Source organism: Quercus lobata, chromosome 11 (genome assembly GCF_001633185.2).
Source record: "Quercus lobata isolate SW786 chromosome 11, ValleyOak3.0 Primary Assembly, whole genome shotgun sequence".
Lineage (NCBI taxonomy): Eukaryota > Viridiplantae > Streptophyta > Magnoliopsida > Fagales > Fagaceae > Quercus > Quercus lobata.
Window position 1 is genome coordinate 54650531 of NC_044914.1, and position 72089 is coordinate 54722619.

Genomic DNA, 72089 nt, shown 5'->3' on the forward strand with positions numbered 1-72089 from the left:
ATCTTGTGTACATAAAACAAATATGCGCAAGTAGAACACTTAAAAAAGAACTGGTAAAGTGAATGACCCTTTGGTGAGCTCTCTCATAGAGTCGTCGTATTCTGATGCTGACTACATATTTCAGTAAATTAATTCTGAAAAAAAAAACCATAAATCTTTCCTTGTTCTTGATGATCATGATTCATGTGGAAGATAATCAATGTATTGCCTGCAGACTTAAGAAAACTTTAAGCAGTATTATGCCACATGTTTTTCTCTTATTGCCGAGATTATCATTTTTGGGGGCCTTCTAGCACCCACTGTAAGTTACTTCTGCACCAAATCACTATGATTAATTCTTCAATGATTCACACACAGTACATTTGATGCAGTTGCATTTTTAGTCTGTGTGTATGCAGTTGCATTTTTAGTCTGGGCACGCATTTGTGTTTTTCCATGCAATATTATTTTGAAGGAATTGTGTTCCAGGCCACGAAATCTTATACCTTTCTTTGTATTTTACCTTTTTTAAAAGGGTGGTTCTTAGTTAAATTTTTACTGGAATTTTCCGGTAAGTATAATATATTAATAATGTTTACATCCTTACTTAGGCCATTATATATGTATTTATCATATTTAGAGGAGAGGAATTATTGTTCTGCTGCAATGGAAGGCCATCAAAGAAAATGTTTTCAATTAACATATGCTCTACATGGAGTGTGAAAATTAGATGTTGTATGTTAGCTGTCCTGATTTTATTTGTATAGAAGAAATGAAGGGATTATCATAAGCTATACAGCTAGAACTAGACCAACTACCACTGAATTAGTCTTTTAGAAAGTATTTTGTATTTTTAAAGTATTCAAAATTTTACCATGAATTATGATGCCTCTCATTGGAGGAACACTAGAACTTTTAAAACCACGACTTTCACTTCAATTGGACTTCAATTGTGAGCCCCATAAAATAAATAATGAATACATGAATTTGAGAAGTAGTGACAAACCAATCTTCCATGGTTGCATCATTTTCTTGATGTAATTTCAAAATAGAAGTTAATGTGCAATTTCAATATTGAAATGTTTTTTTTTTTTTTAACATACAAAATTTGAACCTATGGCATTCACTTTATGGTAATTTTAAAATTAAACTAAATTTAAAGCCATACATAATGGTGTATTAAGTAAACAAGATTCACATACTAATAAAATAATAACCAAAGCTCAGAACTATGAACTATGGTTGGCATCTCAAAATTACAAAAAAGACCAAAAATATCCCTAACTCTAGTAACTTAGAGAAAAGTTAAATATAAGATGAAGCAAGACACTATAACCTAGTGGACTACCATGGGCACTTATTATTGGACCAAAAAGATTTTTTGATGTAATGGATTCCATAGCTTTAGTTTTTTGATTTCCAAAATCCAAATAGAATATGTTCAATGGAACCATGCTGGGGCTTTACTTTCAATATTTAGACCAGCAGGGCAAAACATCTGTGATATGATTTGCCAAATCACAATGGCATCAAAATTAAGGAAAAGATGGTCCTAATAATACTCAAGTTTAGTCCTTGCTGATGGGAAGGAAATTAAAATAAGAGATAGAGACCCATTTGATAAAAAACAACTGGATAAAATGTATGACCCTTCAAATACCAAGGCACTACGTGGCAACATCAATATCTGTTATTCACTCTCCTTTCTTCAATATCCATTTCCTGTCTCTCTCTCTCTCTCTCTCTCTCTCTACTACACACAGTGACAGAGAAAATGGCGTTGAGGCTGCCCACACAGCTGGCGACACCTGGCAAATTCCAAAACGGTCCTCATCTTTTGAAATATTTTATTTTAGTTTTTATAATTTTAAATTTGTGTTAAAATGGTATTGCCATGAACTCTTATTTTGCTTTTCTTTATCTTCAAACATATATAAAATAAACAAACAAAGTTTTTTGATTAGAAAATCTCTTCCTTCTTCTGTTAGTGTCCAAATCGTTGAGATTTTGATGAATAATTTCAACAGAAAATCAAAGTAAGAGTTATCATTAGATTTTTTTGACACAATCTTAAAATTATAAGGACTAATTTTATTATTGTTGTTGTTGTTATTTTGACCCAAAAAAAGGAATGATTTTGAAGCAAAAGATAAAAATTGAGGATTAATTAATTTAATTATCTAATCAAACAAATAAGAAAAAATAGAAGAGAGTAAAATGGCCCAATGAGAGTAGAGCTTAAAGCTAAAGGCTTACCCATCAAACAGGCTCCATCTGTGTAAAAGTGGCCAGCATGAGATTTCCTACATTAATCCCTAAATTTTGCAAGTAACTCAAGTCCACTTAGTAAAATCTATATTTCAGGTCTATGTAAGAGCTAAAATAAGCCCAATCTTACACTTCAAACCACACTCCATTAAATCCATATTAAAATTGCATGGGCTTGGGTCACGTGTAACTAGTAAAAAAGCGAACTAGTAAAAAAGTGGGACAAAACAAAATGTCACGACATTTTCACTACACTTTAATTTTTAGTTGTGGTGGATCCTAATTTATCACTTTATTGTATTTGTAGGTTCCGGTTAACTTAATTGGTAAAGTATTTGATGATTGAATAAGAGATCTGGAGTTTAATTATCGCCAATACCCAAAATCAATTGGTATCTTGGTCTGATGATAAAGACTTTGAACCTCTAAAGTCTTGAAAAGAGAGTTTTGGAGACTTTGTTTTTATTGTCCAGAGTCCTTGGATTTAGAGTAATCCATACGCTGGGCAGAACTTTTCAATTTAGAAAATTATTTTTTTAGTACCTAATTTTCCACACTAACAATGAATACACTTAATAACATTTTTGTTTGTCTAGATTTTTCAAGAAAGTGTCTTTCAAGTAAATTAAAGCTTGATTGTGAGGCCTTAAAATCTTGACAACAAACAATAGGAGACATCGAAATCTAATACCATGTAAACTGAGTTTTCTTTGTTGACAGTATGAAATTTTGGTAAGGTATTGAAAGTCTTGATATGTGAGTCCCTAAGTAAAACAAAAATAAATAAAAAAAAGTTTAGTTAAAATGGTTCAGTGTCAAATTGTCAATTGGTTTATGCATGGAGTATCTTTGACTTTTTTAATTAAGTTGTTTAGGTGTAAATCGATTTATATACCATTAATTAAATTTAACGATTAATGTGTTGGCGGTATGTTCATTTGATTTGAAATTCATGTACGTATTACCGAATTGGGAAGGAGTTGCTTCAGATTTGAGAATAATAAATAGTGCTTTAATTAGAAACGATAATTTGAAAATCTCACAAGGTAAATTGAATTCAAATACATATTAGGATGTATTCTTTATAATTAAAAAATGTATAGTATATAATTAACAATTGTTATTGCTTGTTAGGTAAATATTATCTTGTTAATGCGGGATACATGAATAGAAGTCATCTGATTGCACCTTATAGGGGAGTGCGTTATCATTTAAAAGAGTACTTAGTTCGTCCCCCAGAAAAATGCTAAAGGATTGTTTAATTTGCAACATGTGTCATTGTAGAATGCTATTGAAAGATCATTTGGTGTACTAAAAAAGAGATTTCTTATCATAGCAAGTACTACAGAGCTTAGTTATTGTGTTGACAGACAAAATAAAATTATTTTATCATGTTGCATACTTCATAATTATTTAATGGGTGTCGATCTTGATGAAAGTCTTATTGCTGAAGTTGATAAAGAGGTTTTACATTCTCATCGTGAACGTGCGACCCCTACTCCAAGAGAAGATGATGAGGATGCTAGGCAATGAGATATTATAAGAGATTCTATAACATTAGCCATACGGCAAAACTATGTTCAAATGTGATATCTTTTAGGTTTATTGTTGTTATGTCATTTAAGACTATGTTATGTTTCAATTACTTAGACCTAAATGTTATGCAAATTTCTCTTTTCATTTTGATATTGCTCTCTATCTTTTGATAATTGATATTAATATTTACACAATATTTTATATGTGTTTTTTGTCTTTTTAATTATAACATGGGTAATATATCAAAGAAGAATGGTGGAGATCCAAGCAAAGAAGTACAATGGAGTAATGTTATGGATGATGTTTTAGTAGATGCTTTTTTACATCAAGTAATCATAGGTGGTAGAGTTAATGGAACTTTTACCTCTAAGACATATGATGACATAGTGAAAGAGTTGGTTGAAAAATTTCACATGGAGATTAACAAGGATAAGGTGAAAAATCGACTAAAGACACTGAAGAAGAATTTTCATGAATGCTATGACATATTTAAAGATGGATTGAGTGGTTTTGGATGGAATGATTCGTTAAATATATGGACAGCTAAACCAGAAGTTTGGGAGCCACTCGTAACGGTAAATTTCCATTTTTTGTGAGTTTAATTTTGTATTACATAATTATATCTGTTGTATAACCATTTTTTTTGGTTTGTAATAGTCTAAACCTACGGCCAAGAAGTGGATGACAACACCTATGCCCAACTACTCTAAGATGACACAACTTTGGGCTAAAGATAGAGCAAAAGGTAATCATGCTGAAACTACAAAGGAGAAACGTGCTAAGTATGCTGCATTGACCACTATTGATGAGATTGATAATTTGGTATCTCAAATTGAAGTTTCTTTGGAGAACTTTCAAGTGGAAGATGATCAGAAGTCACCAAAAATTAATGTTATACATTCTCGAGTATCATTATAAGATGCAATGTCTTTTAAAAGTAAGAAAGGACAAGTGGTAGAAGATGATGAACTTGGGAATATAATTTCCCAATCTTTTGATAATGTATCAATGGCAATTAACAGGGCGACTAAGGTTATGACAAAGTGCTTTTCAAAGTCATATAGAGCAGAAGTTCATGTAGTTTTGGGCGTATTGGACTTGGATCTAATATCAAAGATTGAGGCCTACTTTCTTGAAAAAAAAGGCGAAAAACACATTTTGGTCCCTACATTTTCAGTCGATTCCCGTTTTAGTCCCTAAGTTTTTTTTTTACCGCTTTTAGTCCCTCTCCTGAAAAACGGTTCCATTTTAGTCCCTACCGTTACATCATAAACGGATATTGCTGATGTGGCAAACGGCATGCACTGTTGGCCTGACGTGATCATTAAAATAATAATAAAAAATGCCACGTCAGCATTTAAATTAAAAAAATTAATTTATTAATTTTAACTAAATAAAAAAAATTAAAAACAGAATTAAAAACTAAAAATCATATGAACTAAGATCTAAGTGTGTTTTGAACAAGAACACCAAGAACACAAACTCAAATCCAAGAACACAAACCCAGAAATTAAAAAAAAAAAATTATCATTATCGCCCGACTATATCTTAGCTGTTTTGTAATAAAAGAATCTGTTTGTGTCCAGTCAAACCGCGTAGCTTTGAACCCAGTAGTAGTTTATAGGTTTTTACAATTATAGTCATCAAAATGGTAAAGAATAAAGAAAATAATATACAGTGGTCTGTTAAAAATAAAAACAACATCTAGACCCCAGCAAGATATCCCGACCACGTCATCGCCCGACTGAGGGTCGCACCTCTTTGATTGGATCTTCCATTATCGATCTCTCTCTCTCTCTTTCTCTCTGCATTCGCATCCAAAGCTAGAGCTTACCGTCGATCTCACTCTCTCTCTCTCTCTCTTCGGTAATTTCATTTCTCTCTCTCTCTGAGATTTAAATCCTGTGCTTTTTTGTACGTTCTAGTTCGTTTCTTCTGCTGAATCTCTCGGCAAGGTTTGGGTCTTGCTTGCTCTGTTTCAGAGATGAGAGAACGAAGAGGAAGAGAGGGACAACAGTTTTCTGACATTCCATACCATTCTCCACTGCTCTGATTTGGTCAGGTTTGAAAATATTTAAGAGATTTGAAAAAAACTTTGTTTTTATCAACTGGATGCGTTTTTTCTTATTATCTCGATAGTTGAACAAAATCTTTTGTACTAACATTTCAGATCAGATGCTTTTAATTCTACTTAAATGTACAGAACTTAATTTGTGAGGAAATTCAAGGCTATGTTTGTTCTTTTAGCACAGATCACATTATCATGCTTTGATGGTTTTTTTTTTTTTTTTTTTTTTAATTTCTGGGTTTGTGTTCTTGGATTTGAGTTTGTGTTCTTGGTGTTCTTGTTCAAAACACACTTAGATCTTAGTTCATATGATTTTTAGTTTTTAATTCTGTTTTTAATTTTTTTTATTTAGTTAAAATTAATAAATTAATTTTTTTAATTTAAATGCTGACGTGGCATTTTTTATTATTATTTTAATGATCACGTCAGGCCAACAGTGCATGCCGTTTGCCACATCAGCAATATCCGTTTATGATGTAACGGTAGGGACTAAAATGGAACCGTTTTTCAGGAGAGGGACTAAAAGCGGTAAAAAAAAAACTTAGGGACTAAAACGGGAATCGACTGAAAATATAGGGACCAAAATGTGTTTTTCGCCGAAAAAAAAAGAAAAAAAAGAAGAAGATTGAGGCCTACATATTTTTTATGGAAAATCCAACATATAAGGAGATGTTCTTTGGTTGCCCAGATCATGAGCACAAATGTGTCCTATTGACATTGATGTCTAGGCCTAAAAATTAAAAAGTGTGGGATTTCTTGGCCAACTTTAGTTTTGAAATGGATTTTGTTATTTTGTTTTGTTTTGGCAAGACTCATTACAGGGTTTTAAAAAAGATATTTGTTTTCTTTTTTAGACAATATTTATTTTGTTGAAAATAAATATGTGATGTGTGAATTGTTTTACAACATAGAAATATACATAACTTGATTTTTAGCTATAATAAAATTTTCTATTTCCATAAACTAGAATAATTTTTTATGTTCTTTAAAATGAGGGGTATAATAGTAATGTTATTATAAAATATTTACATTCCATTTCTTCCAATGTCATTACCAAACAATATTACTCATATTCCACTCCTTTCCATTCCTCTATTTTATAACATCCAAATAAGATTTTTAAATTCCATTCCACTCCTTTTCCTACTAAATCCATTCCATTCTATTTCATTATATTCTATTCCATTCTATTTTATTCCCTTGTAAACTCCCAAACTGCTCTGCCTATAAATCAAGCAAGCAAAGAAGGGGAGTTGCTATTCATCTATTACCATGGCCACGGTACACGGACACATCCAAAATAGATCAACAAACCCAATAATATTAGTGGAACCCAAAGGAGAGGGAAAAACGAACCCCAAATCGTCATAGACTTTGAGTTTGATCTGACAACTGTCCACTGAAAAGCAACTGGACTCTTAACTTGGTGTTGATCGTTGCTCCAAACAATTGACCCAAATTCAGGCTTGGATGCATCTCCTACTCCCTTTGCCACAAATGTAATAGTGTAACTCCGTTTATTCCCTACTTTTCCAAAAAAAAAAAAAGCGTTGGAGGCTCTACTATCATAGCCACCGATGTTGGCACATTAACAGTCACGTGATAAACAAACCAAGCAGCACTGACATTCGTCAACACCCAGGTGTATCGAACAACCCCATTGTTTTCAAACAAGACGGAGAATGATGGGTAATTGAGTTCACCAGGGTTGGAAAATTTTCTCGAGCACGTAACATTGGAGCGTTTGACAATGGTTTGGACTTGATTAACGGTTAGTCCAAGGAGCACAAGAAGGTTATGTAATCCTCAGTTGAGATATAGTATATAAAGCCTGGAGAGAGGGCTTCATGTGGATCTACATGACCAGCCCTATGAGCCCATGGATTGGAAAGTGCTCCTCCTGCGGCATCTCTGAGAGGGGATTTGGTGTTGTCTTGAGTGTAGGCAGTAGTCATTAGGGCAGATTTGATTGTGCTTGGACTCCATTGTGGATGAGCTGCTTTTAACAATGCTGCCAATCCACTTATATGCGGGCAAGACATTGACGTACCTGTACCAATTCAATTAAGTAGTTGTCAAATGGAGTAATCTAACTTTGTGAAAATCAAGTGCGACTATTGGTTTCAAACTAAACCATGATTTGCTAATGCCATGAGTTGACTTCTTTTTTAGTGTCACCTAATTGGTTTGCGACTCCTAGCACTGCAAGAAAAAAAGTTTATTGCAACGAAAAAAACCATTACAATGAAAAAGACCATTACAATAACATTAGAGTCATTACAATAGTTGATACAAGATGTTGCAATAAAATTTAAGGTAATAGGTTTATGCAACAAAAATTTTTGTTGCAATAAACTCCAAATATTTTAATAATAACTTTGATGCAATGATATATATATTGTTGTAATAAACAATTTACTATTTCGAATATCTTGTAAGTATAGGCTATTACTTCACGAAACTTGTTGTAATAGATTGCAAGTAATTTAACAAAATAAGTTGGATTAAATTACTGCAATAATATCTTCATTGTAATAGATAATTAATTCATTTTGTCACTGCTATTGACTATGAAATAATTGATACAAAGTTATTGCAACGATATATTCATTACAGTTATGTGTTTTTCATTGCAATAAATTGTAAAAGAATTAATATCAAATTATTACAATGGTAACTTCGATGCAATAGCTATTAATTCGAAATTTCGTTGCAATAAATTGCAAAAAAAAAATTGGTATCAATTTATTACAACAATTCTTTCATTTTAAGTTATTGCAACAATCTTTCATTTTAAGTTATTGCAACAATTTTTCCTAATATATTAAAGTTTCTGTTGCAGCTGAAAATTATAAGTTATTGCAACTTATTATTGTTGATGCAATAATTTAACACTTTTAAGTTACTATTGCAACCATTTTAACTTGTAGATGCAATATTTTGTCTAAAACTACTATATAAATATTTTGCTTGATGTAATAGACATTTTTTGTTGTAGTGTAGATGCATTCCTTCTTTTTTTAAGTATTGATTTGATGATAATTAAATTTAAATGTTCCATGATTTACTCTAGATAGTGAAGGTAGTGTATGAATATATATATATAGTAGAAGATTTTTGATTTCTTGTGATAGTTATGATCGGGTTGCAAAATAGTTGTTATGAAAGAAGTTTAAATATTGTCTAGGGCTTCATCCTATAGACATTGTAACTGCACCATTGTACTGCAAGGAATTTGGCCAATATGCATGCGTGTGTGGGTGTCCATGTTTGTTTATATTAACTACTACTCATGACTAAAATCAAATATAAAGCAAACAATACTTGTCATGTGCCCCAACTCCTAAGTAAGAAGCATCATATTCCTTAAATGGAGGAGAGTGTTAGTCAAAATATCCATGTCCTTTATGGTTTGGTGATTGGAAAATTTCGACCATTCACTCGGTCACTTTGCCAAAATTTTTATTAATTCATCTATTAAATTATTAATCCTACTTCCAGACTTATAAAGAATATTTACCTATAGATTTCTCTTCTCTATATAAAAAGCGTGAATGCCTCTACAGTAATTTTTTGGTTTCGTCAATCCCTGCCCAAAACTCACTGTTTCATCTCATGCCTTTACAGTAACTTTCGTTTAGTCAATTTTTGTCGGCTTGTTGAGGCCTAAACTACGCATTCTGTGGACACAGCCCTTTCACTTCAAAACACAAACAAAATGTTCTAGAACTCTCTCCATGTCTCTTCTCTCTTTTTTATTTTAGGCTCAAATCAAATTTCTATGGAAGATAGTGAGGGAAGAAAGACTGACTCTTCATTTTTGCAATAAGTATCTCTTCTTCTTCTTTTATTTCTCCGTTTCTTCAATTTTTTTTTCTTAAGATCTGTGTTTGTATTTGTTTCCTTGTGGGTTACAATCTTTGATTGTTTGCTACTTTGGGTCTTTTAGGTTTATGGTATTGTGGGTATTTTGGGTGTCTTTGGCTTCTTTTTCTTCGTAACTTTCACTTGGGTTTCTAATTTTTTAGGTAAGAAGAGATTGAAAGAGGAATAGAGAAACAGATAATAAAGAAAGGGGGATATCTCTTCTTCTTCTTTTATTTCTCCATTTCATCAAAATTTATTTATTTATTCTTAAGATCTGTGATTGTATTTGTTTCCTTGTGAGTTTCAATATTTGATTGTTTGCTAATTTGGGTCTTTTAGGTTTATGTATTAATCTTAGGTGGGTATTTTTGGTGTCTTTTGCTCTTTTTTCTTCTTAACTTTTACCTGGGTTTCTAATTTTTTAGGTTAGAAGAGATTGAAAGGGGAATAGAGAAATAGATATAAAGAAAGGGGGATTTGGTTCCATTTTTGGTATTTTTGGCTAATACAAGACAAGTAACATCCGTTTCTCTCTCTAAAATTTCCAGTTTAATTTGGTTCATTTTTGTTTGTTTTTGCCTAATTTCATGCCATTCTCTCTGTTTTTACGAATATATAATCTCTCTCTCTCTCTCTCTTTCTCTCTCTCTCTCTCGCTCTTTTGGTTTAAATAAAATTTTTGGGTGCTAATTAGTTATATTGGATTTGTAGCCACCAAGCTGAGTTGTGTGATTAAAAAGCAAGGACTGATCTTTTGTATATCAAAAAGGTATGCTTTTGAATTTTGGCAAAAGTTGTTTTTTTTTTTTTTTGTGTGTAAATATTTAATACATTGATTCAAGGTATAACATGGGTGATTTGTAATCAAATTAAATAGTGGGTGAAGAAAGTTTTTTTTTTTTTTTTTTTTTTTTGAGTAATGGATCAAGATGAGGTTAAGGTAGTGAGTCAGTTTGGTCGGGATAAGTTAGAATCTTATAAGTTTGTGTTATAGAGTGGTGTTTTACCTTTCAAATTTTTTTTTTTTTTGGGCAAAATCAGAAGAATGGGATATTATGTGTGGCTGTGATGAAAATACACATGATATATTATAATACATTACGACTGAAAATTTAAAAGAGCAATGAAATCCAAGAAAGAATTCACAATGCATGAGGACTAATATTCAGGTTCATAATCTTAGTTTCAATTTTTCTTCATTAAAATTTGGAGTTCAAGTAAGGTTCATATACAGCCACCTTAAGCATGATAAGACTTAACATCACAATACTTGCATATATTCCCTTCGTTGTTATCTTCATTTGAATAAATATTCAAACTTGGAATTATATACAACAATTTGTAAGCAAGAAGTTAATATTATAACAGAGCATTGGAGACATAAACTCAAGCTTGGATCTTTGAGTTTCTTGGCATTTGTTCATTGAAGATTAAGTTCCTGTCTCTACTAGAGTTTATTTATGCTCATAAGATTTTTGCAATTTTCCTTTTCCCATAAAAACACACGTACACACTTATAAATTTGCAAAATTTAGTAATTTTTAGTATCCATGTTGTAAAATATTTTTGTATACATGTTGTAATTATATATTTCAGAAAATTGATTGATTAGATTAATTTATTTTTAAATCATGTTACTGCATCATAAGTTCTTAACTATTGATGAGAATATATATTTTTATATATGCAAAATGTTTTGTATGGTACAATAAATTCATATAAAACTCAATTTGGTTGCTGAAGAACCCATTAGGTCTTACTAATATAGTTGTGTGGTTTAACATTTTGAGTTGTAGATAGGACAAGAGGGTATTGGACGGCTATTTGATATATAATAGCATTTTGGTGCTAAGATTTGGGAGTGAGTTTTTTGGGCTTTTTTCACTTTTCACTTGAGAGTATTGGCAAAGTATATGCTTCCCATGATTTTGTTGTTGTACCATGTGCTTTAGCTAATTTAATTGGAGATATTTTTATATTCTTTTATAGGAAGGCGAACGTCAAAACACATGTAGTTGTTGATGAACCAAATGAGAATATTTGTAAAGTTGTTGGGAATCAACTTTAGCAAGTGGATTTACTTGTGATGGGGTTTATAGTCTATTGTTGGAGACTAATGCATAAGGTTGTTATTTATATTGGCAATCTATTTACACTTTAGAAAGTATTAGAATTGGAAGTTACTAGGTGTTTCTTCTATAATTTTGTTGACACCCTATTTTGCAACCTGTATTTAACCTCATATAGAGGGTAAAAGGGTAATTTTACCTTGAAAATATGCATCTTAATTCTGGTCATTAGATCCTTAATCTCATTTCATCAAAATGATCTTGATGTTGTAACAATCAAATCGACTGGTCATGAGCCCTAATCGGACCATCAGATTGAAAGTTATCATCAAATCAAGTTTGAAGGGCTGAGATGCACTATCACAAATTGAGTCCGACTATATGTGATTATGAACAATTGATTTCAATTGGTTATAAGTATAATCAATTTGAGATTGATAATGTGTCATAATTTAATTGGTTAGGACTACATTTTATGGTAGGGTTGCGCACACCTAGTTAACTAGATAGTTAAACATTAATTATTCAATGAGTAATTTGTGCAATTATCTTTTAATTAGAGTAAATTTGGAACCAATTAAGTCTGAAATAGGAGTGATTGGATCCATTTAATGTTAATTGGGAGCTAATTTGAAACCTATTAATGTTAATTGTACTGAAACAATTTTCTAACAAATGATCTCTGCTCACCATTTCATTGATATCTTTCAGAATATTTTGAATCTGTGAATAAGGTTAATTTTCTCAGAAACTAGACATCTGGGGCTTCAATTTGAGAATAAGAATGAGACAATTCCGATTAGAATTGAGTTAGATATGATTTTTCGAAATTGGCTCTACAGGCTGTTACAGTAGCTATGGGAAAACCGAACTTTGATTGCCCCTCACTCTCATCAATTTCCACATTTAATGCACCAGATTTCCCCAAAGGCTAAAATGAGGTCTAGGTTCATGATTTTTTGTCAACCCTCATTAAATGACCTTCCATTCATATTTCCTCCACCACTACTATATAAACCCCCTCTCTCTTTCATTCCAAATCACAAAAAACCCTCCATCTCTTCTCCTCTCTTAAGTTTTAGTGAAGTTGAGTAATCTTATCATATCTTGGTCTTCCTGAGACTTAAGGTATTGAGTGAGACTCACTCTCCCTCTCCCTCTCCTAACTCTTCTTTTCCTCCACCCTTAGGACCTCCCTCAAGAGTCTCCTCCTCCACCATATGGATCTTGTATGAAGGTATAATCCCTTTGCTTAATTGTTTTTTGTATTGCCATGATGAGAGTTTAAGATTAAAGCATGATAGTAATTATTTAAATTCCCTTGAATATGTTTGAATGTTCTTAATTTTTCTTATATGTTCTTCACATGTTCTTGGTTGTTCATCACATATTCATGTATAACACTAATTTTAATCTTAAATCTACGTCAAAAATATGAAAAACATGTTTGTTTAGTAATTCTTTCAAATCTTTGAATCTAAGATATCACCATCCACACACATTCACTAGAATTTATTTTTCAATCCAAATGACTTGCTTAATAAATGGAATTAGGGTTTATCACATGCACACACGATGAATTCAACATGCAAATTGATGGATAACATATTGGATGATGTGATATGAATGTTGGCCACCATAGTCTAGAAGACTGGTTTCACCGGGCAAGGTGGGTGCCTAACACCTTCCCACCTTGTAACATAACCTCCAAGCTTAGATCAAGGGTTAGTAGATCAAATGCTTATCCATGTAATTTTTGATTTTTAGATTGTAACTAGGAAACAAAACCATGTACTTTTTCTTAAATTGTATCTAGGACCAAAGTCATGTAAATTTCCTACGGTCAATGTAAATTCAATTTCAAATAAATAAAATGAGTAATTTTTCAATTTTGTTTTTTTTATTTATTCCAATAATTAAATAAGTGGCGACTCCATTGTAAAACTCTTAATCTAAAGGGGAAAATATAACTAGTCGAATCTCCATTTTGAGAGGCAATAATACGACTCCACCCATTCATGTGGGTTTGGCCCAACATCCTATAAAACGGGCCGGGGGCACGGTCTTTCACAAATTTCAACCAAACTGGTGGCATCTAATAGGTTCTAAGCCTTGAACTTAGTTCACAGCGTTTATCAAAGTGTTATTATTTATGAATTAGCTATATTTATCTTGATCTTGCTGTTTATGCCTTTTTAAGATATGTTTATCTCACTTAGAGTTAGCTTCTTCATAATTGGTTCATCTTTTTTTTTTTTTTTTTTTTTTGGACAGAAAGATAAGAAAATGTGGATTATTACTTTCTTTCTATCTGGTATGTTTTAATTCCTTACATAGTCATGTTATATATATATATATATATATATTTTTTTTTTTTTCATCCTAACTTGAAAGTTGATTGTGCTAAGAATATTACGTCACTCAACTATAGAAGAATGAGAAGGTTATGATGATACAAAAGAGTTGAATTTTGGGATGGTTTGGTTGCGTTTTGATAGGGACATTGGCCAAAGTTTAAGTTTTTGGTGGTTTGAGAGAAGGAATTGGGTTTTATATTTCGGATTGTAGCTTGCTTTGTTGGTTGGGTTTGAGACCTTTGTGGGATGGGGCTTGGTTGTGGTCCTTGTGGGCAATGAAGTTGGTTTTGGAAAATTTGTATTTAATTTGTTTTTTGTTTAATGTTTTCATTTGTTTATTCATTAGTATTTGGGAATAAAAATTTTAAATTTAAATGTAGAAGTGTAAGTTTGATTGATAACTAATGGTTCAATCATATGATGTTGCACGCACAAGAACTACATAAAATGTTTTGCATTTTGGTGAATCTTAGATGGGTTTAGGGAACTATAAAGGATTACAATATATAACTAATTGTGTGATTTGCATATATTTAGATATAAGTTATATTGGTAGAATATAATCCTCTAATAGATCAAGCACATGCCTATTGTTGGAGACCAAGCACATGTTATTTCTACTAACTATATAAAAAGAGCGAATAGCTCTATCTACAGTATTTTGGTTTATTCAAGTTTTGGTGAGTAAAATGGTGCGTTTGGGTGAGGTTTTAGTGGGAGACCAAACAAAGACAAAACTGAGAGAGAAATAAATTATCTTCTGGCTCAGGGAGTGGGGTACGTACTGTTTGAAGAAGAGAGAGGCCAGCAGAGAGAGAGAGAGAGGCTTGGTGAGAAAATACAGAAAGAGTGATCTCACTCTTTTCTTTGGACAAATCTGAGAGATGGAGAGTGGGGTGGGTTTGGTGTTTTTACTCAAATCACACTTCAGGTATTTTTTTTTTCTCTCTAAAAAATTTATCTTTCTCTATGGTTTGCTTCTTTTCTTCTTTCCATTCTTTTTGGTTTCATTTCTTAAAATTTTAACTAAATTTTCGGATGAAGAAGATGTAGCGGTTGTTTTTTGTTTTTGGTGTATTGTATTTGGGGCATGATTTCTGAATAAAGGTCTCTCTCCCTATGGTTGTATATATATAGAAAGGGTACTGTATCAACACAGGAAGATCTGACTACAAATGATGAGACCCATAAATGTTTTTGTTTCTGGTTTTGTTTTTTTTTCTATTGTTATTGTGAATTTCTAGGAGTTTTCAGAGGTTATGAAGTTTAATTGTTCAATTCTGATTTGGATTTTCAAGATCTTTATTTTTAGAAATACAATTTTGCCAAGTGATCAATTTTTATGCTTTGTATCGCTTACTGGTTCATTCTTGATCTTTGTATGATTCATTTTTTCTTTTCTTTTCTTTTCTCTTAATGGATTTGTAGAAACTTTAATTTTTGATGTGTATAACATACTCAAGTGCCAAGCTCTGAACAGTTCTTGGTTTTTTTTCTTTGTTTTTGAGGCCTTAGTAGAATTCTAATGGTATTTGGAACTTTGAATGTAGTTAGAAGAACATTCATGGATGCAGACGAATTGAGATGGGTACTTACACTTTATTCTTTCCTCCTTTAGTTCTATTAACTAAATCTTACAATACATTAATTTTAAAAAAGTTTTAATTAATATTTAACAAATTTACAAATTTTAGTATTCTATATCTCTCTAAATTTTTCTTTGGTTTATTCATTTCGCAAATCACTGGTGAGTCTTTTACATGAAACAAATACTTTGTATTTTGTCTTTTTAACTAGAAACCTCTAATTGTTTTAGGACCTACACTGTGCTTTATACTTTTTTTTTTTTGGCTGATTTCGCTATTTTACAGTTGCCTTAGTGTCTTCTCTTCTACTTTTAGCTTGGGATCTGTGATATGTTTGGTTCTATTGTCTCATAGGGCTGTTAATTTGTATATAGCTTTGTTTTGTTCAGTGAAAATTTACTGATTTATCAAAGAGCAATCACCTATATTTTTATTTATTTTAATTTTAGAGGATACTATCATCTGTGCTCTAACATTGGATGTGTGAATAAATTTTTTTTTTTTTATATATAATATGGAGCATATTAAGTGATGGGAACATATTAGATTAATTACCTAAATCTATAATTCCCTTATCCTAATCAATTTTATTCATTTTACCCCTAAAACACTATCATACAATTGGATGGCTAAAGCTTATTTGCATGGGGAATTTTTAGACTACACCTTGAACAATTTAAAACAAAGTTTGAAATGTTAATGAAATTGGTAGTTCTTGAATGTACCGATACTTATAGATTACTGATTGCATTCTTCTTTCATACACTTTGTACTGCTTTCATTCTTTTCTTTGGTATGACAGCCAGTTAAAGGACCTCAATCTAATGGGAGTTCAGCCTGCTGAATTTAAAAATCTTTGTCATTTGTGAGAACTATAAGAAAAACATACATGTTTTCTAGCATTATAGAAGTCATTTAACCTAATCATGTCATCATTTTTTTGCTGAATTTTTCTTAGAGATTATTGATTTTGGAGAGTTGTTAGTGAGTAGTCCATGCAAGGTCTGTTGCTTGAGTCTAGGGAAATTGTCTGATATGTGACTTGTTTGTGATAGTTTTCCACTGTTTGTGTAGGCCCTGTAAATAGCTTTTTAGAACTATTACCGTGTACTGTTAGTGTTAACTGTATAGCTGTTCCAATTAGCGTGATGTTGGTTTTATTGACTCGAGTTGGGTTGTGGCTTAATTTGTTGATTTGATTTTTGAAAAATTAAAAATTCTATTTAAATAACCAAACTAGCTGTAGTGCTGTGTTTTGTTACTTTGGTCCTAGATATAATGTTTATTTTTTGTTTTCTTGACCAAAGGTTTTGTTGTGGATTATTGATATGTGGATTGTAATAGTTTTAGGATGCATTAAGAAAGAGTTTGGTGGAATTGTTAACTAAGAGGGGTAAAAAGAACAACCTTTAATTGAGTTCATGTTTTGGTGTTTTAAATCATTGGTTTTTACCTTATTTTTTAAATTTGATATTGCCCTCATGTTAGACTTTCGGTTGGTTAAGTTTTTGTTATACTATCATAAAACCAACTATGATTATGATCGTTGTGTTCATTTCAGGTGGCATGACGATATCACTTGGTAAGATAAGAGATTTATGGTGTTGACAAGTTTTCTTTTGAACTTCAAGATCGAACATTCAAAATTAATCCCTTTAAGAAGAAAAAATTGGATCAACTTTTGCGTGCAAGGACAGCCTGGAGAGAACTATAGTGCTTTACTGTTATGGTGCTACTGCAACAATAGAAAAAGAGATATTCATTGTAGCTCTTAGAAAAGCTCTTGGGGAAGGGTTTATTTTTTATTTTTTATTTTATTTTATTTTTTTATAACTTTTGGAAGTTTTTGGAGATTGATTAATGATTAGGTTATACTTTTACATTGTATAGCTCTAAAAAGATAACTTAATTATATAGATAAATCCGTATCTTATATGTAATTATTCTAATCATGTAGAAAAATTTGTTAAGATTAAGAAATTAGTATTATCTATGCATTTTTTAGTATAAAACCTTGTGGTTTTGTGTTATCTAATGAAAAATATAATTTTTTTAGTAAAACAAAGGAGCGGCACGTGCCTTGCACGTACAGCCCTAACTAGTTCTTTTAAAATATATGTAATCTGACCAATAATGCTTTGGATTGCAAGGGTACTATAGTGCAACAACATGAAGAGTTGCCTAGCAAGATAGCATGTTGAGAGATGCTAGGAGGATCCTTCAATGCTTATTGTCACTTATAAGGGTGAGCAAAAACAAAAATAGTAGACTGCATATGTAAGATTTCAAAATTGCATCTACTTTGGGTTGATGCAATTTAATTTTTTGTTTTAAGTATTTTTATTCTCTTTGATTATTAAATGTTATCTTATTGTATTATAAAAAATAAAAGATAATATATATTATTCTATTACATAACATGATTTGGGTAATTTGGTGTTTATTGTTATATATATATATATATATATATATATAAACTCAACCGCATCCTCCATATAATTAAATTTTTTTTTATATTTTCTCTAATTTTTTATTTAAAAAAATTAAACATATAATATTTTATTTAAATTCAAATAAATAAAATTGTACTCATTTTTTTAACATTTACATTTTCTCCAACCTTTCTCCTTCCTTTGGGGTTAAGTTTTGTTTCTGAATGTTATGTTTCCTTAGCTTTTCCACCTGAGTTGGCTTAGGCCTTGAGTTTTAAATTCAAGACTACTCATTTTTTTACTTAATGACACGTTAATATATGAAATGGCAAAGTAATTTTTCTAAGGTGATGAGATTAAAAGATTTATCAATCGGTAGGTTTGGAAATTGCAAAGCACGCCTATGATTTGTGAACTAGATACTAAGGGTATATTTGATAGCTGTTTTTCTTCTTATTTTCTGTTTTTAAAAATAATTTTCTATTTTTGATATAAATTCACTATATCTGGAATACATACGTGGGTGAATTTATCTCTCTTGAAAAGATGGTGAAATCATTAAGGAGCTTCCACTTAAAAGGGTGGGAAAGCTGTGATTCCCCAAGTCTCTATACCATGTGTGTTCTACTTTTTATTATTAAAAAAAAAAAAAAAAAATGCATGCAAGTATTCAGTTCTTTACGGATTGTAGTGAGTTTTAAGTAAAGCTCCACTCACAGGAAAGCAATTCGTATATAGTAAAAGCCATTGGCAGTTGAGAGCAAATCTGAGTTTATGGCGCATGAGCAGCTACTCCAATCAGATTTAGAAACATGTTAGTGTACATAAAACAAATATGCGCTAGTAGAACACTTAAAAAGAACACTGAATGATAACATACTTTCCTCGTTGTCTTGTACTTTTTAATATAAAGAAAATTAGAAGGAAAAAAAAAAAAAAAAAAAAACAGATAGTAATAATGGTATGATGGTTTTAATTGTGATATGACTAAATTAACTAAAAGCTTATTTAATCTTCAAATCTTCTCTCTACTTTAGTTCTTCCAGTTTCTTCAAAATTTCACCACATAATTGCAATTTGCAAATCATATTTTGCATTACGATTCTATTGATTGGTCTGTGACAGTGCTCGACTGACAGCACTTCCCCATGCATTAAAAAAAAACTGGATAAAAATGAATGACCCTTCAAGTAGAGGCCACGTCACATAAAATCGTGATCCAATACAGAGACACTACGTGGCAACATCAATATCTGTTGTTCACTCTCCTTCATCAATATCTCTCTCTCTCTCTCTCTCTCTCTCTCTATACAGTACTACACAGTGACACAGAGAGAATGGCGTTGAGGCTGCCCACTCAGCTGGCGACACCTGGCAGATTCCACCACCACCACCGCAGTAAAACCTTAGTGTCTAGAGCACTGTCATGGAAGCGCACTATAGCACCGGACGCCGCTCATTTCTCTCCGCTTTCTTCTTCAACTTCCACCGGTACTACACTTTACTTTCTCAGCTGTGAGTTTTTGTTAGTTATTTGATGATGTATGTTTGAATATTAGGGAGATGCAATGTGGGGCCGAGGGTGATGTGCACGGCGGAGACAGTAGGGGTAGTGAACCTAGCTCCGGGGACACCGGTGAGGCCAACGAGCATACTGGTGGTTGGGGCGACGGGAACTCTAGGAAGGCAGGTGGTGAGGCGTGCTCTCGATGAAGGCTATGAAGTTAGGTGCCTCGTCCGGCCTAGACCTGCCCCTGCTGACTTCCTTCGCGATTGGGGCGCAATTGTTGTCAATGTATACACATACTATACCTTCTCTCATACTTGTGTTCATTTGAGAATAGGATCATGTCTATTGCATTTGAAATAAAGTGAGAAAGCCCATTTCACAATTAAGATTTTTTTTTTTTTTTTTTTTTTGATGTGGCAAATTGAAAAGCTGACATGGGGTGGGATTAGATAAATCTTTATGACAGATGGGTTGAGGACAAAAGATTTTATTTGTTGTATTTGACAGTGTAAAAAGTGCCCTTTAATTTAAAACTTTTTGAATGACGCGACAATGGATATGCCTTTAGATTTGTAATATTTTGACTTTAAGGACGAAAATAGAACATAGACCAAATTTAAAGCAGCTAAATTTTGAAATATAGATTCTATAGTGATACTTATCCACTAACAAGTGTCTCTGTTAAATCGATTGATCTTGGCTGCACCTAGCTGTGGGAAATGGTTATTTGGGATTTTGCTTCAAAATTATGTTATTTGGCATAGACTACTCTTTTTGAGGAGTCTGTAAAGTTTTGGTAATTTCATGACAAATCTGAGGAGTGTAGGCACCTGAAGTTACATTAGCAAATTGCCTTGAAAAGCTGTCGTTCTGTGGAAGACCACTTATATTTCACTTCGACTGTTTTATTGTTCGACTAGTGGAGGATATGTGCTTCTTCTCAATATAGATTTTGCTTCTTGTTTTCATAAATCTTCTTTTCCAGGTGTCTGATAAAGTGTCATTAGTATGAATTTCTGTATGATCATGTTGAGAGAATTTTCACTTGGAAAGGTTGGTAGTAGCATCTGGGTTGGTTGTATGTTGCTAAGTGTCTAACTTTACTCTGTTGAAGTTCGAGGACTCATTTTAAAGTATTTATTGAGCAGGCAGACCTTAGCAAACCAGAGACCATACCTGCAACATTGGTTGGTATTCATACAATAATTGATTGTGCCACAGGACGACCAGAAGAACCCATTAGGAAGGTAAGTTTTGTGTTGAAAATTGATTTCATTCCTTTTTTGATGAATGATTTGTTTCTCTCATTATGTTTCTTATAACGATCAAATCAGCCTAGACTTTTATACTATAAATTGATGCATCCTTTTAACTGGTGAGGTAGGAAGGGGTTGGAGATGTCAGTGTCTTTCTTTCTTACAATCCTTCCATGTGCTGCTTAACTTAGAATGTGTTTGTACTGGTTTCCAGCTTAGCTGTGAAGATACATTTCTTTTGCTTCCTTTGGCTTATTACATTTTATTTGTTTCCTTCTTTGTTCATGCTTGTTTTTATCATTTCAAAGTCTACAATGCTATTGTTCAATTAGTCCCATTTTCAAATTAATCAACAACTTCTGGAGTAAAAAGGTTCCCCTAAATTTGTCCAGTGGGTTCTAGCATCTTTGAAGAATACTGGACAAATAGGGGAACAAGTGTGTGTGATGATTTCCTTTCAATAAATTGTCCCAGAATATAAAAAAGAAAGTCATCTCCTTTGACATTTGAGAAGTTTTCATGTGTTGCAAACAGTGCTGTATGATGGATTGTTTGGCCATATCTAATCCATTTTTTTTCTGTTTAGGTAGACTGGGAAGGAAAAGTTGCTCTTATACAATGTGCAAAAGCAATGGGAATCCAGAAGTATGTTTTCTTTTCCATCCACAACTGTGACAAGCATCCTGAAGTTCCACTAATGGAGATAAAGTACTGCACTGAGAAGTTTCTTCAGGACTCAGGCCTAAATCACATCATAATCCGGTTATGTGGTTTCATGCAAGTAATTATCATCTAAATGAAAATTTTGGACATGCTCTTCTATAAAATGATTTGTGACAGAATTTATTTTTGACTTAACTCTGTGCTTCTGGTTATTGTCCTCATACAATAGTCCTCCCTTTTCCTTATTCTTTCTCATTCCTCCTTAAAAATATAATTTTTTAACAACTGATCATTAATATTTATATCTAACGAAACTATTGCTTCCTTGAGATAAGTTTGCAAATTGAAGAGATGTATATATTGAGTGTGCTAATAGTTTCATGGAGAAAATTAGGCTGACATTTTTATAATATTATCTATCAAGTATGTATACAAATACAATGCCATAGAAATGTTCATGCTCATAAATGACTTGAGCCAGGGAGATGATTGTGCGAAACAGTTGGTTATTATATATGTATGTGTGTGGATGATTCTTTCCTGCTTCTAAGTCTTTTTTTGTGTATGGCTTCAAATCTTTTGTTTCATATTAGAAACCAAGTGAAAATGCTTCATACCAATTTTCCAGGGCCTCATTGGGCAGTATGCAGTGCCTATACTAGAGGAGAAATCTGTATGGGGAACGGATGCTGCAACAAGAATTGCTTACATGGACACCCAGGTAAGTATTGCCTAAATTGCTTACATGGACACCCAGATATTCTATTTGCAAGTAGAATATCTCGTCAGTTTCTAATGACAGTCTCATTGTGTATTAGGATATAGCTCGCTTGACATTTATAGCTTTACGCAATGAGGAAATTAATGGGAAGCTTCTCACATTTGCTGGTCCTCGTGCATGGACAACCCAAGAGGTGAAGAAGACTATTTTTACTTTTTAAAATACCATAATCATTTGCCTAGCATTACCCTAACGTTGTTTCTTCCTACTGTTCGTAGTTTTGACTCTTGTTGAACTGTTTAATTGTTAGACAACATAGGGAGGGAAATGGCAACTAAAAAAGAACCTCAAACCAGAATCTATTTATGAGTGGCTAGCTTTTTATTTCTTTTTAAACAAATTTTTTGTAACCAATTAACTTTTGGTAACACAGTACTTTTATGCACCCTGTGTTGAAGGGTAAATCCTGTACTATGTGGCCTCCTCCATGTGTGAGTGTGTGAGTATAGATGAGAGAGAGAGAGAGAGAGAGAGTAAATGATCAATGGCTTTGGATAAAAGTGAATGTGCATTCTCTTTCTTATTGTATATTAAAAGTGCGTTCTTGTTTTAGGTGATAACATTGTGTGAGAGGCTTGCAGGGCAAGATGCAAATGTTACTATTGTCCCAGTCTCTGTGTTGAGATTGACTCGCCAGGTGACTAGGTTTTTTGAGTGGACAAATGATGTTGCTGACAGATTGACATTTGCAGAGGTAATAAATTATACATTCCTGTTTATTCCCATAAAAATAATAATATGCTTCCTGTGTTATTTAAGAACCGAATAAACTTGAAAAACATAAAACGAGGAAATAAATGGAAGAGAACAGCATAGCTGAAGAAGGGGTGGCATATAATATGCTAAGATGTTATGTTCTCAACCGCTATACAGCGCTTGATCATAGACACATTGCAACATCTTGATTAGAGGAGCGTTTCTTTTGTTAATGGCTCAAGTATACATAATTGAGATGACAAATGTCCTTATTGGGTGCATTTGTATTTTGTAGGTGCTCACAAGTGACATTGTTTTCTCTGTTCCAATGAATGAGACATACAAACTTCTTGGTGTGGATGTGAAAGATGTAGTTACCCTAGAGAAATATTTGCAAGATTATTTCACAAACATATTGAAGAAATTGAAAGATCTCAAAGCACAGTCAAAGCAAACTGACATCTACTTCTGAATGAAGTCCATTTTGTAACTGTAAATGTAGCCATGAATGTATCAACAAGTTTGATACCTGATAACACTCATCAAAGAGGAATGCTATTCATTTAGATCCCTTTACCTCCCCCTTTTTTGTTTCCTTGCCTTCCAATCAGTAATGGTTTAGCCCAATGGCAACCCTACACTGAAAAGTTGAAAGTAGGTCACTTATTCAACACAAGCTCAATGAAACAATCATTAATGTTTCTCATATATATACTTTTCGTGAATGCTACTCTTGCTTCCAACGTGATCAAAAATTATTTTGGAATGATACCAGGTCTGTTGTAGTACGTGCTTGCTTTGATTCAAGGAATACACATATAAATATATAATCTGCAGCGACTTCATTGAAATCTTTGATGTGGGTGAATTTATCTCCTTTCAAAAGATGTTGAAATCATTATAAAGAGCAGCTTCCACTTAAGGGTGGGAGAGCTATGACTCCCCAAGTCCCTATACCATGCGAGTTCAACCTCTTCTTAAAAAAAAAATAAGAAAAAGAAAAAGAAAAAAGCACCGAAGTATTCAGTTCTTAATGGAAAGTAGTGAGTTTTTGACTTGAAGTAAAGTGCCTATCAACAAAGTCATTCGTGGATAAAACCGTTTGCAGTTGAGCAAAAATCATGAGTTTACCGTTCTTTATATGGCTGCATTTGGTGGATGAGCGGCTCCTCCCATCAGATTACGTACCTCATGAGTTAATCACTTCATCTATATATATAATAACAAGTAAAGTTGAGATAAAATTCAACTAAATTTTAAATTGGAATTCAATTAAAGTCTAATTTTGAGCCACATGTCCCAGCTAATCTAAGTTTTTAAATTTTTATGTCAAGTGAGTTAATTCAATATAAATATTGGATTTCAATTAGAGTTTAATTTTGTGATGTTTCCCATTTAATCTAATTTTTTTAATTTTTGTGCTAAATGAGTTAATTTAATGTAAAAAGCGAGGTGTTCAATATAAGTAAACCATAAAAAACACAATTTTTGAATGATTTTATATTTATGAGCATTTTTTTTATAGAGCTAAAAACAATTCAAGTTTATAATTTATCTATCTATATATATAGGTAAAATTGAGAGAAAATTTAATTAGATTTTAAATTGGAATTCAATTAGAGTGGATATATATATATATATATATATATGTATGTATGTCCCATCTAATCAAAATTTTTAAATTTTTGTGTCAAATGAGTTAATTTAGTGTAGAAAACCAGAAGTTCAATATAAATAAATCATAAAAAACAAAATCATATATCTAACACTATATATAAAATTAGAGGAAGAGAGAATTTGAATGATTTTATATTTATGAGCCTTTTTTTGTATGACTAAAAACAATTCAAATTTATAAGTCATATATATATATATATATATATTAATAGGTAAAATTTAGAGAAAATCCAATTAGATTTTACAATTGAAGTCCAATTTCGCGTTATGTGTCATAAATTATTTATTTTTAAAGAGAGTTTTATTTCTTAATTTTGGAATCAAATGTGAGACCATATCATAAATATCCATTCAAGTGAGTTATTGTGTACAAAAATCAAAGAGTTTAGAATTACTAAATATACTATCGCACACCCTTGGCGCGATGGTCACTTCACAGGTATAAGTGCTTGTGAAGTGTGGGAGGAAAGGGCCGGGGTTCAAGTCTCCAGGAGGGAGCTTCACATATATATACACTTAGATTAGGTTAGAGTAGAATTCTATCTTGTATAAACAAAAAAAAATTAATAAATATAAAAATATTTAAAAAAATGGACAATTTACATTGTCTACATAATAATATTTTTAAAACTTTTTAAAGAGTTAAAAAAATATATAAGAATGACTATCAATAATACTTAAATTATATATGTAAGAATTATATTATGCATATTAATATGTACATTTTAAGTATATTTATGCATATGCATGAGGTTACAAGCTAGTTATTAATTAAAAGCTGGAGACAAACCCTAGATTTCTCCCATTTGGATCTGAATTCCCCTCTACACTTATGATAATTTTATTTTTTCAAAATTTCTTAAGAGCACTCACAGTAAAGTTACTAAAAATTAGTAACTTAAAACACTACTTTTTGAAGTAATTAGTAAAAATGTGGTGAAAGTTTGTTATAGACACAAAACTAACTCCTATTATTTGGGTGAAAACAGCATTGAAGTTAACACTCGAGAGCGAGAGCAAATTGGGTTTGTTTTGTCAATCAAAACCCCAAAAATCACTTTCTTCGTCTCTCCATTGTAGAGAGAGAGAACACCACACCATAATAGTCCATAGGTCAGACACACTTACTAGGTCAGTAACAGAATTATAGGAAAACAAACGAAAATTGTTCCCTACCAAAGACCGCTTCTCACCCTCAAAATCACATATATTGTAGGGTAAATTTCACAAATATACCTGAAGTTTGGGGTAATGCCAATAAAGTCCATAACATTTAGAAATTTACCATCTCAGTCCAATACCCAAATGGCTTGTTATTGCCGTTATCTTTCGCTCTCTGTCAGAACTCTCCTCTTTCTCTTATTCCTAACTCTGATACTCTCTCCGATTTCTGTTTTCTTTTTCTTCACTTCTCTCTCTCTCCCCCTCTGATTTATAATTTCTCTCTCTTCCTCTGACCTTTCAGTCCATAACCTCTAATTCTCTCTTCGTCTGTCCGGTGGCATCGTGGTGGTAGGTTCACTGATTTCACCTCTCTCTGTCTTTGTGGTGGCCCCATGGTTGTGGGTTTTGTAGTGGGTCGGTGATAGAGGATATGGGTTTTTTGTGGGTGTGTTGGAGTTTTGTAGGTTTTGGTTTGGATTGTTGGTTTGGGTCTGTTGTGGGGTGGTCGGTGGCAGATTGTTAGAAAGCCACAGAGGAGATGTGATGAAGATTTTGTGGGTTTGAAATGTTTGTGAATTTGTTGATGCATGTGGTCTGTGGTTGCTGGTTCTGGGTTTGTGGATGAGTTTTGCTGATGGGTTTGTGGGTTTTGTTGACGCCATTGTTTTGCTGGATGTGTGGTTTTTGCTGAGAAAGTCATTGTTCTTCGATTTTTGACTTTTAGGGAGAGGGATGAAAGAGAGGAGAGATGTAACGGACGTTACAAACCGTTTGGGGATAAGGACTGAGATGGTCAGTTTTTAAATGTTATGGACTTGATTGATATTTCCTCAAACCTCATGGAATGTTTGTGAAATTTGCCCTATATTGTATGTAATCGTGTCTCTTTCACATCCTCCAAAAACATCTTTCAAAACCCACAAACAAACCCGAACATCCAAATTTCTCTGTCTCTCTATATGCAAATCTTCCTGTAATATTATCGAATGGATTTGAGGAGGCTTTGCAGTATCACCAAACCCACCCCAATCTTCTACCCCATCACCCGCCCTTTAACCTGCGTGACCTCTTCACCCTCCCACAACAACCAAAACCAGCCTCCTCAGCCTCAGCCGCCATTAGAGCTCGAGAGCTATCCACCAAAGCCTCCCAATCAGAGTTTGCTCAACTGGGTATCTTCTATTCTCTCAAACCCATCTTTAGATTCTTCTAAATGTAAATCCCTCATACCCCATTTGTCCCCTCACCACTTTGATACTATTTTATTCTCTGTAGCTCTTATTAACTCCAATGCCAACCCCAAAACCACTCTCCATTTCTTTTATTTTGCGTCTCAATCTTTTAACTTTCGCTTTACTTTGAGATCTTATTGCATTTTGATTCGTTTGCTTATTCTATCCAACTTGGTTTCGCCTGCAAGATTGCTTTTGATTCGTTTGATTGATGGGAAAATGCCTGTTTTATCCTATGCTAACACAAAGAACCTACATATTGAGATTGCCACTGTGATGGCAGATTTTAACTCGACCACGACGCCCCAGCGGGCTCTTGGGGTTCAGGTCTCGGATTTGCTGGTACATGTTTATTGTACCCAGTTTAAAAATCTGGATTTTGGTGTTGATGTGTTTTGCTTATTGGCTAGAAAGGGTATGTTTCCGTCTTTGAAAACTTGCAATTTTTTGTTGAGTTCTTTGGTGAAGGCAAATGAGCTTTCAAAGAGTTATGAAGTGTTTGAAATGACTTGTCAAGGAGTTTCTCCTGATGTTTACTTGTTTAGTACTGCAATTAATGCGTTTTGTAAGGGTGGGAAGGTTGAGGATGGGATTGGGTTGTTCTTGAAAATGGAGGAGGTGGGTATTGTTCCAAATGTTGTTACATACAATAGTATTATTCACGGGCTATGTAAGAATGGGAGATTAGACGAAGCATTCCACTTCAAAGAAAGGATGCTAAGAAACAATGTGAAACCTAGTCTTATAACATATAGTGTACTTATTAATGGTTTCGTGAGGCTGGAGAAATTTGATGAAGCGAATCGTGTTTTGAAAGAAATGTTGGACAAGGGTTTTATCCCGAATGAGATTGTATATAACACACTGATTGATGGGTATTGTAAATCAGGAAATATTAGTGAGGCACTGAAGATAAGGGGTGATATGGTAAGTAAGGGGATAATGCCTAATTCTGTCACTCTTAATTCTCTTACACAGGGTTTTTGCAAGAGTAATGAAATAGAACGTGCTGAGCATATTTTAGGGGAAATGTTATTAAGAGGGTTAAATGTAAGCCAGGTTACTTATACGGCAGTCATAAAGGGATTATGTATGAAGGCTAGGCTTGAGTCTGCACTACAATTCACTGAGGAGATGCTAACAAGAAACCTCAGACCCAGTGATAGGTTGCTCACCACATTGGTTGTTGAACTTTGTAAGGATGGAAAGCATACAGAAGCAGTAGAACTTTGGTTTAGGCTATTGAATAAAGGTTTGGCAGCCAATACGGTGACCTCAAATGCTCTAATTCATGGACTTTGTGAAGCGGGAAACATGCAAGAGGCTGTTAAACTGCTCAAGGAGATGCTGGAGAGGGGTTTGGTATTGGATAGGATCACATATAACACACTTATCTTGGGGTGTTGCAAACAGGGGAAAGTGGAGGAAGCTTTTAAGCTTAGGGAGGAGATGGCTAAGAGACAAATTCCACCAGACACCCATACTTACAATTTGCTAATACATGGGTTGTGTAACATGGGTAAAGTGGATGATGCGGTAAAGCTTTGGGATGACTGCAATAGAAATGGTATGGTTCCCAATGTGTATACATATGGGGTCATGATAGATGGATATTGTAAGGCGAATAGAATTGAAGAGGGTGAAAACCTATTCAATGAGTTGGTTAATAAAAACATGGAGCTAAATATTATTGTTTATAATACACTAATAAGAGCATACTGTAGAAATGGGAATATGACTGCTGCATTTAAACTTCGTGATGACATGAAAAGCAAGGGCATTCCACCTACTTGTAACACATATTCTTCTCTTATACATGGAATGTGCAACATTGGTTGTATTGAGGATGCAAAAGACCTTCTTGATGAAATGAGAAAGGAAGGTTTGCTGCCAAATGTCGTTTGTTATACTGCACTAATTGGTGGTTATTGTAAGCTTGGTCTGATGGATAAAGTTCGGAGTGTCTTGCTGGAAATGTCTTCGTGTAACATACATCCTAATAAAATTACCTACACTGTCATGATTGATGGGTATTGTAAATTGGGCAAAACAAAAGAAGCAACTAAGCTTTTACATGATATGGTAGAAAGGGGAATTCTCCCTGATGCTGTCACATATAATGCCTTGACAAATGGGTTTTGCAAAGAAAGGAAGATAGATGAAGCATTTGAAGTGTGCAATCAAATGTCCAATGGAGGAGTATCTTTAGATGAAATTACATATACCACACTGATTCATAATTGGCCTCAGCCCTCAACAATTGCAAATCAAGACTAATCATGAAATCTCAAGAGGTTGGGTTCTATAATTGATATTTTCTTGCCTTTATATTGTGACAAATCTTTGTTTCAACTTGTTTAAACAAATTTATTACATTTAATTGACAGCCCATGTTCTATTAGGTTATTTTATTTTTCTCTTAGGGAAGCTGATTGTAACCCAATGAACAGTCGTTGGTAACCTTCTCTTTGAGATTCAAGTATGATCGTGGAACTTCTGCAGCCTCCTGTGCTCTCCGCAAAATTGCTGTTGGTTATCTATATGAGTGTTTGCCTTTATCTTGGACCAGATTGATAACCAGCAGAAGAAACAATATCTTCTGCTTCACTTTGAAGGAGGTGTGTGCTTTCAAATTACCATTCTATCTTAGAGCTGGATATTATCCTATACAGTGTTTTAAATTTCTTTATCCCATTCCCATCTTGCAGGTCATATTAAGACAATCAGATAAAGCAGAATACCAGGATTCTGGTGATGAGAAGATTCTTAAATTACTATTTAACCACTTTGAAAGTGAGGAAGAAGGTGTTAGTAATGTTGAAACAGAGCGACCGGGGAAAATTGCACTCATTGAACCTGAAAAACTTGTTACTGCACTTAAGGTATCCGATTAGATAACTTTGTTAACTTTTCCTCAAGCTTATGATGATTATTCTATATTTACATTTGATGGGGTTTATATCTTCGTTTTCCATTCTTATTCTAAAGACTGCTTTTTTTCTTCTGCGTTTTTGATTCTGCAGGGGCTAATGTGAAAACGATTCCAAATCGGTACTTGTTGATTGATACTAGTGGAGGCTTGAATCAACAAAGAACAGGGGTGAGTTTTTTTTTTGTTTTTTTTTATTAGTATAAGATTCAGTTGCCGAATTTGATTTCGGTGTAGGCTTTTAGGTTTGAATTAGTCTAACTTTGGTGTGATTGTTAAGAAATTTTATGTAGGATTCTGTGATTAGATTCGAAAGGATTAAAATATTAGGCTTTGTCATTTACTTAATTGATTTTGCGGTTCTTTTGGTGTTAAATGTGGACTTGGGCAGCTCATTGCAGCTAAAATATTAAGAAATGAATTGAAGATAAGAGTTTTGTATTAGTTTGTGATAAGTTTTTTCTGTGCAATTCATGTTGTACAGTAGCAGTACTTCATCTTTGTGTTGGCGGTGTTTACTGTGTCAATTAGATTTGTTTTTGACTGGTTCTAAATTTCCAATTTTGACTTTTTTTTTTTAATAAATGATGAAAAATATTATCTGGGTTGGTAAGTGAAATAAGTGAAACCCCGTTTACGTGTAACTTTCTGAGAATCATGGTTTTGAATGAATAGTTATTGTTTTCAGTGTTCAAGAATGAATCCAGAGATATAATGGGCCATGATTTGATGGGTATTTTGCAGAATTAGTTTTTGATTTTTACCTTACTTGCTGCAGATAACAGATGCTGTTGTTGCAGCTTACATATTGAATGCTACTCTTGTTGTTCCCCAACTGGATCAGAAATCTTTTTGGAAGGATACCAGGTTTGTTGTAATGTTTGATAAGTAAATTAGAATTAGTTTCAAGCCCAATGTTCGATAAGTAAATTAGAAAATATATATAGGCTGTCAAACTCATTTAATCTGGTGTTTGCTGCAGTGAGTTTGCTGAAATCTTTGATGTGGACCAATTTATCTCCTTTCTTTCAAAAGATGTTAAAATCTTAAAGAGATTGCACCAAACGGAGGGAAAGTCTTGAGTCCATATACCATGCATGTTCCAAGGAAGTGTAATCCAAAATGCTACCAGAGCCGTGTTTTACCTGTTCTTATAAAAAAGCATGTAAGTGATCAATTCTTTATGGAAAGTAGTGAATCTTATAATCAATTCATTGAATGTCATGGACATTGTTTAAGGCTGTAAAATTTTCATATTTGATATTTCGATTCCTTTAACAAGAACAATAGATGTTGTTATTGAAAAAAAGAAACAAAATCAAAATCTTCCAATGGAAGATAACATTTCTTCCTGTTGTTTTGTTTACTGTATATGGTAAATGCCCACTTAATTGGCTAATCTTTAGGAATGCTTTTTCTAGTATTGCATCTTCCATGGATTCAGCTGTTAAGGGCCTGACAGATTTCTCTGGATTTACCTTTCTTTCATTCTCAGATAATTTATTTAATTTATTTTAATTTCTTGCTTAGCAATTTCTACTTCAAATTAAAAAGAAAAAGAAAAAGAAAAGACATTTCAGCATGTTTTGATGGATACTTTCAGAATTGAGGTACACACCTGTAAATGATTTTTTATTCTTGAATCAGTTATTTGATTCCATAATTAACACTTTGCGGTTACCCTTTTGATGCTGCAGGCTGTTCGGCTCTCTAAGTTTGATTACAGGCTTTCAAACAAGTTGGGTACTCAATTACAAAGGCTGAGATGTAGAGTTTACTACCATGCTTTAACATTTACCGATTCTATTGTTGAAATGGGAAAAAAGTTGGTGGGGAGGATGAGGATGAAAAGCAAGCATTTCATTGCCCTGCATTTGAGGTATGTACAGATAGTTTCCAACCATTCTTTGAATATATTTCATCTGCATATCTTCTCTCATTCGTGATGTTAGACTGTTAGTTGACTCTTTCAGTCTACCTTATACTGTGTAGAATTTGTATTTTTTTTTTTTTTTTTTTTTTTAAGAATCAGTCATTTCATTAGAAAAAATAGAATACTAACACCAATACAACAACCAGCAGCACACTGCTTCCAACTATGTACAACCACCCAACTGTAGTAACTATTTGCAAAACAAGAGGTGTAGTGCAGCAAACCAAAAATAGAATTTGTATTGTTCGAGTTCATATGAACATGATACCCAAGGAATAAATGTGAATTTCTCAATATTTTCAGAAAAGAGTAGTTTGTCTATTTAGTCTTTTGGATGAGTATGTGCTGCTTGTTTGTTATGATATTTCAATGGATAGAGACAGGCCTTTCCCAAGTTCTTTATATTTCAAAGGTTTTAGAAGTACAGGGGAAAAAGTTGTTGATACAAATTGCATTTTCATGCTTTAGGTTTGAACCTGATATGCTTGCATTTTCTGGATGCGATTATGGTGGGGGGAGAAAAAGAAAGAATTGAACTTGGTGAAATACGGAAGAGGTGGAAAACTTTACATGTGAGACTCCACTTATTTTTAGAAAAGGTTATTCAACCTCTTTAGCGGATTAGGCCTGTCTGAATATTGAGATGTTTATTTTGGCATGATATGCAGACAAGGAACCCTGACAAAGTTCGAAGGCATGGACGATGCTCACTCACTCCGGAGGAAATTGGTCTTATGCTAAGAGCATTGGGTTTTGGAAGTGATGTTCACTTGTATGTGGCATCAGGTGAAGTATATGGAGGTGAAGAGATATTGGCACTTCTCAAAGCACTCTTCCCAAATTTTCATTTAAAAGAAACCATAGCCAGCAAGAAGGAATTGGCTCCATTTTCATCATTTTCTTCTCGCATGGCTGCACTTGACTTCATTGTTTGAAATGAAAGTGATGTTTTTGTCACCAATAACAACGGCAATATGGCTTGAATGTTAGCCGGGCAAAGGTATGCTAATTATATATTTATTGTCTTTTGGTTCTGTTCATGCTATTTAGTTTTAGAACATGAAATTGGCTTTAGAATTGAAGTGGGTTTTTGCAACAATTGAAGTGCCATGGTTTCGCCAGGGGAAGACGTTCTATGGGTTCAGAGAAGATATATATACTATATAGTTGAAGTTTGTGTGTAAATTGCCTTCACCTTTTGAACTTTCAGAACATTTAAATTGTTCTTATAAGGATCAATCTGGTGGTCCATAGAGTATGTCATTCTTATTGTTGCTTCCAAGTACACCTTTATTATCTCTACTGCAGATGAGAAAGGTAAATCTGTTCACTGTTTATACATAGTAACATAAACATGCTTGTCTATGCAGAAGATACTTTGGGCACAAACCAACAATCCGTCCAAATGCTAAAAAGCTGTACCAGTTGTTCATGAACCGAAATAACATGACATGGGAAGAGTTTGCCTCCAAAGTTCGAACTTTTCAGATTGGCTTCATGGGAGAGCCAAATGAGGTGAAGCCTGGCAGGGGTGAGTTTCATGAGAACCCTGTATTGTGCATATGTGAGAAGTCCGGGAAAAAGGCCAAGGTGGTGTTGATTCTCCAAAATGAAACTCATAATCGCAATACAAGTGGTGAGGAGGATAACACAATAAAGATAATGGTGATGTGACAGACTAGCAGTCAATGGAGGATGAGCTAGAATGGTCTGATATGGATTATATGGAGAATGTAAATAGGCTTCAAGGGAAAGGGTTCCCTAATGGATAAATAGATTAATCTTAGGACAGATGGGTAGAGTACAAAATTCAAACTTTCTGATTTTGGTTTTTGGGATAATTTGTAATATTTTGACTTTTAAGGGATGAAAACAGAACTTAGACCAAATTTCAGATAAAAGGTATTTGTGTATATGTGTGCGCGCACGCGTGTGATGACACTCCAGTCAGACACGGTGTTTGTTATTAAATTTTGTTACAATCCGCCTTTTGCATGGTGCCTATAAAGAGCTACTGATCACGATTGAAGGCTGCCACTACTACCAGTACCATGGTTACCTTCAAATTTAAAGCAGCTAAATTTTGAACTATAGATTCTATAACAAAGTGATACTTATCCACTAACAAGTGTCTCTGTTAAATCATTTGATCTTGGCTGCACCTAGCTGTGGCAAATGGTTATTTGGGATTTTGCTTCAAAATTATGTTATTTAGCATAGACTACTCCTTTTGAGGAGTCTGTAAAGTTTTGGTAATTTCATGAAAATCTGAGGAGTGTAGGCACCTGAAGTTAACATTAGCAAATTGCCTTGAAAAGCTGTCGTTCTGTGGTAGACCACGTATATTTCACTTTGATTGTTTTATTGTTCAACTAGTGGAGGATATGTACGTTTTCTCAATATAGATTTTGCTAGTTGTTTTCATAAATCTTCTTTTCCAGGTGTCTGATAAAGTGTCATAAGTATGAATTTCTGTATGAACATGTTGAGAGAATTTTCACTTGGAAAAGGTTTGTAGTAGCATCTGGGTTGGTTGTATGTTGCTAAGTGTCTAACTTTACTCTGATGAAGTTCAAGGACTGATTTTAAAGTATGTATTGAGCAGGCAGACCTTAGCAAACCAGAGACCATACCTGCAACATTGGTTGGTATTCATACAATAATTGATTGTGCCACAGGACGACCAGAAGAGCCCATTCGGAAGGTAAGTTTTGTGTTGAAAATTGATTTCATTCCTTTTTTGATGAATGATTTGTTTCTCTCGTTATGTTTCTTATAACAATCAAATCAGCCTAGACTTTTATACTATAAATTGATGCATCCTTTTAACTGGTGAGGTAGGAAGGGGTTGGAGATGTCAGTGTCATTCTTCTTACAATCCTTCCATGTGCTGCTTAACTTAGGATGTGTTTGTACTGGTTTCCGGCTTAGCTGTGAAGATACATTTCTTTTGCTTCCTTTGGCTTATTACATTTTATTTGTTTCCTTCTTTGTTCATGCTTATTTTTATCATTTCAAAGTCTACAATGCTATTGTTCAATTAGTTCCATTTTCAAATTAATCAACAACTTCCGGAGTAAAAGGTTCCCTTAAATTTGTCCAGTGGGTTCTAGCATCTTTGAAGAATACCAGACAAATAGGGGAACAAGTGTGTGATGATTTCCTTTCAATAAATTGTCCCTGAATATAAAAAAGAAAGTCATCTCCTCTGACATCTGAGAAGTTTTGATGTGTTGCAAACAGTGCTGTATGATGGATTGTTTGGCCATATCTAATCCTTTTTTTTTTTCTGTTTAGGTAGACTGGGAAGGAAAAGTTGCTCTTAAACAATGTGCAAAAGCAATGGGAATCCAGAAGTATATTTTCTTTTTCATCCACAACTGTGACAAGCATCCTGAAGTTCCACTAATGGACTGCACTGAGAAGTTTCTTCAGGACTCAGGCCTAAATCACATCATAATCCGGTTATGTGGTTTCATGCAAGTAATTATCATCTAAATGAAAATTTTGGACATGCTCTTCTATAATATGATTTGTGGCATAGTTTATTTTTGACTTAACTCTGTGCTTCTAGTTATTGTCCTCATACAATAGTCCTCCCTTTTCCTTATTCTTTCTCATTCCTCCTTAAAAATATAATTTTTAAAAACTGATCATTAATATTTATGTCAAACGAAACTGTAGCTTCCTTGAGATAAGTTTGCCAATTGAAGAGATGTATATATTGAGTATGCTAATAGTTTCATGGAGAAAATTAGGCTGACATTTTTATAATATTATCTATCAAGTATGTATACAAATACAATGCCATAGAAATGTTCATGTGCTAAAATGACTTGAACCAGGGAGATGATTGTGTGAAACAGTTGGTTATTATATATGCATGTGTGTGGATGATTCTTTCCTGCTTCTAAGTATTTTTTTTGTATGGCTTCAAATCTTTTGTTTCATATTAGAAACCAAGTGAAAATGCTTCATACCAATTTTCCAGGGCCTCATTGGGCAGTATGCGGTGTCTATACTAGAGGAGAATTCTGTATGGGGAACGGATGCTGCAACAAGAATTGCTTACATGGACACCCAGGTAAGTATTGCCTAAATTGCTTACATGGACACCCAAATATTCTATTTGCAAGTAGAATATCTCGACAGTTTCTAATGACATTCTCATTGCGTATTAGGATATAGCTCGCTTGACATTTATAGCTTTACGCAATGAGGAAATTAATGGGAAGCTTCTCACATTTGCTGGTCCTCGTGCATGGACAACCCAAGAGGTGAAGAAGACTATTTTTACTTTTTAAAATACCAAAATCATCCTAGCATTACCCTAACCTTGTTTCTTCCTACTGTTCGTAGTTTTGACTCTTGTTGAACTGATTAATTGTTAGACAGCATAGGGAGGGAAATGGCAACTAAAAGAACCTCAAAACAGAATATATTTATGAGTGGCTAGCTTTTCATTTCTTTTTAAACAAATTTTTTGTAACCGTTTAACTTTTGGTAACAAAAGTACTTTTATGCACCCTGTGTTGAAGGGTAAATCCTATACTATGTGGCCTCCTCTATGTGTGTGTGAGAGAGAGAGAGAGAGTAAATGATCAATGGCTTTGGATAAAAGTGAATATACATTAAAAAGTGCGTTCTTGTTTTAGGTGATAACACTGTGCGAGAGGCTTGCAAGGCAAGATGCAAATGTTACTATTGTCCCAGTGTCTGTGTTGAGATTGACTGGCCAGGTGACTCGGTTTTTTGAGTGGACAAATGATGTTGCTGACAGATTGACATTTGCAGAGGTAATAAATTATTCATTCCTGTTTATTCCCATAAAAATAATAATATGCTTCCTGTGTTATTTAAGAACCGAATAAATGAGGAAATAAATGGAAGAGAATGGCAGAGCTGAAGAAGGGATGGCATATAATATGCTGAGAAGTTATGTTCTCAACCGCTATACAGCGCTTGATCATAGACACATTGCAACATCTTGATTAGAAGGAGCATTTCTTTTGTTAATGGCTCAAGTATACATGATTGAGGTGACTAATGTCCTTATTGGGTGCATTTGTATTTTGTAGGTGCTTACAAGTGACATTGTTTTCTCTGTTCCAATGAATGAGACATATAAACTTCTTGGTGTGGATGTGAAAGATGTAGTTACCCTAGAGAAATATTTGCAAGATTATTTCACAAACATATTGAAGAAATTGAAAGATCTCAAAGCACAGTCAAAGCAAACTGACATCTACTTCTGAATGAAGTCCATTTTGTATCTGTAAATGTAACCACGAATGTATCAACAAGTTTGATACCTGATAACAGTCATCAAAGAGGAATGCTATTCATTTAGATCCCTTTACCTCCCCCTCTTTTGTTTCCTGTCTTCCAATCACTAATAATTTAAACCAATAGCAACCCTACACTTAAAAGTTATAAAGTAGGTCACTTATTCCATACAGCTCAATGAAATAATCATTAGTGTTTCACATAGAAAATTAGAAATAACTCCTTGACTTTATGCATCCCCATTTTCATGGGATTGGGCTGATTTAACCCAGGAAATTTTTTTTGCATGAGCCTGCCTTCAAAGTTTGTGTTTCCAAATGTTTGAAGTTGGCTTCCAAATGAAGCTATGTGAGTGTGTTGGATGTTGGACAAAGTTAAACTCAAATCAACATATGATCTAACAGGACTCAGCTAGACAACCCTTTTTTTTTTTTTTTTTTTTTTTTTTTTTTTGGGGGGGTTGAATAGCCAACCTTAACTTAATAGCCTAATAAAATCTCCACTTGCTGTAAGTTGAACAACAAAAACCCTCTTTTTTACGATTAATAATTATTAGAAACTAATTAAATATTCTTCTCAAAAAAGAAAAAAAAAAAGAAAAAAGAAAAAAGAAACTACTGAAATATAGTTGACTTGAAACTTGAAACTTCAAACTAATAAAAACAAATTATTTAGTACAAAATACGATATAACCGTAAAGTCATATGAAAATTTTTATTGCTTTCATTGGTTTGGAATAGCATAAATTTTCTATTTTTTCCTCTTATTCATGAGTTTTATATTACATTAAAAAAAAAAAGTATTTTAGTATGTAAAATATTTATGAATCTTTTATCAATCCAAATCTTTAATATAATTTTGTTAATTAGTTAGAGCGCTAGCATTGACACATCAAAAACTTATTTTTGCTACTTTAGCATAATATTTGACAATACATTTATTACATTATACATTTTTAGTAGCCAGCTAGTTGCAGTGGAGAGAGACATAGGGTTGTAAACGAGTCGAGCTTTGTCGAGTTGTACATGTTCAAGCTTGGCTCGCCAATAAAAATTAGAAGTTCAAGCTTGGCTCTAGCTTGTGACAAGCCTAAAACAATGTTTGAGCTTAAGCTTGTGAGAAAGCCAAAAAGCTAGGACTTGGCTTGGCTTGATTAGTTAGTCAAGCCAAGCTCGAGTTTAATATCAAGCATAAACTTGAGCTCAGGTCAAGTTTTCAAGCTTGAAATCTAGGAAAATTACATTATAAAATGCTTAAATTTCCAAAATCAAGTAAAAAAAAATAGTATACTCATTTTATCATGCTTTTAGTCATACTTATGATTAATCATTATTCAAATTTAAATTTTACATAATTAAATCTATTCATTCATCCTTCCTTGTTTACAATTTGAACAAGTTTTTAAAATACAATTTTACATTCACGTTAGATGGTGAAGAACTAGAAAAATGCTTGTTTGTAACTATTATGAATAGGAAAATAGTAACATGTTTTATAACTTTATATTAGATTATTGATGGGAAAAGGTCATATGTGGCCGACTTAAAATTTTTTATTTTTTTAAATGTAAACTAAAATCTAAACAATGCTTGATTAGTTTAGAGAGAAGGGAAAAATTAAGATAATGGGTAATGCTCCCATATTGGTCATATCATTATTAATATATATGTAATGAATTTATTTAGCAAACATATATAAACTTAAATAATTCTATACTTGAATTGTTTTGTATCAAGTTTTATAGCTCATGAGCTTGTTCATGAACAATTTTTTTTTCTTGGGCTTGGGTTGTTTATTAAACAAGCCAAAAGTTTGGCTTATTTATAAACAAACAAACACGAACGAGTTTTTTATCAAGTTGAATTGGAGTTGTTCAAAAATGACTTGATTCATTTACAGCCCTAAGAGACAGAGACATAACATACAAGAGGAGAGAGAAGAGAAAAAGAAAGGATTTTTTTTAAAAAGTAGCATTGTTATCGTGGGGGCCGTTTTTTGTTGTGGAGTGCAACTTTTTTACGTGCGTCCCACATCGAAGAAGACTCCTTCCCTCCTCTGCCTTATAAGCGTGAGCTGAAGAGAAAGGAGTACCATCAGTTTAATAACTGATGGTATTCCTTTCTGTTCAGCTCACGCTTATAAGGCAGAGGGAGAAAGGAGTCTTCTTCGACGTGGGACGCATAAAAATTAATATAGCACATGCTAAAACAATTGAACGTATTAACACATCGAATATATATAAAAACATTTAGTCATTTATGAAAAAGAAACTTGATGTTTTTTTTTTTTTAAATTTTAAAACTTGGAAATCATTTATGATTGACTCCATGTTTAATGTGATAACGATGTTCCTTTTAATGAATAAAATCAAAATGTCCATTAAAAACTCATCTTCTATTTCGTTGCAGATGCTAGTTTTAATAACATTCATAGTTGGAATTTGATGGATTTACCAAAGATTTTAGTTCATAGATTAGTTTTGATTCAAATTTTTTTAAGGACTGGATTTTCTTTTATGGTAAAAATTGGTTGATTCATGATTGTGCTAAATTTTCTTTAGCTTTATTATTGGTGAATTTGTTGTTGGCTGATTTTTGAGGGCTTGCTAATTTTAATAGATCCATAAATTTTTTTTATAACCTTTAAGAGGGACAAAAGCAAGGTTGTTAAACCTGGGCCGGATTGTACTGTCCGACCGGATTAACCAAAAATAGTTCATTTTTTAAACTCCAAGAACCGGCTTATGCAAGAAAGTCAGTGAACCGTACCAATGGCGGTTGAACCTTCCGGATTTCAAAACCGTAAACGGTCCTTACAGGTTAGACCGTTTTAGGTTTTTTTCTGAGAAATTTTTGGTACTTACGGGCATACCGCCATTGTTGAAGGCTGAAACTTCAACCACCGTGAGACGCTATCAGACTCGAGATCGCACCCCATCTTCGTGTTCTTCTTCTTCTCTGTCTTGCTCGCACTCTTTCTGCTCTCTCCTTTTTTGCTGCTTCAACTCAGCCACTAATATTTGCTCTACTGTCAACCACCAATGCTTTACTGTCAAGCATTTCCTAGCTTTTGTATTTAACCCATTTTTAAATAGGCGGTCATCCTTGCTTGAATTTTTGAGTTGTATTTTAATGGTGAATGTCTTGTCCACGGGCACAGGCTAGCTGATCAGCCTATTGTACTTATATTTACTTTTTTCTTTTAATAAAATGATTCTACCTGTTTGGCTGTTTCAAAAAAAAAAAAAAAAAAAAAAAAAAAAAAAAAAAGAGAGGTGGGAATTCAATAGGATTCCTATAAAAATATATATATATATATATATATTTTAATTCATAAATGGTTGACTATTTAAATGGCCTTGGGCATAAAACTTTTTTTGATTGGGTTGTCAAATAGGCTTGGCCATGGCAGACAGACCAATTTCTACCTTAACCATTTTATGGGTCTCATAAAATTAAAAATAAAAATTATTGGATACTCAAATGAGATTTGTCATGACTTAAGAGCTCTAACAAAATTGTTAAGTGTATATACATATAAAATTATTTATCCTTATTTTAGTTAAAATTTCAAATTTTACTAATTTAATATATTTTTTATTTTTTAAATAATTATTAAATTAATTATGTTGTCATCACAGTTCGACCTCGGTCTAACCTCAAAAATCTTAAATTTCTTCTTTTTACTGTTTATTGAATGATCTGGATTTCAAAACCATATACAAAAGTATTGCTAAGGGAGGGAAACAAATGTAATTTTTGGAACCAAATTACTAAAATCAGTACCCATGTACTAAAATATATATTTATATGGATATTCAAAATATGAGCAGCCGTCCCTGTCTGCATGTAATGTCACAGTTTTATGATCCTTTCTGTGACTTTAGCGTGATGGCCACTCGGCTCAGAAACTCAAGAAATAGCATGGTTTAATAATTTCAAAGTCCTTTGCTTTGGTCGTCAATGTAGGACCCATATGATTAGGTCGTCAATGCTGGCCGTTAAGGCGTTTACAAGTTTGCGTTTTTATTTAAATTTTTTTTTTTTTGCCCTTGTTTCCACTTTTAGAGACAAAATCTACTGTTTAGAAACAGTATATACACTGTTTCACATTGTAGCAATGCTGTTCATACAGATCACAGCTACTTTATTAAAAATATTAAAAATAGATCTTACAGCATTATTCATATATTTAAAAATTATTTTACTACAGTATTTTCAGTTTTCAGTTTCAGCAAAAATAAATTTAATCCAAACAGACCCTTAAGGTACGTCTAGATAGAACTTATTTTACTGAAACGAAAAACTGAAAACATTGTAGTAAAATAATTTTTAAATGTGTGAATAGTACTGTGAGACCCATTTTTAATGAAAAAATTGTTAAAAAGTGATATTTGTGGGTCTATAAACAGTATACAAATACACTGTTTATGTTTAAAAAGTCAACCATTACGGCTGAAAAAAAAAAAAAAAAACTAAAACGCGCATTGCAATAAATGTGGATGCAGCAAACACGAATCCAAACCGCACCTTTAGTATCATTCTTTTTTTTTTTTTTTTTTTGATGGGTAGTATCATTCTTTTTAATGTACGAGGATGTGATGAGCCAATACCAGAGATGGGGTAATAGAAGCAACAAATTAGTCAAAGTGATATTATTCAGCCAAAAAAAAAGTCAAAGTGATAAATTAAGTCAAACTGATTAACCAATAACAATTTAATTAACAAGAATAAAATAATATATCACAACAAACCACAACTATTGCACCCAAACAATTATGTGTTTATGGGAAAAAAAATCTGTAACGGCAAAATCTCTTCGAGACCTAACTTACAGGCGGTTTGATGCATTTGAGGACCTAAGGTGAAAATTGATTATCTTATTTTAGATGTAAAATTACTACTAATTAACATGAACAATATAGAATTTTTTTTAAAAAAATTTTATAGATAGAAAAAATTTGACAAAATTTTTCATACTTGTTGATGTGGCAGATTAATGGTGGTAAGTAAAAGAGTGGTGTTAGTGGTAGACTTAGGCTTTGTTTGGATTGGCGTCTGGGTCTAAGGAGTCTGCGTTTTTGGCTTTTTATTTTTTTTAGGGACCAGCGCCTCTTGCACTATTAATGAGACAATGCATTAAGACAAATGACCAGTATTTTTTTGTGTGAACAGTAATTGAAATTTTTTTTTTTATTGTTTTCAGTTTTTAGCAAAATAAACGGTATCCAAACGCACACTTAGATGAGAACTAGTAAAAGTTTGCTAACTAAACTCTCATTATTATTCTTCTTTTTTTTAGAAGTGCAACATTTTCAATATTTTTTACAACAAATTCTAGGTTTTAAGCTGCTTTTTGTTTTCTATTTGGAAATATTACTATAATTATTTTTTTGCCATCAATAACAGGCTGAACAACTTGCTACTCATTAGTTGTAAAAATGTTGTGAAAAATATTGTGGACATTGCATTTTTTTTTATTTTTTTTTATCGGGTAAAAAAAATAAATATTTTATTTATTGATTATAAATAACCTTATTGGTTAAAATTTGAGAGCCTTTTTTTTTACTTAGAGCCTTAGGTGATTGCATCTCTTGCTCTACCATTCAGCCGGCCCTGCTAACCTAGCAAACTAAACTATCACGGACATAGTAGCAAAACAAATTAAACAACTTACAAAACTCTCTAGTTTTATGTAGATGATCTTGTCTCCAAGCTCCCCGCTTCTGTTAGCAATAGGCTGCACTGGTTGCTTCTCTTTAATAGCATTTGGATTCGCAATTCAAGACACCAACTACCAAACCTAATCTCTCAGATACTTTCAACTTTCAAGGCACTTGAAGGTTTGGGAGTGCTTATGTGGTTTTTAACACCAATCCAATATGCTCAAGAGAATCAGAGTGTTTGGTTGGGTTATCTAAAGGATAAGTCAATTTGGAGAGGATGTAGGCTAGGATGCACAGATATGAACACAAGTATGGATTTGGGTACATGCACAATATGGTGATACAAATTTTTTTTGAAAAATTGTAACATGATACAGTTGATTGGACATTGTTATGACATGAATTTGACACAGGTACGACATCACAAATGAAATGTCTATGCATCCTAATTCCTAAGTGTAGATATAGAGGCTACAATAATTTCTCCCTAAAAGGAGTTTGGAAGTCTCAAACTTCTGTTTGAATTTTAATTAGGGTTAATTTTTGTAGATATATGTGTCATAATTGAGGCTTGATTGGATATATATAAGATCAACAAAGAAAAAAAATCTAAAATTTTGTCTATAGTGAAAATTCGCTCGAGCCAATTTTAGGCGAATGTTTCTGTGCAAAACTTTTTAAAATCTGTTGAACTCACCTAATAGGGATTTTCACTCAAACAAATATCTTGCTATAGCACTTTGTACACTTTTATCTTACTTGATCCTCTTTTGACAAAATACAATTACAAATGGACAAAATTTTAAATACATGGAAATAGTGCGATTACAAATAAATTTTTTGACACGAAATATAGCTAACACAAATATCCTGACAAAAATGATTGCATAGCTATCATTATATCTGTAACTTGCTTGTATGATGTTTGAGCATTGTTAAATAATATTCGATATATAATTATATACCCACTTTAAAATCATAATGAATGCTTTCTCCACCCACCGGTAACTTGCATGAGACCAATTATGTTGGTGAAACTACAATATTGGTCCCTTAAGTTTACCCTATGTGTGTAATTGGTCCCTCAAGTTTAAAAAATGAGTTGTATTAGTCTTTTTATTAACTGCCGTTAGTGATGTTACTTATGTGGCTAACGGAACAATGACTTGGCATTTTTTTAAATGACATGGCATTTTTTAAATTAAAAAAATTACAATAACTAATTTCCACATAAGATTTTAGTGATCCGGTTGAAATCAAATTTTAAATTGTAACCCAGTTACAAATTAAACCCATTTATTATCTAATTTTGGTTTCACAAAAATGCACGACGATGCCATAGAGAGAGAGAAAGGGGAAAGAGAGATTGATCCTAGCCTTCCGCGATGCCGCCTCCCTCTGACCCGCCATTGGTGGAGACCCAAGCCCTAGCCGCCGTCAACGACAGCCCAAGCCCTAATCGCTGTCGTCGATAGCCACTAACTTGCGTCCCTGCTTCTCTCGCACAACCATTGACCCACCTCCATCCTCCCCTCGCATAACCACTAACCCGCCTCCCTCCTCCCTCCTCCCATCTCAGGTATTACACTTTTTCCTATGGTATCTCACCTAAATTTAGGTCCACGTAAGATTTAGATCCAAAGTTTTTGGGATAATTTGTATCATAGTTTGGTGACCATAAGATTCGGACTTGGTGAATTTAACAACAACAACGTTGTCAGTGCTCCAATGGATTTAGATAGATTAAAGTCAAAACAAATGCTCAAGGGTTGTTTTTTTTTTTTTTTTTTACTAGTTTTACTATTGGTTATTGTAGTCCTCTTATGTTTCTTTTCTTTTAGTATTTATTTTATTTTAAATTTTTATGGATTTTTTTTTTTAATCTTGGTTTAGCTACGTGAGGCCTGTTCCATCATCCAAATTTAAAGAATAAAATAAAATGAAAGTTCAATTTACCTGCTGGTTAGACATGAAGGTCCACCCTTCATCCCTTAAACTTCCAATATCATTAAGCAACCTTTTCATGAACCATGTCCATGAGTCCTTTATTTTTGCCTCAAACATGACAAATGCAATTGGGTTAACACCATTATTGTCATCCTTGCCAACTGCTGTCAATATCTGTCCTGGATACTCACCCTTCAAATGATATCCATCAACACCAATAAAAGGCCTACAAGCAGCTAAAAACCCTCTCTTACAAGCATCCAAACATACATATAATCTCTCAAATTTTGGTTGCAAGTGTGGTTGAGGTCTATTGATGGAAATTAGTGTAGTAGACCCAGGGTTTCTTCTCAACAATTTTTCACAGTAATCCCCCAACTAAGCATATTGTTCTGTAAAAGTTCCATGCACTAATTCTTTAGCCATACCTTTTGCTCTAGATGCTTGATACCTACTAATATGAACCTTAAACTTATTTACAACTCAATCTTTAATAATGGATATCTTCACATTTGAGTCATTCCTCACATCATCCATCAGATAGTTCCTAAGCCAATTTGAAGATGCAAATCTATTCCTCAATCGCCTCCCACAATTATGCTCTGGATTCAATTTCTTCACTATCAAAGTATCTTCATTTTTCATCTTTCCACAATACAACTCAAAAGGACATCTATCTGTGCATTTTACTCTTACCCTTACTTTGTCATTCTTTTTAAACTTTACTGGAACCCCTTTGAAAATAGAGTAGAGTTTGGTAGCATCTATGACATCCTTTTTGGTGGTAAACTGCATCTCAAGTTCAAAGTGCACCTCAGAGAAGGATTCTGGTGGATGGTATTGAGGATACCTATGCCTAGTTTCATCATCAGATGAACTAACTAGACTTGCAGACATCTCTGACTCCCACTTATCTTCATCCCTATCAGCTCCAAATGCAACAAGCACACTTGCACTAGGATTAACCTCACTTGCATCAACCCATGTAGGATCAACACCTCTTGCATCAATCCCAGTAGGACCAACACCACTTGCACCAGCCTCACTCTGACCAACACCACTAGGATCAACCCCACTACCATCAACCCTACTAGGACTAACCCCACATGCACTAGTCTTTCCCTTTCTCCCCTCTTTGAGTTTCACTTGCTTATCTTTTCTAAGACACAAGGTCTTATCAGGTAAGCCTTTTACCTTGGAGGCTATTTCATCACTACTAATATACTGTGCGAACATATCATCGTCATCACTTTCACTGCATCCAAAATGAACCCTATGAGCACTATCCTCTTCACTAACAGCCCCATCTACTTTATCTCCCTTGTCAAAATTACCCACCTCATTATCACCACCTCCCCCATCTCCCTCATTACCAATAGCACTCTCATAATCATCTAAGAACATAACATACACTTCCACTTCATTATAACCTCTAATACACTTCACCATGTTCATTACATCAACATTATTCTCCAAAGGTTTTAAACCATCTACAAATGGCATAGTAGGCACTCTGTACATAAATACATCATTTTCACCATACCCAAAATTTTTGGCCTTATTCCATATCTCAATAAGTGACATTTCATCGGAATTATTGTCTTTGTATATCTTTACCTCCCCTCCTTCGTATCTATATGGATTATTCCTAATCTTCCCCCAATAGTAAAGAGCGATTGTGAAGTCAAAGTCGTCCATCCCTACAACAAGAGCAAGGAATTTATATTAAAAAGTGACATAGCAAATGGCTGAATTATTTTTAAAAAAAAAGTTATTCTACAATTTAAACAATGAATTATTTGACAAATGGCTGAATTGTTTGACAAGCAAGGAATTCTATCTAATACTATGCATGAACATAATAGAATTTAAACAATAAACAATATGTGGTCCTCCTTCTGTAGCATTAACTCACTAACAAACACAAAGGGTCCACCACTATTGAGATGTGGTATTGACATATATAGGTTTATTTTAAAATAAACTTTTCTGAGCTACACAAATATATTTGCATAAAATAATCTAACAGTTTATATTTTCAAAAGAAAGAGGAAAAGTATTAAATTACACTTTATAATCTGACAAAGACACTAAAACACAAAATTTCATATGAGTCCTAAATGAATTGCACAGCCACAAAGAGAGAGGAAAAGAATAACACCTAAGGGTCGGCAAGATACCAAAACTGGGTTGCACAAGCAAAGGAAAAAGTGTAATACCTAATGTACATTATTATAACTCATCCGCATTATACTGGTGTGTATAAGAAACAACTAAGAATATACTATACTCATATAAAAAAGTGAAGCTTGCATTCGTCAATCAGTTAGAAAAAAAAAAGTGCAGACTAAATCACAAATATCAAAGAATATACTGCAATTTTATTCATGATCCAACCCCAAGTCACAACGTGCATACACATCAATAGTAAAATTTCAAACATGCCTAAACTCCAAAAAAAAAAAAAAAAAAAAAGACCCACAAATCAAATTGACCTAGAAAATGAAATTAACAAGGGAAACGAGAAGTGGGTTCCAGTTAGCTCAACTGGTAAAGTCTCTGATGGTTGTATAAGAGATCTGGGGTTCAATCCCTGCCTACACCAAAAACCGATTGGTGTCTTGGTCTGATGATAATGAGCTATCATTAGGAGCGGACGCCATAGGTTGAAACTCTCTCAAAAAAAAAACAAGGGAAACGAGAAAAAGAATTAATCTTACCCATTTAACAAAAAGAAATAATTGCCTTGGAGCCCTTCATGATCCTTAGCCTCCTACAAGAGTTGGTGAACATTCTGTGACAACAATCAACAAAACAATAAGGGAATATTTAGATATTGACAAATCTTCAATAATCCGAAGTAAGATATCATATCAAAACATTTAGATCAAGTTGGCAGTATCTAAATAAATGTAGAGAACTCAATGCCAAACCTATGTTAACATTCACAACCGGTAACATTTGGGTTGTCGCCGGCAACGACTAAGACTTGGGTCTCCATCAGTGGCGGGTTAGAGGGTGGTGGCGTCACGGCAGGCGTCAATCTCTCCTACCCCTTTCTCTCTCTGGTGCTGTCGTGCATTTGTGTGAAACAAAAATTAGATAATTTAATTTGTAACCGGGTGATAATTTAAAATTTGATTTCAACCAGGTCACTAAAATCTTACGTGGAAATTAGTTATTGTAATTTTTTAATTTAAAAAATGTCATGTTATTTTAAAAAATGTCAAGTCATTTTTCCGTTAGCCACGTAAGTAACATCACTAACGGCAGTTAGTAAAAGGATTAATACAACTTAATTTTTAAACTTGAGGGATCAATTGTGCTCAGTTAAAACTTGATGGACCAATTGCGTACACATGGTAAACTTGAGGGACCAATATTGTAGTTTCGCCTATCATGTTCTCTTTAAATTAACCTAATCTACATGACGTAGGTTCTAAATAATTTAACCAATAAAGTCTCTTGTCCTTAAGTAAAATTTTTAGGGTTCAATTATTGCCCATATTAAGAATCAATTGGTGTATTGGGCAAGATACCCAAGTTGATTAATTAGTAAAATTATATGATTCAATGATCCTCTTTACTGTTAACAAATTTATTAAATGACAATAATCTTAATTTATTCATTTATAACATTAAGTGAACATAGCCAAGTATACAACAAACCAATGTGGCTTTGCATAATTACTTGGAGCCTGACAAATTAGCCTCTAATGCACTACGACTATGGTACATAGCCTACAGCTTTAGTGTCCAAGACAATCTACAATGGACGATACTCATATAAAGGCAAGAGGAGAATTGGATATGCTAAATACCATATTTTTACTTATTCGTGGATTTCATATTCTGAATAAGATTTTTATGATAATTTTAATAGCTGCCATGTGTACGCAGTAACAGAGCTAGGATATTAAGTTGGAGGGCAAAATTAAAAGACAAGATTGAAGGTAAAATTAATCTAAGAAATATTAATCAATACTAATAACAAAATAAATAAATGACTATAATATATATATATATATATTTTTATAAGATATAGCTACAGTAAACTGTCATAGATAACAACTTAATGTAGCTAAGTTGTCAGGGGCGTAGCCAGGATTTTTAGTTTGGGGGGCCGAATTACATATTCATACATACATTTACACAACTACATTTTTACCCCCCCTAACATTAATTATCCTCTACTTTTTTTTCATTCAACATGTTTAGTCTAGATCAAGCATTGAAAAAAAAATTAGAAACTTAACAACAACAATAACAATAAAAGACTTAGTCCCAAATTGAAAATTAAATATAAAAATTGTGTGTGTGTGTGTCCAAGAGAAAATTGTTTTTTAAGTATTGTCACTCTCTAACATTACATATCCTCAGTGTAGTTTATTTATTTATTTTTCATTTGATACTTTGTGACTAACTAATTAAGTATTGACAAACAATTTGAAACTTAACAAAACCAACAAAAAGACTTAGTCTCAAATAAAATAACTCTAAGAGAAATTTATTTTATTAAAAACTTACTATTTGAACTCAACAAACAAAACTTACCAATTAAGAGAGGAAAAAACTAAAAATTTGAAAGTAACAACTATTTATGTTACAAGGTGGATAGTTTGTTGTTCTTAACAACTATTTTTTGGAACCCAACAATCAGGGACGGATCTAAACTAGGGCAGAGGGGGGCCATTCCCCCCCCACCCACACACACACACACATTTAAAAAAAAAAGAAAAAAGAACTAGTATAAAAAAAAATAAGATTTGCCCTTATATATATATATTTGTCTCTCCTCCTCTAAAATATTTAGATATTGATCTAAAAGAAAATAAATAAATAAATAAAATTCATGACCCTTTAACTACAAAAAAAAAAAAAAAAATATTGACTAAACAAAAATCGCGCACAAAATAAGAAACACTTATTTTGTATGTTATACTTTGTTGATGTGTTTTATAATATAAAATGTTTAAGAAATACTTATTTTGTATGTAGTATTTTGTTGAATATGAAATAGATATTAGTTTTTATTTTCATAAAAAAAATTTTGGTTTTAAGCTTTGGCCCCCCCTAAGTATGAATCCTGGTTCTGTCCCTGCCAACAATTAGTTGTTCAATTCTTTTTTGCATGGGCCAGCTCTTATTTTTTGGAGGGGCCAAATATTGATTTTAAGGTCTAATATTTTAAACAATTGTAAAATATACATACATTATGAAGTTTTTAAAAATTTTTTTTTGGGGGGGGGGGGGGGGGGGGGGGGGGGGCGCATGCCCCCATTGCTAAGTGCAGCTCCACCCCCTGTAAGTTGTTATTTCTTTTGATTCAGCAAAAAATTAGTTTTTGAGCGTTTATACCATCTTTAATGTGAACGCTAAATTTGGCACAAAAGGAAAATCTACTTTAGCTATGTATTGAAGATTTGAAGTCCAATACGGTTGTGGAAATGTATGTTATACAACAAAGAAGATAAACTTAAAAAAAATTTAAGTTTAGCTAGGAAGTCATTTTCAACTTCACAGGTGTTCAATACATAGCTAACTAAAGTATATCTTTTTGTGTCAACGGAAACTATTTTACCTTCACACAGGAGTCCAAGCTTTTGGAATCTTCACAAACCATCGCCACCGTGATTTTCGACGGTGGTAGTCACAGTCTCATAGATTACAAATGTCTGTTACGCGGCCACGCGGTGAGCACAGAGCGAACCATTCTTTCGCCTTTTACTAAAAAATAGATTACGGATGTTTGTGTCCACACCGACAAAATATATATGTATAGACAAGGGGCCCATAACTCCCAAAATTATTTAAATACATTTGAGACACTAAATATTATTAGTTGATTTACAAATTATAGAAAATTTCTCAATTAAAATATTTGAATTTACCATCATTCCATGTACAAATATATATTGTCAAAACAAAATAGACTTCTCAATAATTTCAATTTTTAAAATAACCTCAAGTTTCATTTTGTTAGTTAGAAATGTATTAAGAAATAGGTGTTTAATTTTATTTTTTCTGTTTATATTTTGTTAATATTAAATAAATGTTAGTTTCAAATTTTCATGTAATTGTTTAAATTTATATCTTAATACATTTCTTTCTTTCTTAATATTTCAATTTTTGTTTCAGAGGTAGAGAGAGAAAAAAAAAGTGGTATTAGAAAGATGTAAAGAGAAAGAAAAAAATAAAAAATAAAAAGAAAAGAAAGCGGTTCTAGAAAAGATGTAGAGAAAGGAGCAAAACAAAGAACACATTTGAACGTGGTATTAGAAAGAAAGTCAAAAGTTAGACTAAACTCTTTTTTCAATCTTCAGCCAATCTAGTACAAAAATCTCTATATAAACCCTATTTTTTCAATCTTCATTTCTTGTTTAGTGTTCTCTTCATTCGTTCTTTCTTGTTCAAATCCTTCTGCCTCCAACAACAACGTAACAACTGTAGCCCTGACAGCAAGCTAGGCATCATAAAGTTGAAAGTTATGGAAAACGATCAAAACCCAGTTCGAGTTCATACAAATCCATGCACAATGGAAATCGATGAATGTCAATTCGCTGCAGATCAAGGTATCGTACATGTAAATAACGAGTTCTTTCCCTTACGAAATCACTTTTGTTCATTTCTTCTTGTCATGCCAGATAAGGAATTTTTTTAGGTGGTCCTAAGAAACTTAAGGCCCATTTGGTAATGTTGTTCTAGTAACGTTGTTTGTACTTTTTGAAAATATGTGTGGATGAAAAAGTGTGTGAAAATATGTGTAATGTTGTTTAAAAACTGAAAACGGTTGCTTAAAATATCATACGAAACGGCCCCTTAAGTTATACACTTAACATATCAAGTTAAAAAAAAAATCACTTTTCGTTCATTTCTTCTTGTCATGGCAGATAAGGAAAATTTTTAGGGTGGTCCTAAGTTATACACTTAACATATCAAGTTCAAAAAAAAAATTCACTTTTCGTCCATTTCTTCTTGTCATAGCAGACAAGGAATTTTTTTAGGGTGGTCCTAAGAAACTAAAGTTATACACCTAACGGATCAAGTTCCAAAAAAAAAAAAAAAAATACATAGAATATTACAATTTTTTGTATTAGTAAAGAGAAAAAAAAAGACTAATAAAAAATAAAGTGGAAATTGAAAATGTTAATATGAAATACTTAAGGGTCATCAAATAGCTCACGGCCCACAGCTTGACCCATAAACTCGACGGCCCATCGGGCTAATGGGCGGCCCGGCCCGTTGTTATTGAGGCCCATGGGTAGCCCAACCCGTTGCCCAGCCTATTGGCTTAACCCGTTGGCCCAACCCAATAACTCATAATTCATAACAAAAATATATAGGTAGTGTATGAAGGATTGATCTTGAGATATTATAGAGAAATTTCTTAAGAGAACTCCCTCAACCACTAAGATACTCAAAGTAATTGTGCTAAACTTAGTTTACTAAATATATATTTTTCTAGTAGTCAAGCAAATTTGAATTAACCATTTGATATTTTTTTATTAAAGATAAAAATAAAAAACTATTTAAAGCCTTAATAAAAAAATTAAATAGGTATCCATTAACAAAACAAAAAATTAAATAGATTTGACTGTAAAAAAATTTGTAATTAAGTATTAAATTCTTTAATTCTTTCATTAAAAAAATAGATTGATTATTTCCTTATAAAAAATTGATTATTTCCTTATAAAAATAATAAAATAATATGCTAACACAAGCCCATGGGTAGCCTAACCTGATAGCCCACCTCGCTAAAGACAAAATGGGCATTGCCCATGGGCAGGGTCATGGGCTGAGGCTTTCTCTTTCGGCCCAGCCCCGACCCGGCCCGTTAACTAGTTAATAGCCTATTATGCCCAGCCCATTGTGCCCATGGGCCAAGTAAAAATGGGTTGGGCTGGCCTGACCCAGCCCATTGACGACCCTTAGAAATACTAACGAATGCTCTTAAAGCATTGGTTAACAATCCATTTAAAAAAAGTTTTTATAGGAAAAGAAAAAAAGCAATTAATGTTTTGACAGTTTTTTATTTTATTTTTATTTTTTATCTATATCTATATATATATATATATATATATATTACTAAAAACTAAAGCGTAGCATTTATTATTACTACGCTTTTATTGAGCCACATCAGCAGCTACATCATTCATTTATTTTTTATATTTTCTTTTCACTATTTAAACTTTTCTTCCCCCTATTTTCAAAAAAAAAAAAAAAAACTCTTCTTTGTCCTATTAGTTCACACACCTATTGCTACACTTCTTCCAACCTTTTTTTTTTTTTCTTTATCTCCCTACTACTTTACCATTATACTTCTTTCCTCTTTTTTATATATATTTTTTCTCTATTTAAACTTTTCTTCCTATTTTCAAAAAAAAAAAAAAAAAACTCTTCTTCTCCTTATTAGTTCACGCACCTACTGATACACTTCTTCTAACCTTTCCCTTTCTTTTTTGCCTCTTTATCTCCTCACTACTTTACCGTTATATTTCATTCATATTTTTTATATTTTGACTCTTCTTTTACCCATTTTATTTTGTATAAATTTGATATCATTTTCTCATTCAATCCATATTTTTTCCACACAAAACTGTGAGTACTCTTTCTCTGTCTCTCTACTTTATATGTGTGTGTGTGTGTGTGTGTGTGTTTTGGTATTATGTTTTTTTGTTAATATCCCGTTAGAAAGTCTTTTCTTTCCCTTTTATATCTTTGGTTGAATTTTAGTTTGGGTTAATACTTAGTTCTTTTAGAAACAATAATTTGAATATGCATACCAATTGTTTGAGTAATACATTATTATAAAGCCTATTATTTATTTCTTTAGTTTCATTTTAATTTTGGCTAAATAACATTGTAATTTTGTAATGAGTTTTGATTATTATGATAATTTCCTTATTCCTTAAGAGATGAGAAATTTGAATATTAAAATTGAAACTTATAAAGTTTAGTTGTATATTAAGAAAATATAATACACTATAAGAGAAGTTAGAAGAATATGGTTCACCTTAAAAAAATATTAATCAAACATAAATAATAATAATAAAATGATATATTTGTAGAGATAAAAAGATAAAAAAATACTTGTAGAAATCTTAAAAAAAAAAAATAAAAAAATAGACAATACTCGAAGTAATGGTTACTTTCTATATGTTACTAAAAGCTGAAGCGTAACATTTATTATTGCTATGCTCCTATTGAGCCACATCAGCAGCGACTTCATTCATTTCTTTTTTATATTTTCTTTTCTCTATTTAAACTTTTCTTCCCCCTATTTTCAAAAAAAAAAAAAAACTTTTCTTCTCTTTATTAGTTCACGCACCTGTTGTTACACTTCTTCTAACCTTTCCTTTTCTTTTTTACCTCTTTATCTCCCTACTACTTTACCGCTATACTTCTTTCCTCTTTTTTATATTTTTTTTCTCTATTTAAACTTTTCTTCTCCCTATTTTCAAAAAAAAAAAAAAACTTTTCTTCTCCCTATTAGTTCACGCACCTACTGATACACTTCTTCCAACATTTCCCTTTCTTTTTTGCCTCTTTATCTCCCCCACTACTTTACCGTTATAATTCCTTCCTATTTTTTATATTTTGACTCTTCTTCTACCCATTTTATTTTGTATAAATTTGATATCATTTTCCCATTCAATCCATATTTTTTCCATACAAAACTATGAGTACTCTCTCTCTTTCTGTCTCTCTACTTTCTTTCGGTGAATTTTTGTTCTTTCTTATAACTCTAATTAAGTTTGAGATATATATATATATATATATATGTGTGTGTGTGTGTGTGTGTGTGTGTGTGTGTGTTTTAGTATTATGTTTTTTTGTTAATATCCCGTCAGAAAGTCTTTTCTTTCCCTTATATATCTTTGGTTGAATTTTAGTTTGGGTTAATACTTAGTTTTTTTAGAAACAATAATTTGAATATACATACCAACTGTTTGAGTAATGCATTATTATAAAGCCTATTATTTATTCCTTTAGTTTCATTTTAATTTTGGTTAAGATAACATTGTAATTTTGTAATGAGTTTTGATTATTATGATCATTTCCTTATTTCTTAAGAGATGAGAAATTTGAATATTAAATTTGAAACTTATAAAGTTTAGTTCTATATTAAGCAAATATAATACACCATAATAGAAGTTAGAAGAATATGGTTCACCTTAAAAAAATATTAATCAAATATAAAAAATAATAATAATAAAATGATATATCTGTAGAGATAAAAAGATAAAAAAATAAATACTTTTAGAATTTTTTTTAAAATATATAAATAGACAATACTTGAAGTAATGGTCACTTTTTATATATTACATCTTATTACATAATATTTATATTTCCCTACATTGCGTGGGTCTGCGGCTAGTTTCTCATAAAAGTGGTGTCAAAACTTTCCTAAAAACTTATTTCAGAAAAAAAAAAAAAACTTTTTAAAAATAGATTGTTAACCAATGCCCTAAGAGCACTTGTTAACATGACCTAATTAGAATTAATAACAACTTACCACATAAGATTTATTGTGAAAATATTGTGGATGTAGCATTATTATTATTTTTGTTAAATTCAAATTCTTATGATTCTCGGATTATGTTGTTTAACATTTTTATTAAGGTGGTCAAAATAAGTTAATATGATATAGAATATTTTTTTTATAAGTATATATATATACATTTTTTTTTTTCAAATCAGGATGGTCTCTAAACAGATTAATTTAAACAAATTATATATATATATATATATTACTAAATATAAAATATATTTTTGGCAAGTGACCCTCACATACAAGTGGAGCCGCCACTGTTAATGTTCATTGATATATTAGCATTGCACCAAGTTAAGTGATAAGTTATTGAATGTTCATGGATTTACTGTATGTTGTACTGATACTGATAGTTGATGAACATATACTTGAGTATCTGTTCATCCATCGGTGTTGCGTTCACTTCACAATCACAAACTGAAAAATGATTAGGGTTGAATACATTTCAAGTTCATGCATGTGCTCCTATTTTCCATGTTTTAATTTTTCCCAATATCACTTTTCATTTATTTAATGGTTTTTATAATTGAACAATAGAATCGACCCAAGTGCTTTAATTCCATTGGCTGCGAAAGGATGCAAGTACATTATTGTTAATTAACTGACTCTCCTGTACGTTTTCGTGCAAAGTTAACTCTCTCTCACTTGTGTTAGGATAAATCCCTACGTACGTGTAAATTAAATTAAATATAACTCTAGCAATAGAGAAAATAGAAATAGAAATGTACTTAGACGATAAAAAAAATAAATCAACAAAAACACTAAAAATTACCAAAAAAAAAAAAAACCCTCCAATGTAGAGAAAAAAAAATCACGGAACAAATCCAATCAATTCACTATAATAAAATAGATATTACGATACTCAAGTTATAACCAAAACCCGAGTTTATAATAAATTGAAAAAATACAACAATATCTTTTGGATCAAATACAATCTCACCACAAAACTTGATAGTAAGATCTTCTACTCTGAATACTTCAACTCTATGTGGTTGCAGTACTCAAATAATTGTATTAGAGAAAATCCCAATTTATCTTCCTTGTGTCTTAAGAAAAAGAAAAATTATATTTTCTTTTTTCTGTCAGTGTTGCACAAAGCACTAATCTTTTTTCTTCAATCGGCTTCAAAATTGTGTTTCACTCTTTTGCAAGGTTGTCAAAATCGAGATCTTACGTAGGATCATGGATCATAGAATCGGATTGTGGATTGTAAGATTCTACATTATTTGAGAGAAAAAAAAACACATTAGTATCTTAAATAATCAAATTAATTATATATTGATCCATAAAAAACTAAAAATTTGCATCCATTTGATGTAATTACCATACATCACTATAACCATTTGTAAGTATCATTTGAATATGCCAAAAACCTCAAAACGTGACACTATTGAGATGTTATTTTTCATTTGGGTCCAACTGACACTCTATCTCTCTACATTAGAATAGCAAAATTTGGTCTATTAGGATATTATTTTTCATCTGGGCACAACTGAGCCTTCTGTCAAGTTAAAAAAAATTACAAGAAACTAGGATCATTCGGGATCATCAGAATCATACTATCTCACTGATTCTAAACAATCATAAAGATCCTTGAAAGATCCGAATCGTTTTGGGTAGGTGGAATTGTAAAATTGTAGGATTCTCGGTTCACACGATTCTCTCATATCTATTAAAAGCCCGGTTCTTGCATATAAAAAACTGGTTTCATGACCAGTTCACGGTTAACCTAGTCGAATCAATCGGTTCGGTCCGGATTTAAAAACCATGCATTTTATGAGGTATTGTATATGTGTATATCTATAATGGGACCAGGTTGAACTAGCCTACGGTTCGGTCAGTTTTTCGGGTTGAACCCCGATTCACACGGTTCTCTCATATCTATTAAAAGCTCGGTTCTTGCATATAAAAAACTGGTTTCATAACCGGTTCACGGCTAACCCGATCGAACCAACCGGTTGGGTCCGGGTTTAAAAATCATGCATTTCATGAGGTATTGTACATGTGTATATCTATAATGGGACTAGTTTTTTGATGTTAAATATGGGAGTTATGTGTTGTTTAATATATTTGTAATTTTGCATCCAAATCCCTTTTTCAACTATAAGAAATTTGATGAGTTGAATCAACTACAACACCGTTTAGGAAAAGGCTTTAAGCAAGGAATTTTAATTTTTTTGCATTATTTTCGTGTTAACTACTTGTGTAAATGGTTGTTGATCATCATTGAATTAGTAATATATTTTCTGTTGTGTAGATACTTCTCACAAAGCGAAGAGCAATTGTGGAAGAGAGGAGGTACCCTTTGTTAATTTGTTCATTTCCCATACAAAAAGAAAAAAAAGAGATGCCTTTTGAAACTATGATTTTTTAACCCTCTGTGCTGGCATGTGATTTTCGTCTATAATTGCAAATGGTCTTATTTTTGTTTATTATTTCTTCTCAATTTTTGGCATGTTTATTTATTATTAAATTTCTCGATTTATTTTTATAGGCTTAATGATGTTTTTATTTTTTATTTTATCAATTCTCATTTGAAGGAGAAAAAGAAACAAAAAGACTCAATTAAGGAGTTGGACCAATTGGTGCAGAGAGTAAAGGAGACTGCGAAGCACTGTACGGAGGAGCAAATCTAAAATGTTCTTAGAGATTGTAACATTGACCCAAACCAAGCTGTTATGCGACTCCTGCTGCTTCAATCTCAAGGTCATTTAAGCCAAAAGAAAACTCAAAATTAATTAAAATGGTCATCTAACCTATATTTGTGATTGGAGGTCCCTTTCAAAAAAAAATTCACTTTTATTAACTAAAAAAAAAATCTCTTATTAACCAAAAAAAAAAACTCTTAAAAAAAAGTTTGAGACTTATGAAATTTGGGACCCAATATTAAAAAAAACTCCTTCAATCTCTTATTAACAAAAAAGTTTGTGGTTGTTTGCTTATTTTGGGACCCAATATTAAAAGTTTGAGACTTTTGAAATTTGGGTATTATTCAATTGCCTAGTATCATTTAGTGGATATTTTTTTATTTCACATTAGTAAATTGACTTTACGATTGAGCACTATTATCAATTAAATATTTTTTTATGCTTAAACAAGTTTTAGCAACAAGATTCATAAATCATGAAAAATTACTATTGAAAATAGACTTTCACCATTATAAGCATAATATAGTTTGATATTTGAACTTCCAAAAAATTGTCAAATAATTTTTAGTTGTGTTAATGGCTAGTAAGGACAAGAAAATTAGTAGCCCACCAATTTGTTTATAGAGTGAGTATATATATAGTTGTAATCATACTTAATCCTCCAATTTTCACTACAATGAAATGAGTATTTTCAACCATTAATTTATTATCAAAACTAGGTTTCACAACAAAATGGAAGATAATATCTTAATGGATTTTAAATTTTGTAATTGAAGATGATTTTTTTAACACACTTCTATTTTCTTACATTGAAATGGAAATTGTTATGACAATTAGTACGAGTTAATTATCCATGATTTCTGAGATTTAAAAGAATTGCTTTGTATATTAAGAAATAGTTATTTTATGGGTGCTAATTTGGATCATAAATAATAATAATAATAATAATAATAAAAATGGTTCATAGTTCGGCCCCTCAATAGAAATCTAAAATCTACCCTACTTTGATTCCTACTAATACGATAAAGATTATTACTATTTTTTTCATTCTAAATGCATGGGAATGAATTTAGAAATCTTGCATTTTGTTTTTGGACAAAACTTATGTACAGTACCTAAGATGCTGTTTCTTAGGTTCCCTTTTTAAGATTTTGTCATGTGACTACTTAACTCAAAAAATACACTTCCATCCATAAGAAAAAGCTACATGGCAGAATCTTAAGAGAGGAACCTAAGGAACAACAACTAAGTACTATACCTAACTCTTGCTCTTTATTTTTGAAGGTCCATCTTCTTTAGAGTTGGAGAGATATGAACATGAAGGGCCGTCACGAGTTTTTGAATGTCTTTCACCTCTCGAATCTGAGAGACCTGAGCATGAAGGTTCATCATCACTTTTTGAAGGTTTGTCTGATCTAGAATCTAAGAGACATTATAGACCATCATCATTTTTTGAGGGTCTGTCTACTTTTGAAGCTGATGAACTGTTTCAAATTCAATCAGGTTTGTGTTTCATTCAAAATGCGTGGCGATGTATTTAGAAATCTCCCATTTTTGTTGTCTATTAATCTTGAAGCTTTTCCGCTACTTGTGTACATGGTTTGTTGATCATCACTGAATTAGAAATTTTCTATTGTGTAGATACTGCTCACCAACAAGTGAATAGCATCATTCCCGAAACCAAAAGAAGAGAAGAGGTACCATTTTGAAAATATGATTCAATTTCATGTTACTTTATCTGTAGTATTTAGGTCTCAATTACATCATTTACATGTGATGATGTGATTGCTGAAGGTGGCAAACCAACTGGTCTCAGCTGAGTTTGCCAGCATAGTTAAATATATGGACCATTAGCAAAATTAATATCAAGAACACAAGAATTAATATCACTAACTTGTACAATGCACTAGAAAATATGACAAAAAAATGTATTTATATATGATATATTTAATTAATAAGTATTAATAAATAAAAAGTAAAATTAAAGATTTTGTAGAAAAAAAAAATTTACCTTTTTTTTTTCTTTCATAATATAGTGTATTAACCTAGTTGAAATGCGTCGTGTCATTTCAACAAGCTAATTAGAGTTGAGACGGTTTGGCACGATTATTAAATAAGTTGAGCTAGGATTGAACTATTGATTCGAATATTTATGCCTTAACACAATACGAATATGACCAGCTAACATGAATTGTCATTCCTAATTAATTGAACTACAAGACTCTTGACGAAAGAAAATCATATCAAATCCTATTAATTAATTTGTTGTGTGATATATAACCATCCTCATCGCTCTTTTTTATTTTGTATTTTTATTATTGTTATAATTATATTCATATTTGCTCGTGTAGAGGACATATATATTTAATGCTAGACATGATTTCCAGGCTCTCCTCGGTAGCAACTAATGTCTAATATTTTAGCGGATTCTTTCGTTTGCTTTTTTCTTCTTTTATAGTATTTTATATCCTTATAAATATTTTTAATTTCTTCAGAAGAAGGAGACAAAGCAATCACAAGAATGGGAACGGTTGTATGAGCAAAGTCAGAAATGGATGTTGGATGAGGAGGTAGTGAAGCAAATTAGCAAGAATGTTATAAACTTGTCTGGGTTTGAGCCTAAAACACCCTAATGCAGAGAATAATGGTGGAGAATAAAAACGAAGCCAAGAAAATTCAACATGGACAATAATGAAGCCAAAAACCAATGTGAATTCATGTGGAGAAAGAGAGAGAGAGAGAAAGAGAGCACTGTCTTCCAATCAGTAATCGTTTAGCCCATTATTGCACCATTTCAGGGATTGGGCTGATGTGCCCAAGAAAAGGGTTGGCATGGGCCGGCCTTCATAGTTTTGTGTTTCAAAAAGGTTGAACTAGGCAGGAACTATATAACAATCGCAATTCATTTGAAATCTGATCCACCCAGCACATTCCATGTCCACGTCTTTTTTTATTTATTTAGTTAGAGAGTCCATGTCCACCTCTGTTTCCAAGAACTTCATGTGAGTGTGATGGATATTGGACTAAAGTTAAAGTCAAAGCAACAAATCCTTTAACAGGCCTAAGCTAACCTTTTCCAATTAGCCTAATGTACCAACACACTCCCACATGCCTATCTGCTTTAAGGTAACATATTCTTCTTCTTCTTCTTTTTTTTCTCTCTCTCTCTCTCTCTCTCTCTCTCCTTTTTTTTTTTTTTTTTTTTTTTAATCTTACCCTTAAGCAAATAAGCTAGTCAAATAGCACTAATGAAAAGGACAATGAAACTTGGAAGTGAGAGAATATGAGAACTTGGGTTTGAATCCCCCAATTATTGTAAGCCAAAAAAAAGTTCCTCTTGCAAGCTTTTCTTTGAAGATAAGATGCCTCTAACTTTATGGGCCTGTTTGGATACAGCTTATTTTGCTAAAAACTGAAAATTGAAAACTAAAAACTGAAAATACTGTAGTAAAATAATTTTTAAATGTGTGAATAGTACCGTGTAACCCATTTTTAATGAAAAAGTTGTTGAAAAGTGAAGTTTGTGGGTCTCGTGAATAGTGTACAGGACCTCACTTGTGTTGCTGAAATGTGCACTGTACACTGAAGAAAAGTTAACAACTGCGGCTAAAAAAAAAAAAAGAGGAAAATGCAAAACGTGAACGTGCAAAACATGAATCCAAACCGCACCTATATAGCTTGGTTTTTTTTCTCAAAATGTAGTTTTTTTTTGGTCGTACCTCTCAATTCAATCATAAGATTGGAAGACTTATATTAGAACAAAAGGTAGCAATTCAGGTGGGTCATCTAATGGATTAAAGGTGAAGGGACAATACAAGGTGGGTCATCTCAAACAACGATAAGGCTCGAGCATTGGGTTGGGCCCTTTGGTCGATTGCCTTATCAATTTTTAAATAATTACACTTCACATGAGGAAGTAAAATGAGGGCTACTTGAATGATTAACAATATCAATATATGACCACAAAAAAAATAATAATCAAGATGTGACAAAATAATAATTAGATGTTTTTTTATGATTTATGAACCAAAAATAGTGCCAAGTGGCTTAATACAGTCCAAAAAATATAAGAGGGCCAACAATCAGCCCACTCACCAGTCACCAGCAAGTAATCATGGCAACGTTATAAAGTTTTGATTGGAAACCAGCTTTCTTGTCCGATTGCTTCAAATCATAGCCAAACAAATGTTTTGATTTTCATTTTTGTAACAAAAACAAAGTGTAGTCCAAGAAAGAATGAGAAAAAAGAAGAAAGAAATCAAATCTGATTGATGGAGTGTCATATGTGACATGTGCTAGGGCCAATCTTAGACATACCACCATACCTGTGCACATTCCTTCTGAAAGTTTTGTAAGCATTCCTTGAAAAGCGTAGCAAAGTATTGAACAATGTGCAAAATACACATGGTATTCCAATTCCAATTCCAATTCACTGTCTCTCTCAAATAGAAGGTTTACCAGCATTCATATCCCATGTAATCCGGTCCCTAGACAGCCTATTTGGTTAAAATTAAAATTTTTTTGCTAAAAGTATATATAAAAATAAAAAGTTAAAAGAAAAGTTGAATAATACAATGAAATTTATAAATAAAATCAAAAAGTGTGATAAGATCTATAAATAATAGCAAAAATAAACTAAAATTGAAAATAAACTGAAAATTTCAGTCCATCCCAAAAAATCTCTGCATCTGCTCTTTTTTTTCTAAAAGAGATTATAGTCAATTTTTAGGAACTCTGTACAACTTATTTGTTATTCAAGTTCTAAAATTACAACTTTTTTTTTGGGTCACATCTCTAATGTAGCAAACAGTAAATGGTTGTCTATGACCTATATGATAGTAGAATTACAGAAGTTGAAGAAACAAAACAGTCAGAGGTAGAAGAAACAGAGCAAAATTAACGGCTATATTTGCAACGGCTAGTTTGTGAGAGTTAAAAGGGAGCGTTTCACTTTAATGAGACACGGCGTTGTTTTACACTTATACATGCGTGTCACATTATACTTTTAAACCAAACAGTGTCGTTTGATCAAACTCTCTTCCCTCTTGAGATTCTGGACGTGCTCTGTTTCTCCTCTCCTGTGTTCACTTATGAATAGAATAGATATTTATCTATGGTGTACAGCTGTAATCTTCAGTTAGTTTGGTAGGAGTTTGTTACAGGTTGTTAGATTAGAATCTTCTAGAAGCTTCCAGAGCGGTTACCATTTATGTAATGTATAAATAGAGGGTGTGTGGGTTGTATTCATTTTAAGCAAGCTTGAATAGAAATCGTTTCTTGATTCATCATTTTTTTCTCTTTGCTCTTTCTTAATCCGCCATTGTTAAAGCTTCAAGCTTGTTATCTTTCACTATACATAGATCATCATTTTTTCCCTACAAGTCATGCTATACAATATCATAATTGTGACAAAAAAGTTGTGAGATAGATTGTGATCTTAGATTTTTTTTTTTTTTTCATTTTTTGTAATAAAAGTCTATCATTCGTAAAATTAAAGGAAATGGATAATTACAATAAACTCACCTGAGGTTTGGCCCGTTTGCACTTTGCCTACCCATGGTTTAAAACTTTACACTTTGCCCACCTGTACTTCAATCTGTTACCCCCCGTTACCCACCTTATCCTCAGACGTTAGAAAAACATCTTTTTATTCTAAATTAGAACATAACACGAATCAAACAACACAAACTCACTCTCTTTTCCTCACGAGCCCTTAAAACGTGAAAATCCCTTGTACTGAGCTGAGGTTTTGATTTTTTTGATTGTGCTTTCGTGTGAGGGTGAGGTTTTGACTTTGGGTTGTCTTGAGGCATTGAATATTCGAAGATAGATCATCACCAGGTACGGCATTTCTGCTTTATGGTTCTGAGCTGGGGTTTCAAGTTTTGATGGTAGCTTTGATTCACAGGAAGTTGATAATCGATGTCTTCTTCAAGTGGAAATTACTCAGGTTCAAGTGGGCATATGTGTACATATGAGACTTGTGTGTTGAGAACAAGTCTGACAGTGGATAATTTTGGGAGAAGGTTTCTGGGTTGTAGCCGATATAAGGTAAGTATACTTTTTACTTAATCTAGTTGATTCACGTGAGATTGGAATGTGATATGTTCAATTCAATTTATGAACAAGTTGGTCCCAAGTGCCATTTCTTTAAATGGATTGATAATCCCACTTGTATGTGTGGGAATGAAGCTGCCCATTTGGTGCAACAAAAGCTGGATTTACTGCAGAGTGAGTTGCAACTTACTCATGAAAGGGAAAGAGAAGCTACCCAGGTAGTAGTAGAAGCTACCCAAATGGTAGAAATTGCACAAGACAAGGCAGCAAAAGCCACTGAGAGGGAGAGAAAGTTTCGAGCTTCCTCTGTTCAAGCCAAGGAGATAGCAGTGAGAGTTTTAGAGCAAGAGAGAAAGTGCAGAATTACACTAATTCTGTCATGACTTTTTTTTTTTTGGTTATGTTGTTTTCATGTTTTGGCTTAAGTGAGAATGTTGGAATGATGAGATTGAGTCTGCCTGATGGGTTGTAATATAAGGTGGTCCTCAATTGTATTGTAATAGAACTATGAAAGAATTTTTTGAGAATGAGAACCATGTAAGGCGGTAGATGCTATTGGCTTGAAGCCACTTCATAATATAAGCTTTTTTAAGACAAAGTGTTATTTATGTTAGATGCTGTTGGTATTTTTATTTAAAGTGAATTGACTACTTGTGAGCTGTGAGCTGTTGGTGTTAGTGTTTTGTTGGATGTTGTGAGCTGTGTTGGTTTGTGCATAAAGTGCATTGTGTAAAAACAATTGTGTTGAAAGTGAATTTAAAGTGCATGACAATCTGTCAACTTGCAAGAAAAGACAACAAACATCTACTATTCAACACATACACCTGCTATTCAACACATACACCCTGCACACATAAACAAACTCATATAATAATAACTCGTATAACAAACTGCAATAATCAGAATAATAATTCTGAACATCTGTCATTAAGTTGGGAAATTGTATACATATTTTAAGGTGGTATTAAATAGTCTTTCATCAACCACCAGTAAATATAAGGCATTTGGTATAACAACCAAAACAGTTGCAGCTGTCCAATGTTTACAAAACTTACAAAAATACAAAAAATATTTGAACAACTATATAAAAAAGTGTCTTGCTATTGTCTGCCTTGCTATTGTCTAAAAACTACATAAAATCCTAACACTACATAACCCTAATACATAACAACAAAAGTGTCTTGACTTAGTCTTCATTTACTGCCCCTGCCTCTCCCACCACAGCTGGCCTTTCCACCTCTTGTTCTACATTTCTGAGCCCTAGCTACATCACCACTTCCTCTCAAAGTAGCTCTTCTGGTAGCAGGTGGTCTTGTAGGCTACAAAGTCCAAGAATTCACATGTTAACTACCAGTATCACAGTTTTATGAATAAAAAATCAAACCTAACATTACAGTACCTGTGATGATGGTGCTCTACTGTCCTATGTTTCTGTAGGGGTGTGTGGTGCTGGCTGGTTTGAAGAGAACCAATGAGCTCCTCTAACTGTGTACCTGAAGTCTAAAGAGTACCACTGACTTGGGTTCTGTGACCATGGAGTTGGTGGCTATGACCATGGAGCTTGTAGTTGTGAAGCTGGAGCTTGTGGCTGTGACCCTACTGCCTGGTTGGATGAGGATGAGGCCATAGTGTAAGGCTGATGTGTTGGTGAGGGCTAAGCTGAGGATTGGGTCTATGATGAAGATGGGGCCTGGGATCCTTATCTGTGTGTAGAAGGCCTTCCACTTCCCTGCAATCTCTGCCTCCTCTCCCATGGTGTCTCACCTGTGACATTGGCCTTGCATCCCTTTGCATTGTGCCCTTCCTTTTGACACCTTCCACACCTCACTGGCCTGTTTGCTCTAGACACCTTATAAGGGTTTGACTCATCAGCATACTCCCTCAAAGCCTTCCTAAATACCTGGGAGTTTGGGAACTTCATCCCTTTTGCCAATATAACATTTTCCATATCAGTCCTCTCATTAAACTCCAAATTGCCAAGCCTCTGCTCATCATCAGAACCATCCACACTTGCAATATCATCCTTTAAAGTTAGTTCAGCCCATTCTTCATCTAAATCTATGTTTGGAGGAGGAACATTTCTTGGGCCAGGTGCATCTGTGTTTGGTTGAGGTGTATTAGTGTTTGGATGAGGTGTATCAGTGGTTGGAACAGTGTTAGGCTCATATGGCACTGTGTGAGGTGGAGAAGACTCACCAAAAATGTCATCAGCAAAGTCTTCTCCTTCTAGACCTTCGTTCAACCAATCAAACTCCTCCTCCAGACCATCACCCCCTATAGCAGCTCCTGTACCACCCCCTACAGCAGCCCCTGCACCCCCTATAGCAGTCCCTAAACCAGCTCCTACACCAACCCCTCCACCATCAGGAACTTTAACTGCAAGTGGAGCATTACCACTCTCCACATACATTATGATGGTGTCTCTTAGCCCTCCCTCATTAGGCTTGCGCATGGGCACCACATTTTGATCATCTTGTATGAGCCTTAAGTCTTGCTCCAAGTTGCCCCCAGGACCTAAATAATGAACCCTACATGGTTCATCAATCCCCAATTCCTCACATATACCTTTTATTTTAAAATAACTAAGCCTATCAGGATCCTTATACACTATTTCAACTTTCCCACCAAAGTATTCTAAACTAGGGTTCCACAGAAAAGCACCCCTACAATGTACCTCCAATTTCACTTCCTCATCATCCATCTGCAATAACAAATTACCATTTAACACGTATACAATTAACAATTAAAGAATTGTGAACAACAAGAGAGTAAACACTTGCATGTTTTTGTTTTGCTTTTGGGATGCAACACATACAAACGGACCACATTTTCTGCTTTGCTTTTGATTTTGTTGTACTAAATAGCACATGCAAACACTAAAATTTAAACCCAATAGAAACTTGGATCCGCTGTGAGACACAATGACCACGACAGACAAAATGCCCATAAACAAACACAAATCTAAAGAACAGGTAGTCACATTTTTCATAAACATCAACAAATACAACCAATATTCTCATTCCATTACATGTAACATTGATCACTGATTGATTACTCAAAAAACAATAAAACAACCACAAGCCCAAAGTAAAATCCCAAACAGTGACTGATTTCTTACCAGGATTTTAGTCCGTCGAACAACCCATTGCTCATCTAGGTTTACACTTGCAACACCATGTCAATATCAGATGCAAAATGGGGAATCTATAGGGATTTTTGCGTTTCTAAGGCTCGTGAGGAAAAGAGAGTGAGTTCGTGTACTTCAATTCGTGTTATGTTCTAATTTAGAATAAAAATGTGTTTTTCTAACGTCTGAGGGTGAGGTGGGTAATGGGGGGGGGGGGTAATAGATTGAAGTACAGGTGGGCAAAGTGTAAAGTTTTAGACCACGGTTAGGCAAAGCGCAAACGGACCAAAACTCAGGTGGGTTTACTGTAATTATCCCTAAAGGAAAAGAGAATACTGCAGAACTCATAACTTATTAAAGTCATAACATTAACATATAGTGCTTAGCAAGAAAAGGGGGGTAAAAGTCAAAAACGATAATACGTAGTGATTGCATCGTCGTGACTATACTGGCTCTTGTACTTTGTGTTAACTTGTGCTTGTTCTTTTTATACTTTGGCTAGCACTTGAACCAATCTACCAGTGCAAAGAAGTAAAAGATAAAGAGCCAAACACTTTTTTCCATTGATTCGACAAATGATCTAATTCATGTGACTGTGATGTCAATTTTATAAATGCCAATTCCAGTTTGTTAGTACTTCATAATTTTTTTTAACTTATAATTTCACAGGAATAGTTCCCGATAAAAATTAGAAATAAAGAGAGAAACCAAAACCCATAATTTCAATGGTTCAGAGTTCAGACATTTCATATTCATATTTTTCCATAAGAGATGGCCCCACATGTTTTAATCGACCCCATACTAGAATTCAACTTTTTAATTAATTATTTATTTATAAATTTATGAACAAGATTTTTTTTATTGTTCATTAGCAAATTGCCTTGAAAAGCTGTCGTTCCGTGGTAGACCACACGTATATTTCACTTCGATTGTTTTATTGTTCGACTAGTGGAGGATATGTACGTCTTCTCAATATAGATTTTGCTTGTTTTCCTAAATCTTCTTTTCCAGGTGTCTGATAAAGTGTCATAAGTATGAATTTCTGTATGAACATGTTGAGAGAATTTTCACTTGGAAAGGTTGGTAGTAGCATCTGGGTTGGTTGTATGTTGCTAATTGTCTAACTTTGTTGAAGTTCGAAGACTGATTTTAAAGTATTTATTGAGCAGGCAGACCTCAGCAAACCAGAGACCTTACCTGCAACATTGGTTGGTATTCATACAATAATTGATTGTGCCACAGGACGACCGGAAGAGCCCATTAGGAAGGTAAGTTTTGTGTTGAAAATTGATTTCATTCCTTTTTTGATGAATGATTTGTTTCTCTCATTATGTTTCTTATAACAATCAAATCAGCCTAGACTTTTATACTACAAAATTGATGCATCCTTTTAACTGGTGAGGTAGGAAGGGGTTGGAGATGTCAGTGTCATTCTTCTTACAATCCTTCCATGTGCTGTTTAACTTAGAATGTGTTTGTACTGGTTTCCAGCCTAGCATTTCTTTTTTGTTTCCTTGTCCTCCAATCAGTAATGGTTTAGCCCAATGGCAACCCTACAAAAGTAGGTCACTTATTCCACACAAGCTCAATGAAATAATCATTAATGTTTCTCATAGAAATAACCCCTACTCTTTATACATCACCATTTTCCTTTTTCAGGGATTGGGCTGGTGTAACCCAGGAAAAGGGTATGCATGGACCGGCCTTCAGAGTTTGTGTTTCCAAATGTTTGAACTAGGCTGGAACGGGAAGAACTATATATCATTTGAAATCTGATCCAGCCCAGTCCATGCCCACCTCGGCTTCCAAGGACGTTATGTGAGTTTGATGGATGTTGGAGAAAAAGGAAAAAAGCGAGGAAGGACATCATAATGAGATTCCAATCTTTTTTTTGAAGACAATGAGATTCTAATCTTAAAACAACAAAACAAAAATGGGGGATATGGCGAAATTGGTAGAAGTCAAAGTTGAAGTCAAAGAAACACATGGTCTAACATGACTCAGCAGGCCAACCTTAACTAATAGCCTAATGCAATCTTCCACTTGCTGTTAGTTGAACAACGAACCTTCTTTTCTTACAAGTAATAATTATTAGAAACTAATGAATTATAGTTGATTTGATACTTCAAAGTTCAAAGTTCAAACTAATTGAAACAAACTATTTAATACAAAATATGAAATAACCGTAAAGTGATATGAAAAAAAAAAAAATTATTGCTTTATTGGTTTGGAATACCATAAGTTTTCTATTTTTTCCTCTTATTCATGAGTTCTATATTAATTAAAAAAAATGTATTTTAGTATGGATAATATTTATGAATCTTTTATCAATCCAAATCTTTAATATAATTCTTTAATTAGTTAGAGCACTAACATTGATTATGCTAAAAAAAAAATGATAATTTAACACAACAATTGGTGTGAAGGTAGATTTTGATAGTTCAAAAACGTGTACAAAAACACCTTTGAACGTTTAGACCCCCAAATTACAACTTAATCAATTCAAGCAATATGTCAAACAACTAGTGTGCGGAAACTTAACATATGCTATCATACGAAATTGATTAAATACTATCTAAGCCATAACAGATTAAAATCCACAGCAGATAAATAAAAAGGCAAAGATAGAGAGGAAGGAAGATGCAAACACAAAGACAACATGCAATGTGTTATCGAAGAGGAAACCGAAGCCCTCGGCGAAAAACCTCTCCGCCGCCCTCCAAGCGGTAATCAATCCACTAGAAAATATAGTTGGGATACAAGGACAGCAATAGACCCTCCAAGCCTAATCTACCCAGTGCACCTAAGCCCTCCAAGCTTCTTGCTCCAACGAGGTTGCGCCGAACCTTTTTCTTTTCTAGCTTTCCGGATTCCGCTACTAGACCGTAGCATCAACCAATGTAGATTGGCTCCTTCCTAACTGCTTCCCAGAAATCCAAACAGCAGTCTCACAATGATGATGATGGTGAGAACCTGGTTTGGTATAATGCCTCTCAAGGATTTAACAATGGAGAGGAAGAGAGTTGAGGAATTTGAAGAGATTCTAAGGTAGAGATTGTGGGTGAAACAATCTGGTTTTTCTTTAGGGTTTCTCTCTCAAAATTCTCTCTGGAAGCTCTCTTTCAATCGTGGGTAATAGGGGTATTTATACTGGAGTGGAGAGGAATGTGAAACGTCAGGTTTTTACAAAACAGGGGTGGCTCGCGGCTTGATCTCGCGGCTTGACTAAGTCGCGAGATCCAGTCGCGAGATAACCGTATGGCTAGTTGTCCTGTTTTGTCCTGTAGTGCTCCAGCTAGCATGACTGTTCATCTTCCAGCATGCTTGGCACGTGTGCAGCTTCTGGCGGCTTGAAGCCGCGAGTCACCCGCGAGACCCAGCCGCGACACTCTGTTTTCTTGCATACTCTTGAGCAAACTTCACTCTATCTCACTCACTACCCTTACATCAAACCCACCTAAATACAGGGTTACTAAATGCTGAATTACAAGCAAATTTGGCACGGAATAAAACCAATAAGATGGTTGAATAAATTCAACCTTACAGATTTAATTGAAATGGATTCTCATAAGCAAGAGATCGGAATTAGCTAGAAGTAAAAAATAAAAATAAAAAATTCAAATTTTGATCTCTTCAAAAAAAAAAAAAAAAAAATTCAAATTTTGATGCTAAGATACAAAATCTAATGTTGGGTAAATCCCCTAATTTGTTTTACCTTGGTCATCCATGTTAAGATGAAACAATTGTCAGAACTCACACAGAATGGTCATTCAAAGCTACAAAATATCAACAGTGATTATACTACAATGATGATACCCGCTGAAAGGTTTTTTATTTTATTTTTTTATTTACCTATAAAAACCAAAATATGAACAGTTTAGTAAAGATACGATCAATTTGTAGATTTCTAACACTAAATTAAAAAAAAATTAATTTAATTTAAGCTAAAGTAAAATTTTGATGTTTATTATACATAATTATCTCAAAAAAGGGGAAAAAAACAAACATGAAAGTGCAGAAAGATGAAAATACTCCTTACTTTCTTGTTCAAATTATTGCTTGTTTATGAATAAGCAGCTTTTGAGAATTGTCAAAAGGTACTTTCCGTCACTCTTTTTATTGCCAAGTGATCCATGCACGTACGTACGGCACCTATCTACATTTAAACTCACTTGTATCCCCACACTTTATTCTCTCGATCTCATGCCGAATTCCGTTTCTCCACTAGTTAATGACAATTTTTTCTCGTTAACCAATGGTAATGACATGATTGATATTGATGGTGTGCGGAGACAGGTATTCTAAAAAGTATTAATGAATTAAGAAAAAATAGGTTTGCGTGATTATAGTTAGTAGATGAAACATTCACCTTTTTTTCTACGGGCTTAATGATGAAACATTTACCTTAATTGCATGCTAAGGGTTTTGTAGTTGAATGGTGGCTTAACTTATCCTAATTCAAATTGTTTTGAAGTGGTATGCTAGACTTGAATTCCTATTTCAAGTACAACCAGGGGCAGAGCCAAGGGCAGCCGAGAGGGAGCCGCTATACCCCTTGACCTGTCCTAGAATTTGTATATAATAGTATAATACTAGAGTTTGATATTAGAAAGCCTAAATTGCCCCCCTATACATATTAGAAAGCATGTTACTATAAGAGAAAAAAAAAAAATCACCATACTAGTTTTCATCTTTTCCTAGTGTGCCATTTAAATAGTTAAATTCACTATTATAGAATTTCTTTGCTTCTCACAGGGTCACAGTATATAGTACAAAACTATAAATTACAGATTGGTATTTTTTA

At 33.1% G+C, this 72089-nt stretch overlaps 3 protein-coding genes and 1 pseudogene across 10 annotated transcripts; 3 read left to right on the plus strand and 1 right to left on the minus strand.

Annotated features, from left to right (window-relative positions):
- Window positions 1-7118: 7118 nt before the first annotated feature.
- On the minus strand, window positions 7119-8004 carry LOC115967176 (annotated as a pseudogene).
- Window positions 8005-19439: 11435 nt separating this feature from the next.
- Window positions 19440-23798, plus strand: LOC115968714 (protein HIGH CHLOROPHYLL FLUORESCENCE PHENOTYPE 244, chloroplastic). The gene is made up of 8 exons (XM_031088197.1): window positions 19440-19653; window positions 19722-19957; window positions 20821-20919; window positions 21515-21709; window positions 22220-22312; window positions 22410-22505; window positions 22926-23066; window positions 23364-23798. Exons 1-8 carry the CDS (start codon window positions 19500-19502, stop codon window positions 23538-23540), a joined length of 1191 nt encoding a protein of 396 aa, XP_030944057.1. The 5' UTR covers window positions 19440-19499; the 3' UTR covers window positions 23541-23798.
- Window positions 23799-26214: 2416 nt separating this feature from the next.
- LOC115967521 (pentatricopeptide repeat-containing protein At4g19440, chloroplastic) lies at window positions 26215-34697 on the plus strand. Of its 8 annotated transcripts, none has more exons than XM_031086635.1 (11): window positions 26215-29435; window positions 29544-29759; window positions 29850-30023; window positions 30165-30241; window positions 30849-30937; window positions 31053-31235; window positions 31768-31949; window positions 32472-32575; window positions 32672-33003; window positions 33374-33534; window positions 34609-34697. In XM_031086635.1, the coding sequence occupies exon 1, from the start codon at window positions 26896-26898 to the stop codon at window positions 29416-29418; it is 2523 nt and encodes an 840-aa protein (XP_030942495.1). In that variant the 5' UTR covers window positions 26215-26895; the 3' UTR covers window positions 29419-29435; window positions 29544-29759; window positions 29850-30023; window positions 30165-30241; window positions 30849-30937; window positions 31053-31235; window positions 31768-31949; window positions 32472-32575; window positions 32672-33003; window positions 33374-33534; window positions 34609-34697. The 8 variants fall into 8 exon arrangements, with proteins under 8 accessions (XP_030942495.1, XP_030942493.1, XP_030942496.1 ...); XM_031086633.1 differs by having other exon boundaries at window positions 33374-34513; window positions 34609-34689; XM_031086636.1 differs by lacking the exon at window positions 34609-34697 and adding an exon at window positions 31601-31680 and having other exon boundaries at window positions 33374-34602.
- LOC115967177 (protein HIGH CHLOROPHYLL FLUORESCENCE PHENOTYPE 244, chloroplastic-like) lies at window positions 33063-37366 on the plus strand. Its single transcript, XM_031086241.1, has 8 exons — window positions 33063-33142; window positions 33374-33668; window positions 34609-34707; window positions 35301-35486; window positions 35995-36087; window positions 36185-36280; window positions 36659-36799; window positions 37082-37366. The coding sequence occupies exons 1-8, from the start codon at window positions 33063-33065 to the stop codon at window positions 37256-37258; spliced, it is 1167 nt and encodes a 388-aa protein (XP_030942101.1). The 3' UTR covers window positions 37259-37366.
- Window positions 37367-72089: the final 34723 nt, after the last annotated feature.

Bases quoted from the DNA above. Each gene is read 5' to 3' on its own strand.
- LOC115968714 (XM_031088197.1), top strand. From the start codon at position 19,500: ATGGCGTTGAGGCTGCCCACTCAGCTGGCGACACCTGGCAGATTCCAC. The intron at 19,958-20,820 runs GTATACACATAC...TTTATTGAGCAG, and splicing joins GGGGCGCAATTGTTGTCAAT to GCAGACCTTAGCAAACCAGA. The intron at 22,313-22,409 runs GTAAGTATTGCC...ATTGTGTATTAG, and splicing joins TTGCTTACATGGACACCCAG to GATATAGCTCGCTTGACATT.
- LOC115967521 (XM_031086635.1), top strand. From the start codon at position 26,896: ATGGATTTGAGGAGGCTTTGCAGTATCACCAAACCCACCCCAATCTTC.
- LOC115967177 (XM_031086241.1), top strand. From the start codon at position 33,063: ATGAAATTGGCTTTAGAATTGAAGTGGGTTTTTGCAACAATTGAAGTG. The intron at 36,088-36,184 runs GTAAGTATTGCC...ATTGCGTATTAG, and splicing joins TTGCTTACATGGACACCCAG to GATATAGCTCGCTTGACATT. The intron at 36,281-36,658 runs GTGAAGAAGACT...TTCTTGTTTTAG, and splicing joins GTGCATGGACAACCCAAGAG to GTGATAACACTGTGCGAGAG.